This window comes from Lepidochelys kempii, chromosome 6, assembly GCF_965140285.1.
Source record: "Lepidochelys kempii isolate rLepKem1 chromosome 6, rLepKem1.hap1, whole genome shotgun sequence".
Taxonomy (NCBI): Eukaryota; Metazoa; Chordata; order Testudines; family Cheloniidae; genus Lepidochelys; species Lepidochelys kempii.
In genome coordinates, this window is record NC_136385.1 from 102,233,666 (window position 1) to 102,305,754 (window position 72,089).

At 42.7% G+C, this 72,089-nt stretch overlaps 1 protein-coding gene and 1 pseudogene across 3 annotated transcripts; both read left to right on the plus strand.

The window, feature by feature from the left end:
- Window positions 1–2,628: 2,628 nt before the first annotated feature.
- CALM1 (calmodulin 1) lies at window positions 2,629–14,091 on the plus strand. 3 transcript variants are annotated; one of them, XM_073349418.2, is made up of 7 exons: window positions 5,510–5,737; window positions 6,415–6,538; window positions 6,642–6,672; window positions 7,762–7,905; window positions 10,984–11,090; window positions 12,557–12,692; window positions 12,972–14,091. In XM_073349418.2, the coding sequence occupies exons 1-7, from the start codon at window positions 5,640–5,642 to the stop codon at window positions 12,998–13,000; spliced, it is 669 nt and encodes a 222-aa protein (XP_073205519.1). In that variant the 5' UTR covers window positions 5,510–5,639; the 3' UTR covers window positions 13,001–14,091. The 3 variants fall into 3 exon arrangements, with proteins under 3 accessions (XP_073205521.1, XP_073205520.1, XP_073205519.1); XM_073349420.2 differs by lacking the exons at window positions 5,510–5,737; window positions 6,415–6,538 and adding an exon at window positions 2,629–2,830; XM_073349419.2 differs by lacking the exon at window positions 10,984–11,090 and having other exon boundaries at window positions 4,676–5,737; window positions 7,762–7,946.
- Window positions 14,092–14,187: 96 nt separating this feature from the next.
- On the plus strand, window positions 14,188–25,550 carry LOC140913297 (swi5-dependent recombination DNA repair protein 1 homolog pseudogene; annotated as a pseudogene).
- Window positions 25,551–72,089: the final 46,539 nt, after the last annotated feature.

Below are 72,089 nucleotides of genomic sequence, written 5' to 3' on the forward strand. Positions count from 1 at the left end.
CTAATTTAGACCCATCTCTACTCTTAAGTCTCCATACAGGTACAGAATACATGGTGCGAATGCACATAAAATATTTATCAGGGATATTTTATACCACATTAGGAAACAAACCACAAAAAATAGATGTAGGGCTAGTGCAGAGAAGCCATGCACTTTGGAATCAGGACATGGACAGTATGGTGATGCCTCTCGTCTGTAGTACATTGGACCTTTGTGGGGAAGGGATCCTAATGCTAAATCATTAGTAGACAATCCGATTCTGGGTCAGGACTTTATTGTGATCTAGTTGGTTCTTGACAAAAAAAAATATGGTTTTGAAATAGGGTGACCAGATAGCAAGTGTGAAAAATCAGGATACGGGGTGAGGAGTAATAAGCACCTATGTAAGAAAAAGCCCCAAATATCAGAACTATCCCTATAAAATCGGGACATCTGGTTACCCTATTTTGAAAAAAGGCAATCATAGACATGCCCACTCCCTGCACCCCAGTTTTACCTTCTCCTTCAAACTCCAGGCATATCCGACTCCTTTTAATCAAGTAGTCCTAAAAAGTTTTCTTGAGAAATGTAAATTCCTGTCTGGACAGTCAGCCCTTTCCCAAGTTCCCTTTTCCTGCACATTGGACAGAGTACAGGGGAGTAGTGGCAGACAGAGCAGACAGACAACCTATCCTGAAGGACGACGCATCACTCTCACAGATCTTGGGAGACAGACAGCCCCTTGCTTACAGACAGCCCCACAACCTGAAGCAAATACTCACCTGCAACCACACACTACACAACAGAACCACTAACCCAGAAACCTATCCTTGCAACAAAGCCCATTGCCAACTGTGTCCACATATCTATTCAGGGGACACCATCATAGGGCCTAATCACATCAGCCACACTATCAGAGGCTCATTCACCTGCACATCTACTAATGTGATATATGCTATCATGTGCCAGCTCTGCCATGTACATTGGCCAAACTGGACAGTCTCTACGTAAAAGAATAAATGGACACATATCAGTCATCAAGAATTATAACATTCAAAAACCAGTCGGAGAACACTTCAGTCTCTCTGGTCACTCAATTACAGACCTAAAAGTGGCAATTCTTCAACAAAAAAACTTCAAAAACAGACTCCAACGAGAGACAGCTGAATTGGAATTAATTTGCAAACTGGGTACAATTAACTTAGGCTTGAATAGAGACTGGTAGTGGATGGGTCATTACACAAAGTAAAACTATTTCCCCATGTTTATTTTCCCCCCTCCCCCACTGTTCCTCATTTGTTCTTGTCAATTGCTGGAAATGGCCCACCTTGATTACCACTACAAAAGGTTCCAGCCCCCCCCAACCCCCCCTCTTCTGCTGGTAATAGCTCACCTTACCTGATCAGGTTTCAGAGTAACAGCCGTGTTAGTCTGTATTTGCAAAAAGAAAAGGAGTACTTGTGGCACCTTAGCGACTAACCAATTTATTTGAGCATAAGTGAGCTGTAGCTCACGAAAGCGTATGCTCAAATAAATTGGTTAGTTTCTAAGGTGCCACAAGTCCTCCTTTTCTTCTTACCTGATCACTCTCCTTACAGTGTGTATGGTAACACCCATTGTTTCATGTTCTCTATGTATATAAAGCTCCCCACTGTATTTTCCACTGAATGCATCCAATGAAGTCAGCTGTAGCTCACGAAAGCTTATGTTCAAATAAATTTGTTAGTCTCTAAAGTGCTACAAGTCCTCCTTTTTGCGGATACAGACTAACACGGCTGTTACTCTGAAACCAGAAGTAATGCTGTTTGTTTCTTGTTTTTTTTAAATCCTATAATCCTCTCCAGGTTTTAATTTTGTAGAGAAGGAGAGGGGATAAAGCCTGTGAAGGAGGATTTTGACGGTATGGTCTCCAGCGGGAAATCATTTTTTCCCTTATATACCACTTTGTGCTATTTAGTGCATTTCAAAGGTGACACAATTTTGCAGCTCTTTCCCTACCTAGTACACTTTGATTCAGAGCACAGGTGAACAGATGGAAATGGCTAAAATTTAGACATTGGCAAGTGTGTGCTCCCTGCCCCTCCTCCTCTCCACTAAACTATTGCAGTGGAGGCTGATGAGATTGGGAAAAGGGATAAATAAAACAGCAGAGCGCCAGTTTACAGCATGGCACAAAGAAAGGGTTGAATGGGTGTCACATGAGCCCCTATGAGCATCAAATAGGGGACTGCACAGTCTTTCCAGGATTGTGAAAACACTTTCACCTTCCTGACCATTCAGTCTTTGCTGCCACCTGTATAATATGTCGAGAATGTGGCTCTTACCGCTGCTTCCATTGTGGGACTTCTGATTGAGGGTTTGGGTAGCAAGGCACCTGCCACCCCCCAGGGTCCTCAGCTGCCCGGGGGCCGCCCTGGTGAGAGATCATTCTATAGCTGAATTAAATCCGGCCAATCCATGCCTAACCGCTGGTGAGCGTGTGCTGCACCCCTGGCAGGCAGCGTGCGCTGCTGTCCCTGCACGGCGCCTGCTGGGGAGAGGGAAAGCCTGCCCCGCTTGCCAGCTGGGCTGGCGGAGGGGAGTGAGCCTGGCGGGGAGGGGCTGAGCATGGGGGCTGGGCTGCCCGCTGCAGTCACTCTCACACAGGCAGAGGCTGGGAGGAAAGAGAGAGAGGCGCTGCTCCGGCGGAGGGATACAGCCCTACATATATAGCAGGGAGGTGCAGGCTCACACCTACAGCATTTGTCAGGGGGGAGCCGCTCGGAGGAGGTAGCAGCCGCAGCAGCTCCTGCTCCTTTGCTCGAGCAGCCAGTGTAGCAGCCCCAGCCCAGCCCAGCCACCCCGCGCAATGGTAGGTAGCTGGCGTGCAGCGGCCGGTAGGGCAGACTTTGGAGCTGGCCTGGACGGGGGGAGGGGGGCTGGACACATCTGGATTTGCCATCGCAGTGGAGATGGCTGGCTTGTGACGAGCTGCTGCTGAGCTTCCTTGCCGCTGCGAGGGGCTGGGGCAGCCGCGTGGCGTTGGGCTTGGAGCCCGGCTTCCTCTGCTTGCCCACCCGCAGTGGGGAATTGGGTGGGAGCGAGGCTGGCTTAGGGGCTGCAGGGGACCCAGCGGCGGGGTGGGTGAGCGGCGGGGGTTTAGGGGGGCGGCTGATCGCCCCCCCCCCAGTGTGAGGCGAGACTGGGCAGCCGGGCTGAAGCCTGCAGACCCCCCCCCCAGGCTGTTTCCCTGCGCCGCGTGGCCGCGGTTCCTTGCATCGCGCGGCGATGGGACCCGCTGCCGCTCGCTCTCCGCGAGGGCTGGGAGCTGCGGGACGCGGTGGCTAGGAAGCTGTCACTCCCGCGGCTGCTGGCAGTGCCCGCTTCCCTCCCCTTACCGAGTGCTGGGGCCGGTCCCGCTGGGCAGCTGGCCGTGCCAGCAGGGTGCCTGGGGCGGCTGGCTGGGATGCCGCCCCGGAGCGGGCAGTCTGCGCTGCAGCGCCGGGGGAGAGGAGTGGCTGAGCCGCCGCTGGGGCAGGAGGTGCGGGGCGCCCTGTGCCGCCGGCTGCAGCGCCTGCTCCGGGGCTCTGCCCAGCGCCCCTGGGTGGGAAGGGGCGGATGCCGGACGTGGGTGGCCTTCTCCTTAGCGGGGCGGGGGACAGCAGAGCCCCTCCCTCCATTGCTGGGGTGGGCGAGGGCACCCCCAGGCTCCCTGCTCCCCTCCCCGCTCGGGCTGGGACTAGGGCTCCCGAGGGGGGCACTAGGGATGAAGGTACCAATCCCAATTTCAGCACCAGCTGCACTGCGCAGGGTGGCTGAGGTGGGGGAGGCGAGGGCTCTGCGGCTGCTGCGCTTTTACCCCCCCAATCCTTAAACGCAGGAACGCCAAAATCCTTCGCAGGCTGCATTACATCATGTCTCCTCCTCTTCCTCGCCAGCCCCAGGAGGGTGAGACAGGGCCGCAGTGTGCGTCGTTTCCATTAGAAACTTCCCCGTTTCTGCTCGGGGTTAGTGGGAGGAGAGCAGCTGCTACAATTCTGGAGCCTTTATCTTTCCGGAAGGGGCCTGGCTTCCTCATTGGAGACAGGACTCTGGGTGCGCATGGGAACGGGTGGCTCCTGAGGAGTAGCTGCTTGGCTCCCTGAATGAGGGGTTTCAGGGGGACCTGGGACCTGAAGGGGATGGGCAGGCGTCTGGGGATGGTAGAGAGATTCCACACTTGAATCACGCTCCTCACCGAAGGACGAAGTCGGGATATTGGACAATAGCGAGAGTAGCTGCTTCTGTTGGGGGGCGGGCGGTGCTGCTGCAGTACATGGCTGCTGATCCCGTGGTTTGGTGGGGAGGGGTGCCTGTGGCGCTCTAGGAGAAGAGGGGCTCGCCTTCCTTGGGTTTTCTTTCACACTGACCTGGATTTTTAACATCCGTGCTATCCATGTTTACTTTAAAAGTGCATCACTTGTGCATAGACTAGGCTGTGTTCGGTCTGCTCTGAACATCGGGTTGCTGGACTGCAACCCTGGACTCTTAATGACACTGGGTTGAGAGAGTCTCCCCTCCCTGCAGTTTTTGCTTCCCATAGGAGCCGTGACAGCTGGGGTGCAGATTACCAAATATGATTGTGGGCCATGCTGGGTGTTCCCCACCCTACCCCCTCCACTTCCCCCTTCCTGTTGGGCGAAGGCTGAGATCACTGGGACAGGATTTTATGACTTGGCTGGGTGGGGTGATTTCTCTGGTGTAGGTACCTTTGCCCTGGTAGCTGGGGTGATCAGACAGTGTTTGTGCCTGTTGCTTAGGAGGGTGAACTGGATCACCTGCAAGGTCAGCTTTTTAAAAATAGACATAAATGCTGCTTGAAGACCAGAATATTGTAAGTTTCAAATTGGGGGGGGCTTCAAACTGGTGCTGGGGATCTGAGTTCCTCTCTATTGAGGTGTGGCTCTATTTCCTGTTCTGCAGAGCATTGCTCTGATATGTCATGCTATGTAAATGACCTTTTCAGTTTCACTTACTAAAAGAGAATCTCTTTACTGGGACTGTAGTGAGGAGGGTGGGGTTAATACAAAGTGAGCCCTGGCCCACATACCCTCAGTTATGTTTTAATATTCTTAAACACACACACACAAAAGCTTTGTCCATATGAGGCTCCAATTAAATAATTAGTAGAAATAATTTCTTTCAATCACTATCCTTTTGTAATATTATCCATAAAAGTAGTCTAACTACAGATGGAAGTGCTTTTGGGGGTGTATGTGTGTGTGTGTATATATAATGTACACAACCTTTCAACCCCGTTGTCCAGAGACCAACACAGAGTGTAACACATATACAGCTTATTTCACACTAGCATTTGACACAATTTCCTCATAAAAAGAGCTACGTTAGTGTAGCTAACTGCACCAGACTTAAAATTATTGCTGTTTCACAGGAGAAATTATAAGCATCTTGGTATCCTTCCTAACTGATCAGTTAAACTTTTTGTTATGTTTTTGTTTCTCAATTTGGTGTAAAAATTTATTTTTATTAAAACAATAGAGTTAAAAGCACAGGGTGCTAGGAAACAAATATGATTAACCTGGTACCATGCAATCCTCTAAAAATACTGAAACCAATTAAGTGGGTTTTTCCTGTCTCTAAAGGAAGATAAAGGGTCTACACAGTTCTTAGAACATAAGAAAATGGCCATACTGGGTCAGACCAAAGATCCATCTAGCCCAGTATCCTGTCTTCAGAAAGTGGCCAATGCCAGGTGCCCCAGAGGGAATGAACAGAACAGGTAATCACCATGTGATCCATCCCTAGTCACCCATTCCCAGCTTCCGCCAAACAGAGGCTAGGGACACCATCGCTGTCCATCCTGGCTAATAGCCACTGATGGGCCTATCCTCCATGAACTTGCCTAGTTTGTTCTCTGAACCTGTGGGATGGAGAGAGCTTTTTTGGGGGTGGTTAAAAATAAAACCCTTTTTGAAGCTAAGGATGAAATGTCTTGTGTTAAAGGAACATGTTTGGTTCCATTATGGGCCCAACAAAACACACATGCAGTTATCTGCTGATTTCAGATGTATTGGTGGTCTCAAGACACAGTATTTACATATTGTAAATGGCATAAACCTAAGAAATTATAGCTTAACAGAGACCTTTCATTGCATGGTAACATTCCTACCTAATGGAACTGTTACTTTAGTTAAAAGGCATAACAAATGAGATGTTGACAGAAAAGCATGTAATTCTAAGAACATGGCATAAATCCAGATCTTGCAATCATGGTATTATCCTATCGCAAGCTAAAAAACTGCTAGGTCAATATTGTGATGGAATATCTCCAGGAAACACTTGGGTTATGTTGAATCACTAGGGGATTTCTGCTTTGTGCCTTAAACTTGGCCATATTGGATTTCTCCATAAACTTGATCTGGCTATGGCATTCTTAACTAGTCCTAAAATGTGTAGTCTCTTTGTAGCATTAGCTATTACACTGAGTCTTAGATGTTGCTGCACGCCATTGGTGGGTGAAATCATTCTTCTGTGTATTGAGTACTCCTGGATTTCTGGGACTGAAAGGTGCAGTATAAAGGTAAAACATTAAACTTCCTTACAAAGTCTGTATTGCATCTCCATTGCTTGACAGAGCTATAGGAAAACCATTTTCTAAAATAAGTTTTCTACTCTTCATGTAGGCTGATCAGCTGACTGAAGAACAAATTGCTGGTAAGTATCCCAATTAAGAAAATTGGTGAGCCAAAAGAGAGCCAACATCTCCTTTGAATGTTGGAAAATATTTCTAAAACACTGCTGGATGTTCTCTCCTGAGTTTGAATATCAGTCAACAAGCAATACAGGCAATCTGCATTAAGTCTCTAAAAGTTTTGGCACATAATTGCTCTTCCCTCTTATTTCACTTGAGAAATTGTGTTTAAAGAAGCTGAAGGAACACTTCTTTGGATAATTGAGGCCCAGCACCTAGGTCTGGTGTGACTTTTAAAAACAAATCTTATAGAAATATTAAAAATCCAGTTAATTCAAAACGAAGCTAAATAATCCCTTCCAAAGTTTGGAATCCAAATATTGAAACGTTCCAAAAGTTCAATCTTTCCTGAGATTGAAAGTGGAACTGACACGTGTGCACTCAACTTCACTTGCTACCATTTGCTTTCACAAGCCAAATCAACAGAATCTTTAAAACTTTTGAGTTCTCTTGTGTTGGCAACATATGTAAGGAAACTTTTTTTTCTCTTAAATCATCTCTAATCTAACACTGCCTTTCTAAATTAGAGGAAATGGTTAAGAGGGTAAAGCATGGGGTCTAAACTTTTGGGAGCCTATTATCATTTTAGTAATTCAAAAATAACTGATAAATGACAAAGGCATCTCTGTCAGGCATGTCTGGCTAACTCCCTTGTTTCTCTAATCTTTGCTCAGAGTATTGTGCACAAACTATTTGAAATATTGTGGTGTTCATTACTCACTCCCCCACAAATAACTGCTATTGATGAGAAATGAACTTGACCCAACTGGGTTGCTCATAAACAGGGTAGCATGTGCTTATCCAAAACTTGCACAGCCTGATGTAATGTACAGGCTAGGGAGCGTGGTTAGAGGGCAGTGGCTTGGACTTGTGAGACATTTGTCAGAAAATACAAGTCTAAAAACACTAGTCTTCTGGTACAGACTGCAGACAAAGTGCATTTTAAAATCCTACAGCATGGACATTGGGGTCAGTCTTGTCACAAAGTATTATTTTGGTACTGTTTTGATGGTGTTCATAGTACTTAATGATTGGGCTGTTTCTGTCTTCAGAGTTCAAGGAAGCTTTCTCCCTATTTGACAAAGATGGAGATGGCACCATCACAACAAAAGAGCTTGGGACTGTCATGAGGTCATTGGGTCAAAACCCAACAGAAGCCGAATTACAGGATATGATCAATGAGGTAGATGCTGATGGTAAGTGTGGGGAAGATGCAGTTGGCAGTGTTTTACTCATGGTGAGTGTGCACACCCTACAAGCTTGGGTTTGAGCTGGGTAATGCAGCCTCTCAAGTCCCCCTCTTTCCTTTGACAGTATTCCATTAAAATCTGGTCCAAAAACAGTGTAGGGGTGGGGGGGGGGTTGTTTTTTTTACGTATCAACATAAAACAACCACTTGATTTCACATTAAGTTTAATATGAACATAGTTGTTGTCATTAACTATACCAGTAGGCATGTGAATATGGGATAGTCAGAGTCAAAATATAATACTGATCAGGGCTTCTGCATCTGTGTCCTGCTCGCTGCTTCTATCCAGGGTTCAGTTTCCTTCCGCATCAAAAACTTGGGGTTTTTTTTTTTTCACCTCTTGAATTACTGCAACCTATAGTTCTCTGGAGTACCAAGTAGCTTTCCCATATCTATTCAGTTACCCATCCCATATTGGTCTCAGTGGCAACATAATCTTTAATTTATATATTTTAATCCATTGTATTGGCCATGTAGTAAAAACTGACTTTTTCCTCTTCTCTTAAACTGGGTTAGGAGTTAGGCTTTATTTAGTAGACTGATAGGGAGATTGACTTGGGTAAATGGATGCCAGAAAGGGTAACACAAGAACTGTGTTCAAAACTTGCTTCAGATTCATGGATGTGCAAAGGGAAGGTGCTTCATACTGGCTCTGTCATGAGAGGAAAATTTTAACTACTATGGTATTACCAATATAATAGCAAATTCTTTAGTGTCTCTGACAAGGGTATAAAGTGTGTTGAAAGGCGAAGTGATTATTTGACCTTTGTGAAGAGACTCAAAATCAAAACCAAAACTACTTGTGAAGTGCAGGATAAAATTACTTGCAAATTGCTTAAGGCACAAGTATCAAAGAATCACCTTCCACTTTTGGTTGCTGAGGCAAGTGTAATAGAAGAATTAGACAAGTCACTAATCAGTGTCATGAAATCTAGCCTGAAAATTAAATGAGTCTGAATCTCAGGGCTCCAATATAGTGAGCATATTCTATCCCTTTAATTAAATTTAACTTGTGCTACTTTTTGTACTAGGATGATGTGCCATAACCCCCTGCAATGGTCGCTTCTTAAAAGCTTGCAATCTACTTTAATCTTTTTTTGGGGTGGCAATCAACTTAATTGACAAATTGTGCCAACCATTAAGAATCTTCCAAGAATTGAAAATGGGTAACTTTTTTTGTTATGTGATGTAAAAGTAAGCTTCAAAATCAATATAGCTGTCTAAACACTGTTGGCCCTCTAAAGGAATTCTTAAACACTAAAAAACCAAGATTGGAAACTGTTAGAACAGCAACAAGGCTAATAAAACATGAGTGCAAACCTTGATGTAATAGATGTGCCACAGCAGGATGGCTTGACACAAGACTTTGGGTACCAGCATTGGGGCAGACTGTGAGGAAATGAGGCACAAACCCCAAATTGGTTGTGAGTTCTATATGTAGATTTCACCAACCAGTTACCAAGTGTAAACTTCTCAGGCAGTAGAACAGCCTTAACATGTAGTCACAGATAGTTGCCTTGGGTACTTCAATCTGTCTGGCCACCCAGGTAAGCTTACCTTTGTGATAGATGGTTCTTTACACCAAAGATCACAGCAATATTCAAGTTACTCCCAGTCCATTTATCTCAGGTCAGTTGTACCTTAGATCTCTCACCAAAGACCATGCTTGTAGCCAATCCTATAATAAATTAAAGACTTATTAATAAGAGTTATTTACAAGGTTAAGGTGCACATACACATATAAATGAGTTCCAATTGTTTACAAAAATAAGCTGTAATGAACAACTTCTGTATGTCCTTAAGAACTAATCCAGGTTAAACGCTGGGGATCTTTTGCTTATGCTTAGTAATCCTTGCCCCTCAGAGCCCCAACAGCATAGAGATACAGTTCCTCCTTGTTAGGGATTTTTATTCCCTTTTCTCTTGTGCTTTGAGCTGCAAATTTATCTGATGAAAGAATTTCTCCCTTCAGCTCCTCATGATCAACAAAAGTTGTGAAAGTGAGCTATCGACAGTCTCTTGTCCTCTTTGACACTGGATGAACTATTGTAGAATATATCAATGGGCCTTCTTTGTTGGGCATGATAAACACCTTCGCATTTCATAGTAGTTAATAGAAAAGGAGTACTAGTCTCTAAGGTGCCACTAACAAATTTATCTGAGCATAAGCTTTCATGAGCTACAGTTCACTTCATCGGATGAAGTTGATGAAGTGAGCTGTAGCTCATGAAAGCTTATGCTCAGATAAATTTGTTAGTCTCTAAGGTGCCACTAGTACTCCTTTTTTTTTTTTTTTTTTTTTTTTGCGAATACAGACTAACATGGCTGCTACTCTGAAACCTGTCGTAGTTAATGTTTCTCTCCTGTCTGGTGACTTGTGCAGTTAGGCGCTCACAGTGCAAGTGCTCAAGCATTGCCTTATAATATGGGATACAGATGTTATAGGTGAGATTAGACTTTATTGAATGCTTTTAAGTTGCTGCATGCATTAAACAATAAGCAAATTTTTCTAACTCTAATACATATTTTAACAATACTGACACACATGAACCAGACTGATCCCAGTTAGCCATCTGTCAATAGTCCAGTGAGGCAAGGGGACCTTAGCAGGAGCTGACGCCTTGTTTTGCCAGCATTACAAGGCATGTCTCTGGTCACATTAAAACACTTTTAACAGTAAATGGACATGGTCAAAATATAGCCCCTAGGATGATGAATTGATGAATTCTGGGGTGTGGGTCTGGAGGGAAAGTAGCAGTCCATACAATAGTCCTCATTACTTCCATGTTTTCAGTGGTTGCTTGAGCATACTAGAGCTAAAAATGCTATATTAGCATTTTAGGGGAAGAGGAGTGACCTAAGCGTGACCACTTACAAAGTTCTTGGAAGCTTCTCTGGTTTTAGTGTAAAAATGGAAGGTAGCTCTTGATCAGTAATGAGACTTGTCCCTTCCTAACTCTAAAGCTAGCTTTGGTATCAGGGAAATGATGGGACTCTAAAGTACAGATTCATTTCTGTGTTTAAGGCAATGGCACTATTGATTTCCCTGAGTTCTTAACCATGATGGCCAGAAAAATGAAGGACACTGACAGCGAGGAAGAAATCCGTGAGGCATTCAGAGTCTTTGACAAGGTACTGCTAGAATCCAAAGCTTCAGACTTTTTTGAACAATTTTTAATGATGAGCCTCTTACTCCTAGCATTGCCCTGTGCTTGTCTGGAAGGTGGGTATAAGCCCTTCTACCAGCAGCAGGAGGAAAACTTATTTTGGATATTATAGAGTAGGCTTGCTGAAACTGCTCCGCCAGGAGAATTGGCCGGGGGGGGGAGGCACGGTGGCAGCTGAGGCTCTTTCATGCTGGAATCCCTGGTAGCCCTTCTCTCAAGAAACTGGGATGATTAGACTTGTTACCTATTTCGGTATGAAAGGTGTCTCCACTCTTTCTCCCCCCCCCCCCCCAGTCTCATGACCTAAAGTACCTGAAAACAGGTGCAGAGGGCTTTGCTCACCTGTATGTAGACCTTTCATAAAGTTGAGATCCCCTGTTCAACTTCTAATATGCATGAGGAGGTGAAGCTTAGTAGTCTCTCTGTTCTGCTTATGGAAAGCTTGTTACCAGAAGCAGAGGCTCTCCATTTTTTCTCAAAAGACAGACATAAGCACAAGAACATCCTCTTCCCTCTACTTGACAGAGGGCATGGTTTCCCCCCCTTTGATTGTGTAAGATAACTATCTTCACATCACTAGACTTAACAGGACAGCCTTAATAGCCATAGCTAGTAAAAGAAATAATTACCCAAATCCAGAATAGATCTAGAGCATTACTAGAACAGTTTCTCTCCACTAGCTCAAGTATTGGGGACACTGGAGAACACCAGCTTCAAGTCCTCCTCTGCCATTCTAGGTTCTGTACTGCAGCTAGTAGGTGGAGTTTTGGATCATTTCTCAATGTGCTTTTTGTACTCTAGATCTTAATGCCCAGGAAGACACTCTAGGGAAACCAGCAGTTGGTTGAGGATGTGATGCTACAAAAGGTCAACTTGCTGCTCTTGCATTCTGTTGGCAGGAGGAATTAAGTTATTGAAAACACTGGGCTGACATACTGAAATTAAAGAAACCCAAATTAAAAGATAAATTACCATTCTGTTCTCCAGGGTACTGGAGACTTTCAGAAAGTGTCTGGAAGCATTCAGAACTTCTAAGAATCACACCTCCAAACTAATAAATATGATACAAATGTAGATGTGTGTGCTTACCTGGGTGAAAGAGTCAAAGATGTGTATGAGGCATACAAAGACCAAATCAGGTAAGGCTACTTACCTGGTCCAAATAAGTATAGCAGACTTCACTTTTGTTCTGGAACACACAGTCCTCCTTGTGTAATGGCTCCATCCTCTATGCTTTAGAAGGCATGACTATAGCATTTTCTGTGGTTGGATAAGATGAACAGTGCACCAGGCCTCCAGGCTGGGTACTAGGTTACTGATGCCTCAGGGCATCTGGGAGAATAAGTTTAATGTAGAACCATCTCAGCTAGGCTTTATGTTCCAGTCTTCTGAATTGTCATTTTCAAACCTATGCAACTATCTTCCTCACAGGATGGCAATGGTTATATCAGTGCAGCAGAACTACGTCATGTTATGACAAACTTAGGAGAAAAGCTAACAGATGAAGAAGTAGATGAAATGATCAGAGAAGCAGATATCGATGGAGATGGACAAGTGAACTATGAAGGTAGAAAAAGATGCTCTTCTGTTTGTGCAATCACTTACAAACTCTTAAGTAAAGCTTGCTGGATGTTAAAAAAAAAAAAAACTTGATGATTTTGGAGTTTGAATTACTCTAACAATTCACTAAACTATCTACATTATTGAGTGAAAAGACTTGATCAGAGCTTTCTGTTTAGATTTTAGATGCATGGAAAGTTTATGCCAAGGGCAGTTAAGAGATTTCCTTGTGAAGTTAAAATTACTTTGAAGATACAGAAAGTCATGGTGGTTTTTGTCTTTTCAGAATTCGTACAGATGATGACCGCAAAATGAAGACCTCCTTTCACCTTTTTCCCCTCTAGAAGAATCAAATTGAATCTTTTACTTACCTCTTGCAAAAAAATGTTCATTTATTCATTCTGTTTCTGTATAGCAAAACTGAATGTCAAAATACCTTCTGTCCACAAACTGCATGTAATGGTTGGTGGTCCTGTCCCCAAAAGATCAAGTTAAACATCAGTTTTACAATCCAAGTAACTGTACTACCTTTAAAAAAAAAAAAAAATTAAAAAAAGGAAGCACTTGGTGAACTCATCAAGTTCCATTTGCTAATGACTATTACACTGTTTGGGCTGGCCAATTTTTCATGCATGCAGCTTGACAATTGAGCACAGTCAGACATTTGTAGTTAATTTAAAAAAAACAAACCCAAAAAAAGACTATTTTGTCCAACAGTGGATTCTAATTCAATTTGTAGTGTAAATTGTCATAGCTGGTTTACTTTAAAATTGGTTTATACCTCAGGATGGTATGCAGCAAAAATGGTCAAAGGATGCAAAATTTAGAGGAAAGTGCCCTAAATGTTGAATGGTTCTCCTGTATGTAGCATTGTGCTCCAAAAAAAGATGATCTTAACTATGGGTGGCATGTCTGTTATAATATTGGTTTAACATTGTCTGCATTGCACTATAGTGAAACGGGTGTCAGGCTGTTACCGTTCACAAAATTTTTAAAAGAAACCTTCACCAAGGGAGCATCTTTGGACTCTCTCCTATTTTTAAAACCTTCTGTACCATGACTTGGAGCTGGCAGAGTAGCCTGTGGACTTCAGCACAACTATCAACATCGCTGTTCAAGCTATTACAGTTTGTCCATTCCAAGTTGTAAATGCTAGTCTTTTTTTTCCAATAAAAGACCATTAACTTAAAGGTGGTGGTAAATGCTTTGTAAAGCTGACTTGTATATAAATTTAGACACTAAACCAAAAAAGCAGTAGGAAGGAAATGTTTTTATGAATGACTTGCTGCTAAATTATAATGCACATGTATGCAATAACTTATCCCATATCTCTTAAAGATGGCAAGGACTGACCTCTTGTAACCAAGACCTTTGCTATAAATAAATGAACTTGTGCTTGCCTTTCATATCATGACAATGTTAATTTAGTTGGTGTCAAACTAGTGTAATGCTGACTCTACAACTATCAGTGTAGACACAACACTTCATTTCACTAAAATGGAGTGCTGTCAGCCTAAGTGCTAACAATAGGAACTACATGCAGGTGTCTTCTTGTACACATTATTTAAATCTATTTGAAAGCTTGGACAGCTCCATGGAGTCTAGGCTGTCTGACACTCTGTGCCAAAACAAAACTGGGTGGACAGGGAGGAATTCAAGACCTAAGTTCCACCAAGGGGAAAGGGCAAAAGAGCACTTGGATGCACTCCAGTAAGCAAAGTGGGGCCAAAGGAACTAGCACAAGCTTTTTTTGGAAGCTAGAACTGCTGTCTCGGCTGACTTCTCAGATATTGCCACATCAGTTTCCCATGTCAAAAACAAGTTGGCACTACTCCTCTGCATGTAGCAACATTCTTAATCATTTCAGTTCTGCCAAGTGACATTCTCTATTCCTCAACTCTGTTGTGAACAACTGCACAGCAGCCATATCTGCAGTGTACCGAGCTTTCTGTCTGAGCTTGAAGAATGCTTTTAATCTGACTACATCCACTTTGAATGGCTTTTGTGTTCAGGGGGGATATGTAGTCCTTGGATCCTTAATTGTAACTTAATGTTTCTTCACATACTTAGCTGGACTTGTAAATGTTAACTACAAATTCAAGGCATAATAGGGTGGCAGTTCCATTCTTGGGAGAGACGTGGGTTAGTATGTCAGGATAGCTTTAGTTTTCCCCTATATTGAACTAATACAGCCTTTCCAAAAATGTAGAACCAGGTGGCTGTTTCAGAGTACCAATCACTTATAACATGTAAAGCCCCTGTGGGCTGAGCAATTGTGTAGTATCTCCTAACCACTAACTAGTGGGTGGGGTACGTTATGAAAGACTGCATCTCTTCTGCTGTATTCTTAAACACATTAGGTGAGTTAACTTAAATGCTTGCTAGTAAAGAGAGTTCTGCTCTGAGTAGTATCTAACTTGATTAGAAATGAGTGTGGCAATGCTGATGTGCCCTGTATCTTCTTTGAGGGCAGCAGCATGTCTACACTGTAGCTGGGCTTAAGCCTCCAACCACAGGTAGACAGGTTTGTGCTAGCAGGGCTCCAGCTAGTGCACTAAAAATAGAAGTGTGCATGCTGAGGCTTAGGCAAAGTATTCAAGATTTGGGCATACCTTGAATTCATATAGAGGCAATATATTTTCTGTCTTATCTATCCCTTTTTCTAATGATTTCCCAACACTCCGTTAGCTATGTGTTAAGGCTGTGTGTACTTAATCTTTTTAAAATTGGGAAGTTGGACACTTAATTCCAAATATTTACTTCTAAAATAGTTTTAAGCATAAGTCAAAATGTACAAGATGCTGAGCCTAATATTTAACTTTTATGAGCCAAAATAAACTTTAATGCTACAATTGAGCCAAACCTGCTTTTTAAAAAAATCCTGTAAAATTAGATTTTGCTATGCCATTAAAATCTACAAAATCAAAACAGTCCCCTCAAGTGATTGTCACTGCTCTTCTCATAGTTTTAAAAATAGTGAGCAAAGTCCAAACTGCTATTTAGAGTCAGACAATGTAATAGGCCACAAATTAGGCCTCTGGCAATATGAAAACAAAATTGTTGTCTAGGTAACAAAACTTTTATAGAAGGCATCTGTAGCAAGCAGTCACATTTGCTTTTTATATTAATTGAATTCTAGTAAAATTAGACAAGATTACTCAAATATCCAATGTTTCTGGACCATAAATGAAAGATTTCCTCAAAATATTCTGTTAGTAATTCAATCTTTTGAGAGCTTTGACTACTACAACCCTATTTATATATACAAATGCTATTTTCTGGATCACACAATTACAAACAACAAAACACCAACCCCAAACCCTCAACTATTTCATTCAAATACAGGGCTAATATAACCAATCAAATAATGGAATTATAAAAATTTTGATCAAACTTCTTCCCTCTGAAGTTGTGATAGTGGAGAGACTTTTGAATAGTTAATAATGAACTATCTAACTTCTAAGGGCTTGTCTACACATAAAATGCTGGAGGTGCAACTGTTGTGCTTCAGTGTAGACACTACTTACACTGAGGGGAGGTTTCTCCCATTGGCATAGATAATCTAGCTCCCTGAGAGGCAGTCACTATATCAACAGAAGAATTCTTCCATTGACCAAGCACTATCTACACAGGGGTGGCTTAACACCACCTGGATTTTTCACACCCCTGAGGAATGGAGCTAAACTGACCTAATTTTCTAGTGTAGACTAGGCCTGCAAAAGAAAATTCTTCTCACAACATAAAGCCACTTTTTTCCCCTGCAAATCTGAGTGGTTTAAGATAAATACAGGAAAATTTGTATTTAAGATTAAGCAAGAAGCAGAAGGAGGTGTTAGACCTGGAATGAGCTAATCCCTAGAACAGACAGAAGGAGGTGCCTCAGCAGTGAATGGACCCCATATAACTTTTAGCCCAGTGGTTAGAACACTTGCCTGGATGTGGGAGAACCTGGGTTCAATTACCCCCCACTCCAGGGGGCAGAAAGGATTTGAACAGGTGTCTCCTACCTCTCAGGAGAGTGCTATAATTCTGAACTATTGGATAGTCTGATGTGGGATTGCCTCAGTGTCTCCTGTTAAAGCTGTTCCACGTTGCATAAGTAAAGAGTCATTGGAGCAGGGTATGGACCTTGGGACTTTCATTTTCTAGGCAGGTGCCCTAACCAGGCTGTACAGTCACTCACTCTTTTACTGGCCTAATGACAAGTGTTTATTAACATCTGAATAGCTTCAACTGGAGACACTGAGGTAGGTCCCCTGTTAGATTAGCCCATAGCTCAGTGGTTAGAGTGCCCTCTTGAAAGGGATGGGAGATCCCTCTTCAAATCTTTTCTCACCCTCAGGCTGAGGTAGGAATTGAACCTGCTTCTCCCACATCCCAGACAAGCACTGTAACCACTGGGCAAAAAAAAGGTGGGCACCACTGCCATGTGTGGAGTGAGGCATTTCCCACAATAAATATCTTGGGTGCCTAAGCCACCTGACACCAAGACAGGTGTTCCTAGGTGTGGAACAAAAATAGAGAAAGACATCTCCCTGCAGTCTGGACTTAAGATACCATACTTCCTAAGAGGTGCATGGGACCCACCACTCTCATCAATATCTCCCATTGGCTAGTTTAGGCAGTTCCCTGCCTAGCATACTGGCTTTTGTGAATTGCTTTCTTAGGCACCTATCTCATCTTACGCATTGTACAGGGAGACTAGGCACTTAACTCAGGCTTTGTTGAGCAAAATGTTATTCCAGGGATTTTCAAATATCCAAGCCCCTTGGGGACTGATTCTTCAAGGAGAACTGCATAGGTTTTCTCCCAGTGAACTCATTGGATCTATACATATGTGCTGGAAGTAGGAGTGCTGGGGGTGCAGCAGCATCCCCTGGTTTGAAGTAGTTTCTATCATTTACAGAGTTTGCAGTTTTGTTTAATGGCTTTCAGCACCCCCACTATAAACATTGTTCCAGCACCTATCTATGTGTAGCCACAAGGATCAGTCCACACAATAATTCTTACAGGTTCAGGGAACAAGTTCTGTTTGTGGAATATGTATTGCTGGACATGTGTAGAGATCAAGAAAATGAACACAGGTGATTTTCAGAATCCAGGTGGAGCTTGCAGGGCAGACAGTTAGGAAAACCACTGTTGTTTTTGTAAATTGAGCAGATTTGACCCAGAAGTCCTTGGGAGATAATAAAGGGGAACCTTTTAAAACACTTCTAGATTTTTACTTTTCAGAGTAGAGGTACACTTCTAAAATTTTTAGCTTCAACATTATAAAGTTCAAAGGGGGAAAAGAGTCAATTAATGGTAACAAGTAATAAAGACAAAATATTCAGGAAGAGCAAAAACTCTTGCTTAAAGGGGTGAAGAATACAGCCACAAACAGCTTCTAAACCTCTCCCAGGATCCTTTGGAGTGGGTGAAGATGGATGGCACTGCATCATAATGGCAGAAAAGGGTTTTAAAACATCTCACCCAGCATCTCCTGGTGTAGACAGTGCCAGACAACACACAATGGAGACAGTGACAGCAGAGAAGTTTTAGTCCCTTTCTCCTAGCATCCTGTGGGGGTAGGTGTAGTTTCCTGATGCTGCCTTGGTCTTGCTATTCTGTTATGCTTTTTCATATAAACAGTTCAGCAATGTAGCTGGGAAATCTTTTATACATCTCTCTAGAAAGTCACTTCAACCCACTTTAATTTGAATTGCCTCATAAGTCAGCATTTGCTGAGCTACTAAAGGAGTTATTAACTACACAACTTTTCCAGGCAATAAGGTAGATATTCCAAAAATCCTTGGTTCAGGATATCAAGGAGTTTTGGGGTTTCACTTTTGAAATGAATAAAAAACATTTCCCCACAGAACTCTTTCCTGTACAAGTTTTGTAGTTGCCATAACACTTAATTAGAAAAATACACCCAGCAGCGTTTAAAAAACAAACATTCAAAAGGGAACAAATTAAATCAATTCAGCCAGCCATAAAAATCCTGCTTTTGATCCCCCATCCTTCCATACTTAACTGTTTTACAGAGAGTTATGCAGTACATACTAACTCATTAAAGAATTGTTACCTTTGTATAGTGAATGCCTATGGGGAGGGAGGAGAGAGATTTGAGCATGATACTGTCTCATTTCTTAAGCATTTTGTTGTAAATAAAGCTACAGATTTTGAATGGAAGCTTGCTGGGGAGTGACTTTCTCTAGCAGCAGTGCTGTCATTCAGTGTCACATTTTCATTAAAATATACCCTTCTCCCATCCAGCTTTATGTACGTATATACATGTACACACACAGGGACACATTTATGAAAACTCTCTTAGCTGTCAACCTGCAGCAGGCTAAAACTTGTCAAACAGGTGCTCTCCCCATGCTGAGCTTTTCTTTCTGGTAGATGGCAAAACACAACAGTGATTTTAGATGGGTTTTGATTGAACTACTGCCAGGTTTTATTGTTGCTGGGTATATTGTGTGTGTATGTGTATGCAGTGGAGTGTAATAAAATATAAATCTCCCCAAGCATTCAGACTTTAACTTAGATGGGTTTCTTTTAATAACTATGTTTGTTTAATAGATGTAAGTACATCAGAAATGCCCACACACAAGCTCCAGGTGTCCTTATGATTAATTAAACTCATAATCACATGGTGATAGCCATCCAGCAGCATAAGAATAGTATTGAAAGAAAATAACTTTTGTTGATTTACTGACTGAGTTAATTTATCTCTTCCATTGCCAGGTAAGATGTTTTACAGAAGCATAGTTAACATGTGAAAATAAGCTATTATGCATAATATTTTCCAAACAAATGAGTTTCTAGTGAAAGACCCTGCCATTTCACCACCAATTTAGGGTGTCATTCTTTTGATTTACTCTACATACATATATAAAAAACATACATTAAAAGAACATCATTAAGATTGAAAAGTCAAGCTCTCAAAAGTTAGGAAATGCCAGAGTTAAGGTTGCCTGTACAACCTTAATTTGGCCCCCTTGGACATTGTGATGACTCATCCCTGAGTTACCTCTGAGCCTGCCTAAGCCTGAGTTACCTCTGAGCCTGAACCTACCTAAACCTGATGATTCATCCCAGAGTCAGAGAGTCTGATGAGTTAGCAGAAACAATTACCAGCAGGTCTGTTGACAGGCCCCATGCCATTCAACCAGGATTCAGCCAATCCAGAGACAAGGACCCACCCAGGTGATCCCAAGGCTGGTATATAGGCTCCTAGGGGAAGTACTCTCTTGTCTGCTCAATATCACTAGCTGGCTGGGAGTACTCCCATTATTAGTAGTTTCAACAGAGTGATCATGCTCCTGCTCCAGTCCCTGCCCCTTGCTTCTTCTCCAGCTCTAGCCACCCTTGCCCCTGCTTCTATTCCAACATAATCCTGTGCCTGTTTCCATGCTAGCCAACACCTGTTCCAGCCTGCATCTGCTCCTGTCTCAGCTGGTTGTCCAGCAATTCTGACATGCATATAGGTTGCTCTTTAATTACATGATCACATACTATTTTTCCCTCAATTGGCATCATAATGACACCCACATGGGGCATCAGCAAGGTTGGAACCTTTATGTTCAGCACGTAGACCTCTTCTACTTGAGCCACTGGCATAACTGATAGCAACAGTAGTAGCACCACTGGGGGAGATGGGACAGTTTGCCAGTGTGTTTCATAGTTATTTGCAGACAGCAGAGAATGCTGAGTCTCGGGAATCCGGAGTTCCGTTCCAGGCTCTGGAGGTGAATGTGCTCTAGCTGACAGAAGCTCTTCTGACCATTCCCCCAAAGTGTGACTCTCTTCTACTCTGTCCCCTACAATGTGCCCTTGTTCTGTCTCTTCATCACACTGGCTCCTCATCCCAGCACCAGTCTCCATACCTCAGGCTTCCCATCCCACTTCCAGTCTCATTGCCAAGTAAGTCCTAATCTTACCCTTTTGGACTCCACATCAGAGTCCCAGGTTTCCCAATCCCAGTCCCAGTTTCATTGCCCTCCCAGTTCCCCACCCCCCACAACTCCTCATCCAATCTGTCTCTCACTCTGACCCTGACCTCCAGTTTCCACACCCCCTACATAACCCATACCCACTGGCTCCCAGTCCTAATCTACTTACACATGCTCATCATCCAAACACAATGTCCCCGGCTCCCTGGCTTCTTGTCCCAGTCTCTTTGCTTAACCAGTCCTGGTTCTTCCCCTGGACACTGGCTCCTTGTCAGATCTGTCTCCTCTTCCCCCTCATCACCTTCTCCCTGTCTTCTGTATTCTCAGTCCCAGTCTCCTTTCCCAACAGGTCTCAGTCTTTTGTCCTTTCCCAGCCCCTGGGCTTCTCATGTGATCTCAGTCTTCCTCGCCATCGACTGGCTCTCTTTTCCTCCTGCCTTGTGGCCATCCCTGGCTCCCAGTCCCAGTCCATTGCACAGCAAATCACAGTCTTCTCCCCTCCCTTTACCCCACCACTCCCTTCTTCTGCCTCTGGCTTCCAGCCCCAATTCTAGTTTCCATGACCAGCCAGTTTCTGCTTCATCACAGGCTCCTTGTTCCAATCTATTCCCCGCTCCCATCCTTCTATCTACATATCTGGCTTTTGTCCCCTCTGCATTGAAATCAGGCAACTTCCTTCCCTACAGTTGCCTGAGCCCAGCAGGGGGTCACTGAGAGCACAAGAGAGTCTCCCTGGTCGCACTGCCGGTGCCTGGACATGGATCAGCCTGCAGAAGCCCAAGCTTCAATTGCAGGGAAAGTCCTGCTTATCTCAGGGCTGGAGCATGACCAGGGCAGATGGACTCTTCAGGGAAGGTAGCTAATCTAACTAAGAAATCTAAGAATTCTCTATTAAACATCTGTGAACTGTGATTTTCCAAAGGCTTATAATTTTGTCATATTTGGCTCCTTTTCATGGGGAGGCAAAAGGCACATCCCTGAAACAAAGGCCTCTCTCTGCCAAATTTCAAGTGTCTGCTCCAAAGCATGGGGACACTAGAGCTTCTCAAAGAAAAGGTCACCAGAATTGTTAATGTGGGCAGCACAATTTATTTTTCCTTATTCTCGGAAAGAGCTGAACTGTTTTGGCTGAAATTTTCCAAAATATTTAAGCCTGAGATAGACCCCCAGCAAGGAAAATTTCAGCCCGAACAATTATACCTGGCAAAGTTATAAGCAACTGAAAAGAGGGTCTTATAATGGGAAGTGTCGGGCAACCTTAAAAATAGGCAGTGATACCCACCCCTCCTATAATCACTACAATGCTCATCACCATAATATTGAAGTACTATGGAAGAGACAAATGAAAATTTCAATTTCCCTGAAAGGAAAGAGGAATAGCAATATTGTATTTCAGAATAATGATAACATTTTTGTTGATTAAGGAATGTTGAAAATATGTTATTCTTGTCATAGTTACTTATTTTCCAGTGTTACTGACCAGTCTAGTGATAATTAGAACATATCTACATTTGTGAAGACTGCCTCTTCCTACATTTGAAATAGTACATTTATCTCAATATTTGCTGCTATTTATGTCAGTATAGAAATTGCATGATAAATTCATGCTCCACTTGAGGTCAATAAGAGTATTACAATTAAATTTCTTAAGAGCCAGATCAGTCTCTCTCTATATATGAGCATACCCACATATTATGGACGTTTCACCAACTACTGAAATGCAACCACCTCAAGATTGGAATGTGGTAGCTTTTTAAGGGCCCACTCTTGCCATCATGTTGTTCCCATTGAAGACAGATGAATTCGGGTAGCAGCCTGGAGCCCTGATGTCATACATCATTGCTACGTAACAGTTTGGAACAAGATGGGGGCAGCTGTGTAGTGTATCCAGTTGAATCTGCAGAGACATATAAGTAGGTAGAGTGTTCATTACCTAAAGTGGATTTTAGTCAGGACACAAGTGCTAACAACACTACTCTGGCAAAAAGTGCCATTGAATTATAATGACCATAAATGGTCAGAAAGTCAGTTTTACATCTCAGCTGAAAGGCAGCATGTCCAATAATACCGTGTTGGGGACTGGTTCAATTCTGGCTCAATCTTTATTCCCTTGCGTTTCCACCCATTAAATCTTCCCCATCTCATAAAATAGAGTAGTTATCAGTGGTTCACAGTTAAGCAGGAAGGGTATATCAAGTGGGGTCCCACTGGGATCAGTTCTGGCTCTGGTTCTGGTCAATATCTTCATCAATAATTTAGATAATGGCATAGAGAGTACATGTATAAAGTTTGAGGATGATACCAAGATGGGAGGGGTTGCAAGCACTTTGGAGGATAGGATTAAAATGATCTGGACAAACTGGATAAATGGTCTGAAGTAAACAGAATGAAATTCAATAAGGACAAATGCAAAGTACTCCACCTAGGAAGGAACAATCAGTTGCACACATACAAAATGGGAAATAAAGGAAAGAGTTCTGTGTGTTACAGTGGATCACAAGCTAAATATCAGTCAACAGTGTAACACTTGCAAAAAAGAAAAAAGAAAACATCATTCTGGGATTTATTAGCAGGAATGTTGTAAGCAAGACACAAGAAGTAATTCTTCTGCTCATTATGTCTCAGCTGGAGTGTTTTGTCCAGTTCTGTGCACCACATTTCAGGAAAGATGTGGACAAATTGGAGAAAGTCCTGAGAACAGCAACAAAAATAATTAAAAGTCTAGAAAACATGACCTATGAGGGAAGATTGAAAAAATTAGGTTTGTTCAGTCTGGAGAAGAGAAAATACTGAGGGGAGGAATGATAACAGTTTTCAAGTACATAAAAGCTTGTTACAAGGAGGATGGAGAAAAATTGTTCTCTTTAACATCTGAGGATAGAACAAGAAGCATTGAGCTTAAATTGGAGCAAGGACTGTTTAGATTGTACATTAGGAAAAATTTCCTGTCAGGGTGCGTAAGCACTGGAATAAATTGCCTAGGCAGGCTGTGGAATTTCCATCACTGGAGATTTTTAAGAGCAGGTTAAACAAACACCTGTCAGGGATGGTTTAGATAATACTTAGTCCTGCCATGAGTGCAGGATACTAGACTAGAAGACCTGTCGAGGTTCCTTACAGACCTCTGATTCTATGAAACATAGAAACTGGAAATGGACCTAACAGGTCATTTATTCTATCACCCTGGCAATCTACACTTTTATACATATAAATACTTATATAGTGACCAGCCTGCACCTGAGGATTCCAAGTAAATTAGCTTTTCATTCTCAAGATGGAAACACCCTTGTTAGACAAATTGACATAAATGCAGAGGACTCCAAAGGACTGTGGGACACCAGCTCTTTGGAGCACTAGATCAAGGAAACAGCCAATGAACACAACATGTAGGGAGCAATTAAGGAAAGCTAGATGCTCATCTAATTCTGCTGTGGCGGAATTCATTTCACTGTAGCAAAGTGCCTTGGAAGAGATGCTGAAGAAAAGGATTACACTATTCTTAAAGAAGAGTCTCTGTTGACAAAAAGACTCTGTCCCAGATTACAAGATGGCTGTGAAAGCCTGAAGAAAAACTGTGCTAAAAGTACACATTTGAAAAGTCTTTTACACGAGACACATCTCTGTGTATTCAGAATTCTTCCCATGCTGTTCCCATTATTCAACAAAATCTGCTGGAGGAGAAGATAAGACTGGCGAAGCAGACTCAAGAGAAAGGAGAGCTACTTCAAAGGTTCAAACTGGTCAAGGTGTACAAATCCAATAATAATTTGTCAGAGTTGCAGCCTTTAACAGCCAAATGGAGCAGCAACACCTAAAGTGATTCTTTATGAGCTCCAATCAGCCTTGTCTGCAGATGGAAAGAAACCGAGATTCACTATGTTGATAGACAATTTTGGATTAGAAGAACAATTACTTCATTACAGAAGAACAGAAGAAGACTTTACGGTTACATAGTCTACACTTAGAAAACTCACAGTTATAAAAACAATGTCTTCAGAAAAGGTTGAATAAATTCTGATTCCATCAGTAGTATTACATCATCATGCTACTCTGTGCCAGACTAGTGGATTGTGCTAATAGACTGTTCTTAAAATCATGTATTAGATGCAGCATGTATAAGAGGCAGTTATTTTCTGGAGAGGATTGACTCTTGTGGACTGATGTAGCAAAAGCTGAGTCTTACTGAGAAAATTGCCATTAGTGAATATGAAGAAATATGAAAATAAAATCTAGTAATATGTACTTATCAGCTGGCAGTTGATGGGTTTTACACAGTACATTCTCTTGCTCATTATGAAATAATGGACTCAAGTTAGGTGCTGCTTCTAATTATACTAAGACGTGGAAGAATTGTGCCCTTTGTTTGTGGGGAACAAAATCTCCATCTTCACAAAGTTTCTTCCAACTGCCAGTCAACTGATGCCAGCATTCTAAGGATTAAGTAGTGGTGTAATCAATTTGTACATTCTTAATTACTAAAGTAATATTGAGGTCTTATACATGGCTTTATTTCCTGTGATTTTATTAGAATAGAACCTATTTATATAGTAACAGAGGTGCTGTTGGCAGTTTACAGACATAATAAGTCCCTGACCCAAGTGGAATCTAACCTAATTAAAACAGATAACACATTGAGGATGGGAAGAAATCATTTGGGTGTGTGGGAAAGAGGAAAAACATTTTTGGAGGGTAATTGCTATTTGCGCACTATTAACTTCTAGTTTTTGTATATATTTTCAAAGCTATCCCAAAGTAATAATTGGAGAAATTTTTATTTTAATTCCATATATTTCCTACTTTAGGGACTAACATTAAGACTACTTGTTGACTTGTCTCCATCCTCCCTATAAACTTTGGGGGGGAACCTTGGTTTCAGTTGTTAACATCATTGTTGAAGGACCAATAAACTGATGGTAAAATTCTCACTTTCATCTTTGCAAATTCTCAGTCCAGTGGGTTATAAACATACATTTCCATTCAGGTTTTGTGATAAATCCGGTTGGCTTCACTTTCAGTTAATAGGACATGAATATTTCAGTCTAGATCTTGACCTATTTTAAAGTTGTTATAACCATGAGGCAAATTTTCTCCAGAGTCTATATTTCTAAATGTTAAAACTCCATCACTATTTAGGAAAACTAACTCAGTGGCCTCTGCTGATAAGCCAACAATAATTTTGTTCTGTTGCTGCAGAAAGGCACTTACGGACTGGTGCCCCATGAGTTGTGATACTTAGACATGACTGGTAGCTGAACAAAGCAGATTCATTATTAGCTCTGAATTTTCTTTGATTCCGTAGATCTAGGTCAGACTGAGTGTTACCCCTAATGGGGTTTTGTGGTTTCATTTAATTTTTTATTATAGCTTTCTTTTTCTTTAAAAAAAGAAAAATATTTAAAAGGAAAAAGGTGTTAATGGTAGAAACCAATGGGCAGGAAAACTGGGTTGATAGATTCTTAGTGAAGACTACAAGAGGGGGTCTTGGTGGGGGTAGAGTAAGCAATATGCTCACAGGGGAGATCTGTGCTGGAGCTTGAGAAAGGGAAAGGTTGTTTCAGAGCCTGCTCCAAAAGAATCCCTGCAGAGAGACGAGTGGGTGCTGGGGAGGAATGTTTGAGAGGAGATCCAAAGTGGTAAGTGAAGTAGAAGCAGCAGCTTGGTTGTACGTCCCATCTTAAAGATGGTATCGCCAATTGCATTTTGGCCCACTGCACCAAGTGGAGGTGTTGGTTCTGAAGGGCATGGTTCACCTGATAAATCACTAATTCTAGTTCCAATAGAACCCTAGCATTTTCTCCATCCAAGCCAGATACAACCCAGCCTAGTTTGTGAGAACTCATGAGGCCCCAGTCTGAAGCTGAAGTCAGTGGGTCTAGAGGCTTGAATAAGTAGTATTTGGGTGATTGAAGATTGCAGGATCAGACCCTTGAAATGTAACGATGACATTTCCAATATTTTAGAATATAGCAAGGTGTTTTCTAGCTCCTCATTATAGTCTGTGGGCCTGATTCTCCACTTCATTACAAATGTTTGACACCAAGGTCACTCTATTGAAATTAATGAAGTGCCAACAGAATAAAAACTAGTGTAATGGAGCACTGAAATAGATCCCAAAGTAATTACCTTACTTTAAATAACTTAAACTGTCTGAAATAAGGGATGGGATACAGAGCCTATCACCTCTACATCACTGATTCAAATCTGACCCATTAGTAGTTACCAAAAATTATCAACAAGTGGGTGTTTGGCAGCCTACGTAAATACTATTTATAGCACCATTGTGCATGAGTTAATGGTCTCAGTTCACTTGCTAGCTTCCACATCACAAAACTAACATCACAATTTGCACTAATTAGTCTCCTAATTCATAACTCAGGCAGCTAAATAAGTGCCTTGATTTTTCAGAAGGGCTGCATTGAGTGAATTTTGAGTGAAAATGTTCATGAAAAACATGAGCCCTAAGAATAGTAAATAGCTTGGTGTTTAAGGCACTCAACTGGGATGTGGGAGACCTGTGTTGAAGTCCCACCTCTGAATCAGGTACAATAGGGATTTGAAGCTGGGTCTCCTTTAGCATAGGTGAGTGCCTTGACCACAAGGCTATTGGCTAGTATTCTAGTATGCTTGTTCATTTTGACCACAAATTCCATCCTGGACCTGAGAAAGTTTCTGAACTCTTCCTGTGAAATTTTCCAGTTTTTGTCATATTGGCATTTTCCAATGAAAAACCATTTAATCAAAAAGTTCCTGACCAGCTGCAACTATCAGTGACAGGTATCTAACTTCAAGCTTCCAAGTCTGAAAATTAGCCTAATAAGAACCACAGTGCAGGAAGCTACTGTGGTTATTTCAAACCACCATACTGGAAAATCAGATGTCAAGAATTATAACATTCATAAACCAGTCGGAGAACACTTCAATCTCTCTGGTCACGCAATCACAGACATGAAGGTTGCTATCTTAAAACAAAAAAACTTCAAATCCAGACTCCAGCGAGAAACTGCTGAATTGGAATTCATTTGCAAATTGGATACTATTAATTTAGGCTTAAATAGAGACTGGGAGTGGCTAAGTCATTATGCAAGGTAGCCTGTTTCCTCTTGTTTTTTCCTACCCCCCCCCCCCCCCGATGTTCTGGTTTAACTTGGATTTTAACTTGAAGAGTGGTCAGTTTGGATGAGCTATTACCAGCAGGAGAGTGAGTTTGTGTGTGTATGGGGGTGGGGGGGATGTGAGAAAACCTGGATTTGTGCAGGAAATAGCCCAACTTGATTGTCATGCACATTGTGTAAAGAGTTGTCACTTTGGATGAGCTATCACCAGCAGGAGAGTGAATTTGTGTGCGGGGGTGGAGGGTGAGAAAACCTGGATTTGTGCTGGAAATGGCCCACCTGATGATCACTTTAGATAAGCTATTACCAGCAGGACAGTGGGGTGGGAGGAGGTATTGGTTCATATTCTCTGTGTATATATAAAGTCTGCTGCAGTTTCCACGATATGCATCTGATGAAGTGAGCTGTAGCTCACGAAAGCTTATGCTCTAATAAATTGGTTAGTCTCTAAGGTGCCACAAGTACTCCTTTTCTTTTTGCGAATACGGACTAACACGGCTGTTACTCTGAATACTGGAAAAAGAGTTGTTCATATTTTTTAAGGAGCCAACCATCCTAGTGTGATTGTACCCTTTCTGTGTTTGTTCATAGGGAGGTCAGCCATAAAACCATTTCCTTCGTGCACAATCAAACAACTCTCCAGTGCCTATGAAAACAGAACAGCTAATAACTAAACCCACTAGAGCCTGACTTAGGCCAGCCAGGAGCTGACAGTAAACCAAGTGCTTGCAGCTGTCTTCCACAAACCACCCTAAGGGCACACTATGGGGAAATTCAACAGGACATTTGCATATTAACAGGCAGACAAGAATGGAGAGAACTATTCTTAGCCCAACAGCATCTATCATTGTACATTAGATATAAACACATGCATGAGAATTTCCTACAAATGGACTGTGCTGTAATGATGAATCTGAACAATACACTTGGATCCAAACATCCAAGAACTTTTGGAAAGTTCCAAATCAGGATCTAAATTTTGTAATGGCCACTATCTTTCTAACAGAATGAAACCCCAGATCCAATCCCCAATCAATCAATCAATCAATCAATAAATATATATATATAGTGGGGCATTAGAGATTCAGACACAGAGGGGAAATTTACAGGTTGGGTCCCTCTAGTGCTTTATAACATGAAATAGACATTGTCCCTTTTATTCTTCCTTAGATCAGTATGAACGAATACCTTTAATGGCACTTATCACTGGCTTAAAATGCATTGGAGGGCACAGTAATGTTTTAAAAAACAGATTTCAATATGAATGTTGTGGTAAATTTAGAGATGAAAGACTTCCCATAATCTGTGCCCCTGAGCCATCCAGTCCCCATCTGAAAACCATTACCATGGTTTTTTACATGAATGTTGCTATGGACTGCTTAATTTTTTTTTTTTTTAGCTATTATAGACAAAACAGCAGATCCTGTTGCTGATCTGTTTATTATGCCCCTGGCAAACCAAGTAATAGGGATGCTTTCTATCAAGTTGGATGAAATCTGGACATCTTTTGCAGTCCCCTTGTTTTGTTCCAGTAAAATCCTCTGAATGGTTTGCAGAGATTTTATCATTGAAGCTGCCTGTTTGTATATAAACAATATTACCACATTATTTTGGTATGTCCAAACTATGATCTCAGCTTCTGCGCTTTTTTCATTTTTTGTTAGATAGCTGAAAGCTTTAATAATCATCTACTGGACCAATGAAATAAAATGCTGGTGCTCAAATTGCTGTACTTAGTGAGCGAACTGGATGAGTCATGGGATTAATAATGGTCTATAGAGCCTTTTTTGCCTCTAGTCTGACAGCTCAGTCCCCAGCCTCGGTCAGCAAGGACTGAAAGTAATTACCATATTCTGGCTATTTGATGTTCCAGTTGAAACAAGTTTGGCTGTGTTAGTTCAGTTTCCAAGTGTCCATGTCACACTCACTGTCAACCTTGCTGGAAGTCATTAGTAGAGAAGTGGAGGACTCAGTGGACCATGGAAACTGAATTAGCCTCTCACCCATAGAAGGTTAGGGTTTGAGGCACGTTGCCAGGTGAATGTAAGGAAACTTTGCTTTGACACCACCCAGCTGTACCTGTTATGTGAGTAAATAGATTATTTCAATCTGTAGGGGTGTTAATCTAGAACTTTTCACAAGCTCATTCACTCACCCTCTATCTGTCTATCCCAGGGTTTCTGAAACTTCATTCCAGTGCGACCCCCTTCTGAGAATAAAAATTATTACACGACCCCAGGAAGGGGGACTGAAACCCAAGCCCTGCCGCCCTGGGGTGGGCAAAGCTGAAGCCCAAGCCTGCTGCCTGGGGGTGGGGGGCAGAGCTTGAAGGCTTCAGCCCTGGGCGGGGGGGCCTGTAACCAAAGCCCTGCTGCCTAGGGCTGAAGCCAAAGCCTGAGCCCTGTCACCCAGGGCTGAAGGCCTTGGGCTTCAGCTTCAGCCCTAGGCAGTGAGTTCAGACTTCGGCTTCAGCCCCAGACCCCAGCAAGTCAAATGCCAGCCCTGGCGACCCCATTAAAATGGGGTTGTGACCCACTGTGGAGTCCGACCCACAGTTTGAGAACTGCTGTACAATTCACAAAGAAAGAGGAGGGAAATATATTATGTACACATATATATCATAGCAGGATCCTGCTAGCATCCACTGTAGTTAAAGCTGGAAAAATATTTCTCTCGTTTTCTCATATCTTTTTCTTCTAACTTCATAAAAGAATCCAACTTTGGAGCAAATATATTCTCTCTTTGATCTCTGCCAAAAGGTGAATATTTCTGGCAAGGCTTGAACATCATCTCTTTATGCTCCAAAATGATTTTTTTTAACTTTCTTTTAAAAACCTAAGAAATTAAATGCAAACTGCATTACTGCAACCTTCGGGTTGCACAGCCAAAGCAACAAAATGTCAGACAATGTAAAAGGGAAGTTTCTAACAGTCCCTTTGACTCTGCTGCATTGCATACATGTTGCATTTTTGTATTCCTCTTTGGCTGAATGTATAGTTTAATGCACTACCATCTATATTGTAAGATATATATCATAAAATACACAGAGTGGCAGATTTTCAAGAGTTTAGCATCTAGTACCTTTGATTGAAACCATGAAGAACAATAGGACTACTGGGTATGGAACACTTTTGAAAAATCTGGTCACTTTATTTAGCTGCCTGAGTGGGAGCTGAGCCCTGATTGTGGGTATTGAGCACTTTTGACAATCTGGCCCACGATGTGCAAAGTGGTTGCATAATCTTGATTTTTAATGACTTTTACTGTGTAGCATTTCTAAAGTTTATTTATATTTTTCCATGTAGTTCTATTGCAGTATATTGTATTATATTGAAAGAAAAAGAGTTGTGCAGTCAAAAAGAATAAAATGATCCATTAGTACAGTACATGTATTAGTACAGAATATGAATACATATTTAATATTACAAAAATGTCACTTTGACTTACACTTTGCAATCCTATTGATTTCAGTGCAATTGCACAAATTTTACTGAGCCCAAATTTGCTTCTGTTGTTTTAGCAAAGTCTTGATGAAATAATGTAGGGGTCTTTATTCAACCATGTATAATGTAATAGGTGGCACTTGAAAAGACCAGTTCGCTTAATGCTTATATGTGATTTCTGTTGAAACTCTTCATTAGGGTTGCAATTTTTACTTGCCCTCCTTTGGGTTACCTTTTACTTTTTAATAACAAACTCCATGTTTTTTCTCTTTCCTCTAGTTTCTCTAATAATTTTTCTGTGCAATGTGCTATGGTTATGTAGCTAAATGCTGCAGGCTGCACATTGCCTATTTTGGGTGGTATTAGAAGACACAAGGTCAAAGCCAAGTGAATTTATCAAACCCACTGGTGTGATAATCTTCCCACAACATTGTTTCTGTGTAACCCACATGCTCTATACTGCAGCAATTGACTTTGTTTGGCCCAAAGAAAGTGAAAGAAGACATCAATTTTAGTTAGAATAGTCCATGTCTCTGCACAAATACAGAGAGCAAGACAGGGCAACTCAGCTAGAAGAACCCAGAAATATCTAGAAATAGGGTGTGGTGTAGGCATTTCTAGACATACTCAGAAGTTGTTTCTGAAGCTGTATAGGAAATTTTTCATTCACACCCAGTCACCCCCAGTCAGCCTCCAAGATCTGAACCAATCAGAGTGCCGGGGGAGGCAGTGCTTAATTTGTGCCAGGACTTGCCAGGGCTGAGCCCTGGCATCTCTAGGCTTGACAGTTCATAGCCCTGGCACCTCTGGGCTTGCTGAATGTAAAACAATTGCTTGAGAAATTATTAAAAAATTATTGATTCTCTGTTTTTTTATGCCCACGGAAGGGGTACTGGGGAGATAGGGTTCCATTACCTCCATAAGGGCTGGGTGGACCCGGCTGTCAAGGAGATCGGTTACAATTCCCTGTGTGGTGATGGCCAAAGTTTGTCCTGCTCTCCAACAACTCTCCTCCAGTGCCTTCATTTTAGTACTACTTATTAGCAGGCTAGTGACTTCTTGACCCAGGTATTTGTTATATTTAATGAAGTGGATACAGAGGTTGACAGATCCTTTCAGCTCTCTAGGATCAATAGGATGGCCCTATGAGTATCCAGACCTCCCGGGGCATTAGAGATTACAGTGTCTGCCAGCCTTGATTTAAGTTGGTCCCTCCTCTCAGATTGGCATGCTATGGTATAGATATTGCCAACAGAATTACCTGCACCAAACCATCCTGCAAGGGTATCTAGTAATCCCCTCTTCTGTCTGGTTAAGCATTCACCAATTTGTTAGGCTAGTAACATTTTTACTTATTCGAGGCCTGACCTTTGCACACTGCCTGTTCACTTCCTCTAATGGAATACACACCTCCACCCTGTAAGTGTGGAATACCACCAAGGTGAGGTAGTGCTGGTCCTATCATTACCAATCCTGATTCTGGAACAGGGATTTGTTCAGGGCATGACACACAGTCAGATGGTTCCACTCTGTCTCTGATAACTTGGTTAATTGTTACCAGTTGTGGGCATTTTAATTTGGGCCATTGTTTAACAAATTTATGCCATGCCTTTGGGGATACCTCCGTCTGTGCTTTAAGTGGTAAACCCCATTCTGAATTAACAGGCCTAACCTCCACAGGTACCATGTCAGTATAATTGGCACATGATCTTTCATGAGTGTTTGGTTTCTTTCCCACAAAATCCCCCACAAATTCTAGTATCGAGGTCTGTGTGTTTCCTCCCAAGCCATCATGGCAATATGCCATGTAATTGTGTTCAAATGAGGGGTAGCCCAGGACCTTGTAGTCCCCTTCACTAGTAGTACGCAGCTGTCCCCCTTTAAAGGTAATCTGGACACTGGTTGCATTAAGTACAGACACTGTCCCTTGAAGAGGGTCACAGCATTGTCTAAGGGTGTTACCCTGCATGTGGCACACTACTTGTGTCCTTCCTCATGCACCACAGGGACAGCAGAAGCCACAGCAGGAGCCTCGCCATGGTCGCTCTGGTGTCCTGGTCACCCTTCAGTCCTTCCTCCTCCATCTTCTTTTGTTTACCTGTGGAGACAGTTGTGGAAACATTGTTAGTATTGACAGATGCTGATTTAAAATAGTAAAGCATTTTTTTTTTTATAGAGGGCCATCATTAGTGTTTTAGGGCAGCTCTTATTTGCCTCCACCCCAGATGAGCTGGAGACTGGATGGCGTGGAGCAGCAGAGCCCGTATCCACTCCGAGGCTGCCAGCTCCTCCTCCCTCCTGTCCCCCCCACCCCGGCTTATACCAGAGGTGATTTTTATACACACAGCTTTGTTTTTTTAATTTACTTTTTTTTTGGGGGGGGGGGGGGGGCTTATGGTTGCATACAGTTTTTTTAAATTTACTTTTTCTTCATGCACTACAGCTGCACAAACCTTAATAGGACTTACTTGTGCAATTTCTTTGGCCCGTTTATTTGCCCAGTAATTTTCTTTTAGTTTTTTTGCTTGAGATTTTATTATATGCTTTTATTTTTACTACTGCCAGTTCTGATGGTAGTTTGGCAGCTTCTGTTAGTCTTTGAACTGCCTCCACATTATTAATTGGCTTGCGAGTTGTTGTTATAAAACCCCTGCATGACCACACGTCCATGTAGTTATGTACTACTCCGAATGCATATCTGCTGTCTGTGTATACAGTGAGCTTTTTGCCTTCCCCCACTCTCAAAGCTTCAGTGAGGGCTGTTGGCTCCGCTTCTTCTGCTGACTTTGATTCTTCTATTAGACTTGACGCTATTACTGTCCCATTACTGAGTACCACTGCTCATCTGGTGTGTGGCACTTAATTTTTATACTTTTTTGATTTATTTACCTATAGAATTATATTTGAATTTTTAATGGCTTTTTTTTAAACTCTTTTTAACACTTCCTCTTTTCTATTTATAAGACATTCGTGTACCTCTCCCTCTATGTTTAGACATTTAGCTACGTTTATTTTTTTGGTTTTTACTATAGAGAAGTTGGGGTTTTGCAAGCACAATGTTGATTTTCACTGACTCCTGTGGGCATCTGTTACAGATGTTAGCTGCCCGGTATTAGGAGATTAATAAGTGTATGAGGTGTATGTAGCACTAATTTCCCTGTGAGGGTGTATGATTCACAAACTTTTACCGCCCACATAGCGCAATTCAGAGCTGCTACGCACTGCACTCTGGTAGTCCCTGGGATACAGGGGGTCTCAAGGTAGATAGGTATGCTACTGGACATTGCTTATCTCCCTTAAGTTGTGTCAATACAGCTGAGTATTGAGCTTTCCTATGGCTGCAGTAAAGGTGAAACGGCTTTTCCATATTGGGTAAACCTAAGCTCGAGGCAGAGGCTAAAGCCTGTTTTATTTTTATGAATGCCTTCTCTTGTTCTGTGCCCCATATTACTAACTCATTTGCAGGCTTTTCTCCTTTAGTGAAGCTTTGAATTGGTTCCACTATTTTTGAGTACTCCGAAATATATGTTTTACAGAAATTGAGGAGTCCCAGCACCTTTTGGGCTTCCTTAACTGTCCGTGGTTTTTTTAACTCTTGAACTGCCTGCTTTCTGTTTACTGTGAGTGCTTTCTCTCCCTGTGATATGTTATGCTTTAGATATAAAACCTGCTGCTGTTGCAATTGAGCTTTCTTCACGCTTAATTTAAATTCTGCCTCGCGAAGATATATAAACAGTCTGTTTAGGGTTTTTAAATGGTCCTTTTTATTTGAACTGTCAATTAGCAAGTCATTTACATACTGCAATATTACAGTATTCCCTTCCAAAGGCACTTGTGCTATTACTTCTGCCATCACCTTGTGGAAGATAGAGGGAGAATTATGGAACCCCTGGGGTACTCGGGTCCAAGTGTACTGCTGGTCTTCCACTGTAAATGCAAATTTCTCCTGACTCTCTTTTGCAAGGGGAATACTCCAAAATTCATTAGCTATATCCAGGACTGAGAATATTGAGTATTCTGGTTTTAGCAAATTAAGGATAGTGTCGGGGCTTGCCACAATAGGATGTGCCTTTGGAGTCACCCAGTTAAGGTGGGTGTAGTCTATAGTTAACCTTCAGGTTCCGCCTGGCTTCCGGACAGGCCAAATTGGGGAGTTAGTTATGGAGGTGGTTTTTTTAATTACTTCTTTCGATTCAAAATTAGTGACTATAATTTTAACTGCCTCTAAGGCTTCTGGTTTAATTGGGTACTGCCTGTGGGCTTTATGAGTTGACTTTTCTACAGATATGGGCTTCATGTTTACTAGCCCACAATCTTGTTTATCTGTTGCCCACACTTCAGGGTGAAGGGAACACAGTGTTTTTACTATACCTCCCCCCGGTATTATTGCTTTATTACTGGCAATCATGGCTATATTTTGAGATAATTTCTTCTGTTTGGACCCTTTGGTCCATTTAATGCAGCTAGCTCTGGGGTTGATTACTCCCCCGAGCTCCTTAAGGAGATCTATGCCGCAAATTGTGTCTCTCTGCTCGGGGCAAAGCCAAATTTGACTGACTGTGACTATATTTTTAAATTTTAGTTTTACTGGCTGGCTTAGGGTTGTTTTTAATCTTCCCCCTCCCACTCCTTCAATCCATGTGGTTTAACAGGTGAGGGGGAGATCTTGGCTGGTTATTGATATCGAGGCTCCTGTGTCTGTTAACATGTTGCACAGTCGGCCCCCCACTCGTCTGTTAAGAAACATCCTGGGGTCACCTTCGGTTCCAGCCACAGAGGCCGCTAATACCTATTTGCTAGCCAGGAGTTTGAGCAACTCCTGGATTTGTTTGTTTTTGGTTTTGGGTACTAGTTGTATTAGGTTTATTCTGTTTGTTTGGCCACTGGCCCTCCTTACCACCCCCGGGGTGGAAGCAGTCTTTCTTTAAGTGGCCGCTCCTTTTATAATTACTGCATATTTCGATTTCATTTTTATTTTTATAGTTACATGCGAGATGTCCAAGCTTATTGCATGTGAAGCAGGTAGTGGTTTTGATTGCATGAACTGCTGTAATTTCCTTAGAGGGGGTGGTTGCTGCTACCTTTCTTTTTTTCCCCTGTTTTTTATTTTTGTGGCCCATTTCATTACCGCTGAGTATGTCTCTCTCACTGAGATGCCTAATGCCAGGACCACTTGGTGGTCTGCAGACAGCCCTTCCTTTAGGATTTGGAGGAATACATCATGATCTTGGGATGTTATATTCTCCAGATCTGAATAAGCTCAGAATGCATTCCATTTTTTTCAGCATAAGACATGGCAGACTCCCACTTCTGCTGAACCACTGATTGCAGACCCCCAGTTGGTGGTCTGGGCTCCTAGAGCAGCAGATAGTGCAGTTCTGAATTCTGTTACCTTGCCTGCCTCTGGGTTTGGAATTTTTGCTGGTTCTTTAGCTTGATCCCCTCCCGCAGGGTTGGGATTATGATCTTCAGCCCAGTGCCCCGTCTTCCATTTATCTTCTAGGTTGTCTCATACACCTCTGGGGCACTTACACTTGACCAGGATGTGAACATCCTTCCTATGGAGACCGTGTATTTTATCCAGGCCATCCAGCTTGTCCCATAACTCAGTGTTCTTGTTATCTCGTTTGAGTTTGGGTAAATCAGACAGTAACGCCTGTTTTTTCCTGGGGGGTGAAGGGACAATAGATTTCAGTTGTTTCTGTCCTGAGTCCCCTTACTGGTTCACCCTCGGCATTAACATTTCTGAACCTCCTTAACTGCGTTTTGATTGGAGCCATACGCTGTACTTGCTCCCATGGGGCAATTAATCTTTGTGATGTCCCTTTATTGTCTTTGGGGGTGCCCAAATTTGGCCTTTTACATGAAGAAATATATGGAGGGGGTTCTGATTCCTCCCCTTTGCCTTGTGCTGCTGAGTTCCCCCCCCCCCAGATAGTTAACTAGTGGTGCAGTTCGCTGACAAATGCCAAGAGGTGGGCTCTCCCCATCCTGCTCTGGGCGTGTGTCCCAGGTATGGTGAATGTAGTTCTTTTGTTCTGGGATTTTTTAAAATTTCTTAACACTTACATGGTTTAAAGCACAAGCTCTTATTTTTTAGGGCCTGATTCTCAGATTTTAAAGTTGAAATTTTTTTTTCTTTTAGGTTGAGTATATTTAATAACACTATTACTGCCTTCTCTGTTTTGTCATCTTTCTGAGTATTCCACCAAGTAACCAGATCTGCCTCTGGTCCGGCTGCAGACTAGTTTGTTTTTTTAGCTGCTGCCTGTTGAGTTTTGACATGTTTATATTTTAAATACTCTCGAGGGCTAATTATCGCCTCCCCTTTTGATGCCATGGTCTTTTACTTGCCCCGGCTGCTGACCTTGTTTTTGGGAACTTACGTTTTCTCCTCTAAATGCCATCGTCTCAATCTCTACAGCCTTGATGGGGATTTACCTTTCCCCCTTTTTATGCTATGGTCTCAATTTCCACAGCCTTGATGGGGATTTACCTTTTCCCCCTTTTTATGCTATGGTCTCAAGTTCCACAGCCTTGATGGGAACGTCTCCCCCTTCTTGTTAACTGCCGCACAGTCTTATGTTACACACAGCTGCCTGTCTTATTGGTTGGAGACTTTGTGCTATTTGAAAGCAAGTACTTTACATGCCTGGTGGGGGCACTCCCCTAGGACTTGCAATGTTACGTGCAATAAGGAAATGGGACACCAGTTTGCACTGCCTATCTCTTGTGTACCCAGCCAGTCTTGGGCTTAACTCACAGCCAATCGCTTGTTAGTGGTTTATCCAAGTCCCCCGTAACACCCCCTTAATTTAAACAATACATGACCCTCTTGCATTCGTCTTCCCTTCCAGTGGGTACCCTTATTTAACCCTCTGCTTGGACTACACATGTCTAGGTTCCTTCACACTTAAATTTAAAAGTGGAAACAAGATGTGTCTGAAAGGGGATGAGAGATTTCTATCCCTGGCCTAATGAGGTGGTAAAGTAAACATACTCACCTCTTTTTTTGGATTTTAGTCTCAAATCCTCAATCAGCTCACAAGCCTGCATCCCGGACGAGCCCCTGGGACATAAATCCACACCGCGTAGAGGTCAAGCATAGGAGTTTATTACGTACAGCACTGACGGAGTGTCACCTAGCTTATTAGGCTCGGAGACACTGTCAATTAATTGATTACAATGGAATATATGGATTTTTCATGGGCGGGGAAAGTGACGGGGTAGGCAGTCCCACATCCCCGGATAGGTCTAGCTGTAAGATTTGATAGCACAGTAGCCAATGGTCAAAAGGTTACATAATGTCTCTGCCCATGGTCTCAATGTTAACAAATTAACATTTAGCATTTAATTAATACTTTAATAAATGTATTAGTATAGAATATATGTTGGATTTAATTTGGGGTCATCAGAATGAAGTAGCTCCTTTGATTGTCCAACAGATACATATCTAGGGGTAAAAGCAAAGAAACGGTGAAAGTATATGGCAATAAAGATTGTCTTTCAAGTTGCTTATTTGTGTTTTAAGGCAGGCATTGGTTCCTGGGAAAGGGAGGTGGGAGGAGGCCATACCTTATACTGACATGCTTGAACCTTTCATAAACTCAAGGTTGGATGTGTGGGAAGAACATCTCCCTACAGAAGAAACTAACACAACAGAAACAAGGCTTCTTTGTTCCATTTGCAACTTTGAATAAGACACAATTATTGCCCCCAACATCTGGCGTTTTGCTGACCAGCCATATCTTAGCAAAAGCAAGGTTATCTTGGGTTATTCTGCTTTCTCTTAGCTATTGCTAGGCCTCTGACCTATTGACCAAACTCTGGACTTTGGACCTGTACACAAATCCATATACCAGGTTATTACATCATCAATGGATTTTAACCCTTCATTCCTGATGCTAGCAACTTTTGTAGGTGAGGATCTATTGGATGGCATCTAACCCTTCCATTTTTTATTACAATCTTTCTGCTGTATAAATGTGGCAGATACATGTCACAACATTTGATCCCAAATCTATTAAAGTGGACAAGAGTTTTGATATTGACTTCAGTGGGCGCAGGTTTGGGTTTACTTTGGCCCTATTCTGCTCTCATGTAAAATGAATGGAGTTGCATCAAGTTTAGGGCCAATTTTTTCAAGGTGATGAATACCATCAGCTACTAATTATTTCAGTAGGAGATGTGGATGCTCACCCCTTAGCAGGACTGGGCTGTTAGGGCTCTATCTTGCAAGGTACTGAGTGATTTCCACTGAAGTCAGTGGGAGTTTCAGAGCTTGTCCCTGTCTGTTTCAGAGTTTCAGATTTGTCCCTGTCTGCTTCTCTTCCCTGTTTCTGAGAGATCCCCTTTTTTCTCTTGCTCTTTATGTCCCTGCATAAGAGCTAGTTACTGTTCTCCTTTAGCTCATTTATACTCAATTCTGAATAAGGAGGACAAACAACTGGAGAATCAAGCTCAATATTCTGGTAACCATATCTTGATGATGGTACAGTGGGACAGCAAACTAATCTCACTAGGTTTCACAAAGTCTTCTTTTGTTTGTTTTAAATGACTTATGTGTTCATTTGAAATCCAGACATACAAACTGCAATTTAGCTCTAAGAATCCATTTAGAGACTTGGAGCAAATACATGATGTCTTCTATAATGGGTTAAAAGGATTATTTGTTTGGAATAAAATATTGAAGAATTACTCAAACTAATCTGATGTACATGCAATTCATCCTTTTTTTTCAATTTGACAAACAAAATATTAATTTGCTCTTTTCTGGACTCTTTTTCTTCTTCACCCTTGAGTTTCTTTCTTCAGTCTATAGTGTGAGCTATCAAATTTAAGAAAAGTGCTAGAAATGAACTATCACATTTGTTGCTATATAGGAATGTGATTCAAACAAGAGGAAAGTCAGTGTTTTAGAACAGATCCTGCTCCCACAGAAAGCAATAATAAAACTCTCATTGACCTCAATATGAACAAGATCACGCAATTTGTCCTCAATTCAAGAAGGTACTTAAGCACATGCCTAACTAAGCTGCTTTCAATAGGACCACTTGTGCTTAAAGTTACATGCCTAAGTACTTTCCTGTTATTTGTAAGAATGAACCCTGTAACATCTACATAGGGCAGTTAACTATACATCATATTTATTATTTATATTGATTACTGGTGAATTTACCTATAGATACTAGATGATAAAATAGGCAAGCATTTAATTATTTGTGTGTGGATATTAAATATTGCTGAGGTTTTTTTCATTTTTTGTATCATGGATTTATCATTTGTTAGAAATTTTGAATAAAATGTTGCAAAAATTATAATTGCAAGTATTGTGTATATATTCATTTTAGTGGACCTGCTGTGTTTTGTGAAGGATTCACAATTCCAGCATGATAACCATGGCAGGGAGGCATTGTGTACCCCCACTACATGGAGGGAATCCTATGAGTGGGCCTCCATTTTTCCACCTGGGGTGGGAGTGGGGAGTCAGTTATCTCCGCAGCACTTTCTACTTCTCCCAGCCCCCTTGGAGGTCTCTTCAATGGCCTTGGAGTCTGCACAGGGAGAGTGGGAAGGTTGGGGAAGATAGGGGCATACATATTATCCCCGCAAATTCCACCGCCCCCATGTAGATAGGATATACAGCTTTGAGCTGTATCACCTTTTCTGTTGAGCCCCTTTCATGTTGAGTAGTCCCTTTTAAGGGGCAGTCCCCAATATTTCATTTACTGCATGCTGAGTAATAACATGAAAGGACTCCATGCCTCTGGCTCTTCATTAAGATAATTGTTTACAGAGGTGGTGCAACTGCAGCTGGCTTCCTACCCAGATCCACACAAAGTAGCTTCCTGGTGCTTCCTCCAAACTCTTCCCTTCTGCAACCTGTGCTCATCCCTCCAAGTTCCATACAGCCTGCTACTAGGGTTGCCAGGCATCTGGTTTTCGACCAGAACACCCGGTCGAAAAGGGACCCTGACGGCTCCGGTCAGCACCACTGACTGGGCTGTTAAAAGTTCAATTGGTGGTGCAGCGGGGCTAAAGCAGGCTCCTTGCCTGCCTTGGCTCCATGCAGCTTCCGGAAGAGGCCACCATGTCTGTTTCCTAGGTAAAGGGGTAGCCAGGGAGGCTCCATGTGCTGCCCCCGCCCTGAATGCCGCCTCCGCAACTCCCATTGGCTGGGAACCGCAGCCAATGGGAGTTGTGGGGGCGGTGCCTGCAGGCATGGGGAGCGTGCACCATGAAGAGCCGCCTGACTACCATGGCGCTTAGGAGCCGGACATGGCGGCCACTTCTGGGAGCCACGTGGAGCCAGGGCAGGTAGGCCTTAGCCCTGCTGTGCTGCCGACTGGGAGCAGCCTGAGGTAAGCCGCCCGGCTGGAGCCCACATTCCAAACCCCTCCCATACTCCAAACCCCTGCCCCAGCCCTGAGCCCCCTCCTGGAGCCCACACCCTGTACCTGCTCCTGTATCCTAATCCCCTGCCCCAGCACTGAGGACCCTCCTGCACCTAAACCCCTCTTAGAGCCCACACCCCGCACCTCCTCCTGCACCCCAAACCCCTCATCCCTGGCCTCACCCCAGAGCCCACACCCCCAGCCAGAGCCCGCACCTTGTCTCACACCCCAACCCCTTGCTCCAGTACCAGCCCACTCCTGCACCCCAAGCCCCTCATCCCTGGCTCCACCCTAGAGCCTGCACCCCCAGCTGCAGCCCTAACCCTCTCCCGCAATCCAACCCCTACCTCAGCCTGGAACCCCCTCACTCCCCCTGAACCCCTCATTTCTGGCCCCACCCCAAAGTCCGCACCCCCCAGCCAGAGCCCTCACCCATTCCTGCATCCCACCCACTACCCCAGCCCAGTCAAAGTGAGTGAGGGTGAGGGAGAGTGAGTAATGGAGGGAGGGAGGATGGAATGAGTGGGGGCGGGGCCTCAGGGAAGGGGACGAGGCAAGGGTGTTCGTTTTTGTGCAGTTAGAAAGTTGGCAACCCTAGCTGCTACTCCTAAGGCAGCCATGGCCAGTAGAGACCCTGTTACTGTTATTCCAATGGGGGCTGAAATGGGCCAAAGCTGCAGCAGAGACCTCCCATACATCTCCTGGGATTTCCACACATCTTCAGGGGTCTGCAGGGTTTGTTGGGGGATGTCCTGTAATCTAATCTGTGGAGAGAAGAAAATAATGTGGGGGGCTTCTTGTGGGAGATTTCTATCCTAGTAGTCCCTCTTCTTGGTTTTATTGTAACCTGGCTCTGTAAAAGTAACAACGTTTACTTTGAATTTATTTGTGTTTGACCAGAATTCATTAAAATTAAAAAGCTTAAAAGAAACTAACATACTAACATGTCTGCCCCTTGTGTAAAGAGTGCAGTAAATATAACACATTTCATGAAAACATTTGATAAAATTTGAGACTGTTGCAAAAAGCTATGAATACTTTAGATTATAACAGGTCCTAGGGCTTGGGACCACATTACCCAGCTCTCTTCCCACAGGCCAAAGAAAAGATGATCTCTCTCTCTCTCTGCAAACATACAAGTATTACGATTCATCATAGCTCCCTTTACCTCTCAGAAGCTGCCTTAATAGCTGTTTGGTCATCATACTTTGTTTTATGAAACTAAAGTGTGCAGCTTTTCAGAAATTTGAACAAAATGTTCACATAATTGTAGAATCTAAAGATGGAAGTGAGGTGTTAGGTAAACTAGTCCATGCCCCTGGCCATACAGAATTGTTCCTTATGCTATATTCTCTAGTGTCAGCAGGGTATGTGACACTCACAAAAGGGTAATGAGCTCTCTGTAGTTGCTAGGTAACCGATCTTGCCCTCAGGATCAATGATCAGCCACTGATAGCTTGTTCTGATGATAACATGCTTAATTTGTAACTGGATAGCCTGTTTCATAGTGGTGTAAGTCACTATGCTGCCATAATTAATTTTTTTACTTCCTTTGAAAAAACTAGGGAATTAAATGCAAAAACCTTGTGGTATTGAAATGTTAAGGCTGCATGGGTAAAGCCATCAAAAATCAAGAAATGCAAAAGTTGTAGAACTTGTCTAGAGTGGCCTGTTCAACTGCTAGGGTAGCTTAATTTAGTTCTTAATAGAAAGCTAGCTCTACAGCAGACTCTTTAAGTATTATCACTACAAACACAACAGTTCTTGGTGCAGTGTAGTGTGGAATACCTCCCCCGCCCCATGATAGGTCCCTTAGATTGATAAATTGGGAAATGCCAGTTAGGAAATGTTTCAGTCAGGACTGGATTAACCTTTTGTGGGCTGGGCACCAAACATATTTGTGGGCCCCATGGAGGAAATGGGGCATGGCACGGAGGGAGGTATGGGGGGTGTCAGTCCCTGGAGTGAGGGGCCAGCCGGGGGCAATGGGACATGGCGCGGTGGGGACAGTCCTGCTCCACCCAGTCCACCTTGAGGGCACTGTTTTAAAAATTAGCAGCCACCAGATGCAAACTGGCCTGCACAGCCCTGCACTGCCAGCATGCCCATTCCCCTAGGGGCCAGGCCCATGTCATGCATTGTCCCACCTCCCCCACACACACACCCAGCGCCCCCCAAGCTCCTTATGTCCTGCCCAGTCCGCATGACGGAGGCTGCCTGCTGGGATGCAAGCAGAAGCTGGTGGCTTGGAGGCGTTCGCATAGCAAGTGCTGGACTGACCCAGGGAGGGGCCAGATGCGGCCATGTGGGTGTTAGGGGGCTTATTCCTTCACCCACTCACTTCCCTGGTCCTTCTCGCATGAACAGAGAGCAACAATACCCGAAGTCCAAAGGTGCAAACAATTCGATGTTTATTGGGGTGAACTTCCAGCAAGCATGATTCCAGTTTCCTTCCTTAGTATCCTCCTTCCCAGCTCTGACACCACAGAGCCTCACACCTGTGTCCCTGTTCCCATTCCTGCCCTTAGCCAAACATGATTCCAACTTCTTTACTCCCATTCCCTGTTCCCATTTCCCCCTTTAGCAAAACATGATTCCAATTTTCTTACCCCCATTCCCTGTTCCCATTTCCCCCTTTAGCAAAACATGATTCCAATTTTCTTACCCCCATTCCCTGTTCCCATCTCACACACCCACATGCCCACCCCCACCCACACCCATCCCCTTCCTCATTGACTACAGATTATATAGTAAAACTTGAGTTCTGCTTAGCTATACCTTAACCAATCATTTTCCTGAAATTTAACTAACCAATCCTAACATATTGTAACATGATTATTTAACCAATTATATTCCACCACCTTAATTAGTTTACACCCAGCAAAATTAATTATACAGCAGACAGGAACAATCACAGAACCAGACAGAGATTATACAGACAAACAATAGCAAAGTGGGAACTACAATGACAAGACAACACAGAAGTGAGGATTTCACATCCCAGCTATTGATAAGTGAGTTCTTGCCAGACAGGATGCTATCAAACTAAGTTTCCTTTTACATTTTCTAGGCACTTCCCTTTCTCTGGAGGTGATAGGCATACAATCCTGTCCTGATAGTGCCTAACAGCCCAATAGCACCTTATTTCAATGTGGCTAGTTTGGAATGTGAGGATGTGACTGTTCGCTTCCCAGCTTATGGCTGCCTCTGCTGCTTAGCCAAAGGCCTTAGCCTAAGAACAGGGCCTCAGACTGTCACAGTAAGAGAAGGCCCTTACACCAGCAGATAGCGATTTTGATTCTTTTATACCTCTATAATTAGCCAAGTGATAAGAATACAGCTAAATTCTTAGAGTATAGGCCTTTACAGACAGGCATGAATATCTATATCCTAACAGTGGGTGGATTAGATGGGTCCATAATGGGACCTTTCCCAGTGTGGCCAGTGCCATTGGCGACATTGTAAACCTGGTACTAGTTTTAGTCCAAATTTCCTTTTCTGACTTCCACTTCATTATTCCTACTTATACCCTACTTCATAACTAAAATCTATTCTTTGCAAGCCAGCAGGCACTGTTTGGGTTTAGATTATTAATGGATTTAGGCTAAACTGCTCAAAAATGCTTGTCAAGAGATTCAATATGCAGCCAAAGATCAAATAGCTAGGTCAGCTCCAGAGGTATTGAGTTTGAAGAAAGTGGTAATTTATTCCTAGGTAACAGAAAAACACATTTGGTTTAAAATGAATAAAACAATGTAACAAAGATTTCTCTCACTTTTGTGTCTTTCATATGGAAACAAAGTGATTTAAACCCAGATTAGCTCTCCCCACTCTGAAATCCCACAGGAGGGATCTAGGGATCACAACTATACAGAGTCTTGTGCACCATGTCCCTCCTATTTGAGTTCATTTAGTTTCTGTGTACTAACTACAGCAATGGCTTATATGGAAAAGCAGTATTAGGAAATAACAGACCACAGACTGGGAACCACTTTAGACAGCTAGATTAAACAATTTTTTGCCCTATGTGTAGATAGACTATTATTATTGTATTTAATATTCATACACCACCATAGATGTGTATGCATTTAACAGACTACATTAGATTCAGCTAGATAGAGAGCATCCTCCTCTGTATTCATTTGGCTCATAGTTTGGAAAACACAGTAGCAGTATATTGGCTCCAAAACTAACATATAACCAACCCATCATCAGACCCCCATGTAGGGGGGGTCTAAGGGTTCCAGCCGTACTTGAAGTAGCAATAACAAATACGTGGTTTTCATGGTTTCCAACATTAGCACCCAGCACCCCTATCATCAAGAGTCAGTGAACATACAAATATTCTTAATTTCTGCCATTTTACCTTTGTGTTTGCTTTGTAGGGATCTCCACACAAAGCAAGGTGCTATATAACACCTTTCAAAGAGCTGGAACTGAACGTGTAGGTGTCAATTTCATTCTGGGAAACTTCCAAAAATGTGTTGTGTGCAGCAGGGTGAGATTTACTCTGATTTGTACCTCCCATCCTAAACTATTTCTGAGCCGATGAAGGACACTGCTGCTGCTATCTCTGATGGGCTAGAAAAGCGACAGGTTTATTCAGTAATGAAGGCTTAGGCCTGCAAAATCTTTGTAAGAATTTGGAGATTATCTAAAAAAACAAAACAAAAAAATAAACCCTTGAAATTGCTAACATCACTTAAGGAATATGATCAGTTACTGCCATTTGGTTAAAAAATGCACAGCTATTATCCCAATTTTAGAGAGGGGGAACTGAGATACAGAGAGGCTGTGTGTCCTTGAACACTAGGCAAATCTTGGCATGCAGTCATCCGAAGTTACACAGCTAGACTGTGGTGGAGCCAGGAAAAGAACCTGGCAGTCAACTCCAAGTGTTGTCTTACTACAAGATAACCACAGACAGAACTGCAGAGGTTAGAACTCCTGATACTAATACACAAGCATGAACATGACACAGGTTACCATAAATGACTATGCAGAAATTATGAGGAGCATGGAGCTTAATAAAATAAGGCCTGATCCTTCCCACATTGACATAAAACCCCTTTTGCTTTGAAACTTTCCAGTTCCAATTGCTTCCTAATAAGAAACCTGAGCTTTTTAGCCTTCCTTCACATCATCACACTGTCAACTTAGCAGGTTCTAGTTTAATTTTTTAATTTTGTTTTTAATATATTTAAGACACAAAAATTTTAATGTAACATAAATTTTCTAATTAGCAGCAGTGATCAAAATGACTATGTCATCACACTGCAAATTCCTTACCTTTGAGCCAACTCTGGAAGTGACTTATATGCCACGGCATGGCCAAAAGCAGAATAAAAGCTTCAGGGCTGTTGTGCAGGGGGACAAACGAATCAAGATTCTGCTCAGGTGACTCTTTGCCCTTCTCCTGCCAGGTGCACCACAGAGGAACTATCCACTGCAGGTCTCCACAGTTCATGGCAGAGGGGGAAAAGATGGGGCATGTTGGGACATTGGTCTGTTGAGCCTCTTCCAGTGAAGATCTCAAGTGGCAGAGAGCAGAAGGCTGCTTCTACTAATCCTCTCCATCCCCAGAAATAACTGGACTCAGCCGGGCTACACTGCTGTCTCAGTCCTAATTCTAGGTTATGGGTGAGGATTTTGCCCCCCACTCCCCACCCCCTTCACAGTTTTCTTGCTGAAAGCCCTTTTACTGGGGCTTTGCTTGCAGGCACAGGATTGGGCCCAAAAGGAATTATTCACGTTCCAGGTGTGCATTGAGGTTTCCAGTTAAATGGCTACAGAGGTTTGTTTCTGCCTCACCTCTCCTCTCCTCAACCAAATCTGTTATTTGGGAAGCCAATTTTATTTTGCTGATTTTGTCTGACTGTTTATTATTCTGGATTTCTAAGAGCTCACTCTTGCCTGGATGATTCTCAGAAAGGGAATAGCGCCTTTTGTAGTTAACACTGCAAAATGTCCAATGAATAATTAAATAACATCTTGTCTCTAATTCAGCTTTGTCTGTTTGGTCAGTCAGTTGATGGTTACCACTCCTATCAGACAAAAACCTCACTGTAAATCTTGTTTAAAATGCAGCGTTTGCTAATTAGCATTGTTCCGAATGTAATTCTAAGCGCCACTTCTTCAGGCAATTCAAGCCTACAATGTAGGAAGCTTCAGGGTCGCTATGGATACCATCTATAATTTAAAAGATAGTTTAATACCTTGCACTACTTAAAAAACACCCCAAAACAAAATAGGGTACCCTATTGTACCCTAATATATGTGGAACCAATTTGCTCAGGATACACTGAATGGAGCTAGAAATGATTCAATGTATTCAGTTAAGTGGTAAACCAAGACTCCAGAATTAGTCTCAGAGGTTTAAATTAACCACTGAATAAATATTTAAAATGCGAAAGACCAAATCCTCAGGCACATGTGCCAGCTGCAGAAAGGTAAAACCAGTTTAATGAAGTCAGACAGAGAAAGAAACAAGAAATGAATGAGGCAGCCCTGGTAACCATCTGGATTAGAGAATTCTGAACCATAATTTATCTTTACTCATAGGACTATAGGATTTACCAGAGCAGATCAGAACTTCAGTGTACCAAGCTGGCCATCCTGTCTCCAACAGGGCCTTGTACCTTAAGGCAATACTCAGCATGGGAGGAAGAGGAGGTTCCTTCCTCATCTGTCTGTGGACTGGTTTTTGACTGAAGCGTAAGAATAGATTACTTTCATTATAGACTGCATAACTGTCAATGTTATTAATGGCCATAAAATTATCCAGCTGTGCTTCAAATCCCAATATGATACCTGACTCTATAAGTCTCTGTGACAATGAGTTGCACAGGAGACAATGCTGTTTCTGCATGCCTTACTGCAATCTCCTCAACTACAGCTGGGCCAAAGCATCTCAAGTGGCACTGATGGATGATCTTCTCCTGTTAGTGGATAAAAGAGACATCCATCCTCATCTTCCTAGACTTCTCTGCAGCATTCAACACTGGTGGCACAAGATTCTGTTGTCTCACCTGAGAGAGGTGGCAGAGGTCCTGGGTAAGAGCTAAAATGGCTTGAGTCCTTCCTGGAGGGATGGCCCTAAAGAGTAGCGATGGGAAACTCATCTCCACCACTAGAACCGTCACATGAGGGATTAATTCTCTTTCCAGGCCTTTTCAACATCTACATGCAACCACTAGGCGAACTGATTGGATGACATGGATTCAAGTGCCAGCAATATGCAGATGACACACAGCTCTACTTCTCCTTCATCACACATGACCACACCATTACCACCAAGATGGCCCAGTGCTTGGATGAGATTAGCTCTTGGATGAAGAATGGCTGGCTGAAGTTTAACTCGAACAAGACAAAGGTAATGCTGGTAGGAAGAGGAAAGTATTTTGAAGAGCTTACGACCACTGCCCAGACTCTATGTGTTGAATATATATACTAACTATTGATCACAACTGATATATATTCACAGTTCGTAGCCTAGAAGTACTCTTGGATTCCTCACTGATGCCAAACTCTCAAATAGCAGCATCTGCAAGTGCTTTCTACCATCTCTGCTTGGCTAGGAAACTCTGTTCCATCCTGGCATAAGAAGACCTGGCCTCAGTTATTCATGCCCTTGCATCTCTCATCTAGATTATAGCAGTGCAGTATACCTGGGCATTAAGCATTCACCCTTGAAAAACTCGACTTAGTTCAGAATGCTGCAGCATGTCTCCTCAGCAACACAGGCTACCCTGAACATATCAAACTGCTCTCTACACTGGCTTCCCATATAATTTCAAATCAAGTTTAAGGTCTTGGTCTTTATTTTCAAAGTGCTCCATGGTCTGGAGATCTAAAAGATTGACTAAAGCCCTGAGACAAAGACTGTGATCAACAGCTCCCCTCCTTTGGCACAATGGAACTCTCAACAATAAGAGCAAAGCTCATCTGGGCAGGAGACAGAACTTTCTCTGTGGGTGTGTGTGTTCTAGATTGTAGAATGAACCCCTCCTGGAACTAAGGACCTACACAAACCTCACCACTTTCCACTCCAATTGCAAAGTGTATTTCTTTGTCCTTGCCTTCTCTAACATAAACACATAGCAACAGGTATATCATATATATAAATAAATAATAAAAAATACACCCTACCAAAACAAGACACTCCACTGTACATGCTTCTCCTACTGGGGAGAGGATGAGAGAACAAACATGTGACAGGTGTGTAGTCACATTGCTTAATGGACTACTACAAGGTGCTCAGATATTATGGCAACGAGTGCAGTATAAAAATCTATACAAAATAGAAATAAGACTTTTGTATCTATCTGACCTCAGAGGTCCCCTAAGAGGTTGGTCTTTTACCACATAAGCTATTTGTAAACTGGTAGCCACAGTCATTTTGAACAATGTAAATCATAGAACAGCCATGTCTGAAAACATGTGCCCCAGGGAACAAGCATCCACCCCAATCTCATGCATGTGAGATGTACTTGCAATTTTTCATGGAGATAAAACTGTAGCTCTGAATAGTAAAAAATACTCTGGACTGTCATTTGGCCAAATCCTCCTCCCAGTAAAGTGAATGGGAGTTCTGCCATTAATTTCACAGGGAACTGGATTTAGCCTATTGATGCTTCTCCCCCGCTCCCCTGCCCATGCACATGCTACAGGTGACATAGGCCCTGATTCCAACCTCTCTTTCATCTGTATAAATCAGGAGAGACTCCATTGAAGTCAGTGGAGTTGCATATGTGTTGGTGAGAGAAGACTCAAGCGCAGTTGCCTGGAAGAGGGCACTGATATAAGCAAAACTCCCAAGTCACCTCAGATTCACAGATAACAACTTAAAGTGCTTGAAGTAATAACTAGTGCACAGACCAATAACAAACGTGATCTCAGAACAAATGTGCAGAGGGCCAAAGTCACTCAGTACAATCTAGAAGTGTAAAGGAGGGAAAGTTCCTGGCAGATCAAAAGAAGATAATAAATAGCCCATTGAAAGAGCTTGTCATTCCAGATACAATCACTACCATCTAACTTCACAGAGCTTTCTAGTTTTGTGGCAAAGAGCACTGTGCCATTATGATAATAAAATTGCTAAAATCACATAGTGTATTGGGAAGACTATACACAAATGTGTTATATCACTTGGAATACATGATGAGTTTTACTGTCATAGCTCTACCTATTTATTTATACAAAGGAGGCTGATCAATAGGAGCTACTGGGCTAACCCATACCAGTAATACTCCAGCTGTCAGCTACATACAATAGACTGGCAGTGTCTAGTCTGCTTGCTGTAATGCAGAGTCCTATACCACTTGCTGCCATTAGGGCATTGATCCTGGACTGGAGCATCTACAGTCACTGGATGCTCTAATGGCTGCAGTACATCTGGTGGCCACTGGGGAACTCCTGGTGCTTGCCCAGGATCCCTTGTCACACATGGGCTTCAGGCCACAGCAGGGACTGTAGGCCTCTGTGGGGCTAATTCAGTTTTGCCCTGGTGCCCCTCCAGGCTGTCTCCAGCTCCTGGTTCTCCAGGCCCAGCACCAGGTATGAGTGTTTGTGAGATGGGGGAAGGGGACTCCTGAGGCTGGAGGATCAAGTGAGAGGGGCACAGAAGTTCTGAGCTGGGACGGGCAGGGGAGATACAGCAGGAGGCAGAACTGGGGTACCGCACTGCGTGGAGATACAAAACGGGGAGGGAGAGGGTACAGCAGAGGGCAACAGGACTATAGGACAGGACTGTAGTATAGGGGGGACACTGGGAGACATAGCAGGGTGGAGAGCACTGGAGATGGGGCGAGTGAGAGAATTGAGTAAAGACTGAAAGAGTAAAGGAAAAGAGAGCTGGGTGGGGCAATGAGAGAGTGAAGGGGAGAAAAGCTGGAAAATGCAGAAGGGTCAAAGGGGAAGAAAGATAAGGGAGAGGAAAAGCAAGAATGAAAAGTGAAAAGAAAAATGAGGGAAGGAAACGAGAGAAATAGGACAGAAATTGGGGCAAGGAGATGGGTGAGGTGTAGCAATTGTGTCTGAGCATGATGTGAGGGGCCATGGGGAGTGATGGTTATGTTTGTTACATAAGGGGGAAGTTCCACCTCTTGTCGTAGGCCATCTTCCTTTTATACACTCTCAGCTTTTAAATGTAGAGGAGGGGTGCACCCGGCAAGCCATGCAAATTCCTCTGTGTAGCCTGTGGGAGGAGCTGGGCTAAAACCCTTGCTCCTCTGCCTGAAAAGAGTGAGCAAAGGACAAATGAAAGCATAATGAGTGAAATCTTTGGTGCTCAAAATCCTTCCTGCATTGAGAGTTGCTGCAGTAGTAGTATGAAGTATCCCAAAATAAACAACCTAATCTCCTCAAATGGTGCATTGTAATCAGCAGGTAGGAGTTTTTGGACAGCTGAGAAGATACCTATAGACTAATAATTTGATTTGATCAGCAATCATTTTATTTACATCCTTCCAGATATTAGCATAAAGTGGGTTTATTATTTTGTTTTGTTAGATCTTAGGAAAGATATATTGGTTTATTTTATTATCTGCTCAACATTTTTAAAGAATATACTCTCCATTTTAGCTTATTCATTATCATTTTTTGTCATGCTGCTTCAGCAATAGTGTTCATTAGAATCTATAAAAACAGATGTTTAATGAGATGTTTACTTCATGTAATTAAAGCCTGATATTTTCTGCCTGGAATACAGTGTATGCTTAGTGTTTGTTGATATATTAAAGTCACATGAATTATATAACTGGATATTAATGTTGAATAGGAAGTCACTGTAATTTTGGTACGATGAGGTCTGTTCTTCCTTTCATACACACATTGTGTTCCCATTGATGTTAGTGGGAATTACACATGCATATTTAGGAGAGGATAAATAGACCCCATAAGCATGGCACATCTCATGTTACATAGTATTTTATGAAGGGAACAAATGTCTTTGTGGACTGTTGGAGTTATTTTCTCTTTCTTCCCGTTGCCCCTTGTCCATTTGGAGTGTTATGGGGAATGTGATCACCACAAAAGGGTTAATATGGTAAAAGCCGTTTTCAGAAGTTGCATATCATGCTCTTAGGTTATGCTTAGCCAATGAGTGTTTGATCAGCTGATGTGATGCTTCTAAGTTGGTGTTGCCTTATTTAAGGCCCCAATCCTGCAACTGCATCTGTGTGGATGGAGGCATGGGTCCCCTGGTGCAGCTGGGAAAGTGTGGGCTGTGTCTGTTCTCATTGTCACTTGATAGCCTTCTGGAGTGTTTTGTAGGTCAGTGGTTCTCCACCAGGGTTGGGGGCCGTGAGCTGGTTTCAGGGGGTCCACCAAGCATGGTTGGTGTTAGACTCATTAGAGTCCAGGGGAGAAAGCTGAAGCCCCACCATGCAGGACTGCAGCCCAGGGCTCTGAGCTCCAGTACCTGGGGCTGAATCTGAATCTTGAGCAACTTAGTTTCTTGGTGCCCCTTGTGGCTCAGGCCCCCAGGCAATTGCCCTGCTTCCTACCCCTTAATGACAGCGGTATCTTTTATATGGAGAAAAACAGTTGTTGTGGCACAGGTGGGCTGTGGAGTTTTTATAGCATGTTTGGGGGGCCTCAGAAAGAAAAAAGTTGAGAACCCCTGCTGTAGGGGGAGTTTCCACCACATGTAGTTCAGTTCAGGTCTTTGTTAAACTCAGTGTTTTTTCTAATTAATCTTTGTTTTCCAAATAGATATTGCTCCAAACTCAACAGGTACAGTTTGCAACTGATTATATACAATAATATATAGGATGGGGGAGTCACAGCACTGTAATATGGGGGGACACTGGGAAGCATAGCAGGGTGGAGAGCATTGGAGATACTAACAACCACCACCAATATCAACAGCCACCACCAAACATTCTGAAGCACTTTCTTTGTAGAAGTCACTGAAATATTCAGGTAGGCCCCAATCCTGCTTATATGTACACGTATGGATTCCCAGTGAAGTCAAAGGGAATCCATATGCATATGCAGAGTTAAACCTGCTTAAGTGTTTGCAGGTTTGGGGCCTTTAGGGACTATGGGAGAGATCCACAAAGCCATATAGGTGCCTAAAGCCCATATTTAGGCATCTGTGTCCCAGTTTTAGGCACTACTGTGATATACAAAACTCCTGCTTGGCTGCCACCTAGTCCTGTAGGCTCCTAAGCTCACTTGTCACCTAAATTTTTGCTTAAAAAGTTCCCTAGGTGCTTAAGTTTCTGCCTCTGAGCATGTGCACAACTGCCTTAGGCAGGCATTTGGTTACCTATCTCACACCTAAAGCTCACTGCTGTCCTTATAGTCAGGGATGATAGGCAGAGGAATGCTCATCTTGCTTGTGGGCCCAGTGTGGGGGTGTGCTGAGACATTGTCTAACTCCATGGACCTGAAGAAGAGCTCTGTGGAACTTGAAAGCTTGTCTCTTTCACCCACAGAAGTTAATCCAATAAAAGATATTACCTCACACACCTCATTTAACTCCTCACAAAACAGCGAGGGTGGGAGGGAACCTTCCTTTACTTTTACCCCAGTGGTCAGAGAACTTAGCTGGGATGTGGGACACTTCAGTTCAATTCCTCTCCCCCTTCCCCCTGCATGGTGAAGAGTACAAGAGGCACATTTCTGGGGGAAAGTCTGGGACTGGGAGTCTGCTAGTGTCGCTCTGCAGTGTAATTCAAGCACTCTTGCAGTATAACTGGGGGGTAATTTATATGCTGAAGGCTGAGTGGGAGCAGGCCATGAGTGGTTGCTCTGAACAAAGTAGTGTAAAAGGCACCTTAGGCTGGAGAACTGAGAGGACACCGCTGTTCAACAGTCCAGATTGTATCCGGCATAATGTGACATGCACATTTTTAAAATAAAAACTAAAGTCGCCAATCACAGTATTTGCTTGTATTTCTGTCTTCTAGGAGAGATAGATAGATGTGGCTGCGTCGTAGGAGTCCATGGGCTGCCTTTTGACTTACTGGGTTGCATTGCAAAGATTCATGTCAGACCTATCTGTTAATGTTGTGTGTCTTCCACTTCAAACCTGGGCAGGTATAATTGTGTTGGGTATTTTAAAGCATTTTTCAAATGTAATAAACTAAAACCTACCAGGTCTTCTAGGCCTCTCCTTCCTTTCCAGTGACATTGTTTGGGCAATACATAATAAGAAATGTCTCACTGTGGTGATGTATGGCACTAATCTATTATGAGAGTACTATCTCTCTGATGTATTAGAATGATTCTTCATTAAAACACCATTGATGTGGATATATATCATTCAGCCACTGCCTGGCTAGCAACAACACATGTAGGAGACAAGGATAGGTTTAACCTATTAAATCAAAACTATATGTATCCGGACAGAAAAAAAAGCTGAATGCCATTAAAGAATGGTGAGAAGCAAAATATTAATAGATATAATGAGAGCCTCCAAAAGACCTTTTGAAGTTTTGGGTTTTTGTTTCTTTTTTAATTACAGTTTTAATGGAATGATGGAAACTGCCCTCCTGCCGCCCACATTGTTTTCCTGTTCCAGAATGCGTGGTAGTGAGGAGTGAAGCTAGAAAGAAAAGATGCAGGGCAGTGATCCAATGACATCACTCTATCCCACAGATTTGTTAGGAAGCAGAAAAAATAATAAAAACAAATGAGAGTTGAAATGGGGAAAGGTTACATATTTCGTTTAGGATTTTCTGAAAGCTTTGAGTCCTTCTAACATTCCTGTGCTGTCCTTCTTGACTTTGAAATTAAAACAGAGTTCCTGCTTTTCAGTAAGTATAAGTGACACGAACTGCTGGCACATAGGCTGACAAAGGGAAAGCAATATTGTATGTTAGTCATTGTTCGTTTCTAGCAAATTATAGATCTTTGTTGTGGAGCGTTTTTTAAAATTCCCTGCCAGTTTCAAGAGAGTTGCCGTTTGTTGAAATGAAAATATGGGGGTCTCATCTGTTGAGGTGAAACAATGTTGATAGAGCTGTGCAAATTTTATTTCTACTCTTGTAGGAATGTTAGATGCACCTGCAGTCTTAGAACATTGTCTGTGCTGGGCTGGGTTTTTTCTGCCTTTTGGGAATATTCAGGAAGTACTCATGTGGGATCCTTTTTACTTCTGAAGCCAAGTGCAGCAGAGTTGTGTTAAAAAATCTGCACTTGCTGGTGTATTAGATTTTGAAACTAGAACTGGTTCCAAAAAGAACTGAAAGTTAAAAATATGAAGTGAGGAAGGATTATAAAATGTTCTACAGAAGGCACAGGGAGGTTAAATGTCTAGTCCAAGGTCACACAGCAAGTGAGTGATAGAGCTGCAAATAGAATCCTTAGACTGACTTTAAGTTCCCACCTCCTAACTCCTAAACCACACTCACCTTTGAGAAATCTCAATGATTCTTCACTTGTTGTGTCCATTTCTCATCTGCGTACATTTTGTACATGTTACTGACTTAACTAAACTTTCAAATTCACTATCACATTCAAAGCAGATTGAATTCAATACAATACAGTACAACTCAGTTAGTTTATTCCCACTCCTGGCTTATTCCTAAAGAACAAGGCAGAGGATCCTACAGCATAGAAGCTTCTTGTGACCAGGTTTTGGGAAGGATCAACTGAACTCCAGAGTAAGATAGTATCTAAGGCACAGATGTGATCTAGTCTTTACAACAAGAAAATTTGGCCAATATTGGATTGGCACCAAGAAGTACTATGTGCCTTCAATGATAGAATTATGCAAAAGAATTGTGGCAATATCTTAATAGAAGGCAGTAGACAAAAACACAGGACCGGAGAATAACGGGTTCAAGAGCACTGGGAAACCTTTTAATGGCATTGTGTGGGGAAGTGTGGATGTTGTGTGCATGAGGAACATTTTCAGCACAAAGATCTTTCCATGTTTACAGCCCTGGGTACATCTGGAGTTGAGCCCAGGTATTGAAAATGGGTGTCATCAGTTCATCATTTAGTTGGCCTTTGACTTCCAATGACCAAATTTCATTCCCAGTGGGAAAAGGTGGTAAAGCATCACAGACAAGGCCAGGGTGGAAGTTAACTTTTTGGTTCTGGTGCTAGTGATGCAACATAGAAAGAAGAAAATAAAGTATCCATTAAGTTTAAAAATATAATCTAGGTACATCATGTAGAGGTAAACTTTCAGCACTGTGCACAGAGATCCTGCTGTACGTCTCTCATAAAGATATACAGGAGTTAAGTGGACAGTGTGCCACACTGAAAGCCAGTGCTAGTAACCATGAACTAAGTTCACTTCTGACAGTGATTCCTTCAGTGGTCTTAGGCAAGTCTCTCAACTATTCTGTGCCTTGGTTTTGCAATCTGTATAATAGGCCTAGTGATATTTAATTATGTACTGTACTGAGGAGTTGTAAAGATTGATTAATTCATTTTTGAAAATTTCTCTGAAGGTGAAAAATGCTATATTAGTGTCATGTATTATTCCAATGGGCTCTTGATTTTGATGACTGACGGGTCTATACCACTATGAAACTGGTTTAAGTGGAAATCAAGAGATATGGGTAATGATAAGAGCCAAACATATCCACTACCAGCAGGCTGAACTGATGCACCAAGAGGAGATACAAATAGGTTTGGCAGAAATCAATTTAAAAAAAATTTTTGAAGGATAATATCAGTTAATTTTAAGCATGTGTCAAGGTTCCTCCCCCAGTCTGAACTCTAGGGTACAGATGTGGGGACCTGCATGAATACCTCCGAAGCTTACTTTTACCAGCTTAGGTTAAAACTTCTCCAAGGTACAAATTAATTTTATCCTTTGTCCTTGGAATAACCACTGCCACCACCAAACTCTAACTGGGTTTACTGGGAAACACAGTTTGGACACATCTTTCCCCCCAAAATCCTCCCAACCCTTGCACCCCACTTCCTGGGAAAGGTTTGGTAAAAATCCTCACCAATTTGCATAGGTGACCACAGACCCAAACCCTTGGATCTGAGAACAATGAAAAAGCATTCAGTTTTCTTACAAGAAGACTTTTAATAGAAATAGAAGTAAATAGAAGTAAAGGAATCACCCCTGTAAAATCAGGATGGTAGATACCTTACAGGGTCATTAGATTCAAAACATAGAGAATCCCTCTAGGCAAAACCTTAAGTTACAAAAAAGACACATAGACAGAAATAGTCATTCTATTCAGCACAATTCTTTTCTCAGCCATTTAAAGAAATCATAATCTAACGCATACCTAGCTAGATTACTTACTAAAAGTTCTAAGACTCCATTCCTGTTCTATCCCCGGCAAAGCAGCATACCAACAGACACAGACCCTTTGTTTCTCTCCCTCCTCCCAGCTTTTGAAAGTATCTTGTCTCCTCATTGGTCATTTTGGTCAGGTGCCAGTGAGGTTACCTTTAGCTTCTTAACCCTTTACAGGTGAGAGGAGCTTTCCCCTGGCCAGGAGGGATTTTAAAGGGGTTTACCCTTCCCTTTACATTTATGACACGCCCTCCAAATCTCAGCTAGGGTGAAAACTGGCAGGGATTTCTTCCTGGAGCTCTAGGAAAAACAGAGTTAATAAGACACATGCATGTCTAAATATACTACCAAGTACATAAAGACTAACAATATTTTCCACATCTCAAGGACGATTTTAACCAGTTGATTCTGGGAAACTTTCATGGGAGAGTGCATCAGCCACTTTGTTAGAAGCTCCTGAGATGTGTTGGATGTTGAAATCAAAATCTTGGAGAGCTAAACTCCACCGAAGAAGTTTTTTGTTATTTTCTTTGACGGTGTGAAGCCACTTCAGTGCAGCATGGTCGGTTTGCAGGTGGAAACGCCATCCCCAAACATATGGGTGTACCTTTTCCAGAGCGTAGACAATGGCGTAACATTCTTTTTCAGTGACTGACCAGTTGCTTTCCCTCTCAGACAGTTTTTTACTGAGAAACACTACAGGGTGGAATTCTTGATCAGGTCCTTTCTGCATTAAAACTGCTCCCACACCACGCTCGGACGCATCTGTGGTTGCTAGGAACGGTTTGTCAAAGTCTGGAGCCCTTAGTACAGGGTCAGACATGAGTGTCGCTTTAAGCTTGTTAAAGACCTTCTGACACTTTTCGGTCCACTGAACGGCATTTGGCTGTTTATTTTTGGTTAGGTCTGTCAGTGGGGTGGCGATTTGGCTGTATTGAGGTACAAATCGTCTGTAATAACCGGCCAAGCCTAAGAAGGATTGAACCTGTTTCTTTGACTTTGGGACAGGCCACTTTTGGATAGCATCTACTTTGGCCTGTAGGGGGCTGATAGTTCCTTGACCCACCTGGTGTCCAAAGTAAGTCACTCTGTTTAGGCCTATTTGACACTTCTTAGCCTTAACAGTTAGTCCTGCCTCCCTTATGCGCTCAAGGACTTTTTGTAGATGTTCCAGGTGGTCTGCCCAAGAATCCAAAAATATGGCCACATCATCAAGGTAGGCGACTGCATATTCTCCTAATCCCGCTAGGAGACCATCTACAAGTCTTTGGAAAGTGGCGGGTGCATTTCGCAGCCTGAAAGGGAGTACATTAAATTCATACAGCCCGAGATGTGCGGTGAAGGCTGACCTTTCCTTGGCAGATTCATCTAGCGGTACCTGCCAGTACCCCTTGGTTAAGTCCAAGGTAGAGATGAACTGGGCCCGTCCCAGTTTCTCTAATAGTTCATCTGAGTGTGGCATTGGATAGTTGTCTGGGCGAGTTACAGCAGTTAGCTTATGGTAGTCCACGCAAAAACGTATTTCCCCATCTGGTTTGGGAACTAGAACCACTGGAGATGCCCATGCACTTCCAGAGGGGCGGATTACACCCATCTGTAACATATCCTGGATCTCCCATTCTATAGCAGTTTTAGCTTGAGGAGACTTCCGGTAAGGTTGGACTTTAATTGGGCGAGCATTACCTGTGTCAATGGAGTGGTATGCCCGTTCAGTCAGTCCTGGGGTGGCTGAGAATGTTGGCGCGTACCTAGTGCACAGCTCCTTGATCTGCTGTCGCTGCATACGCCCAAGGGTCATGGAGAGGTTCACCTCTTCCACACCACCAGCACATTTCCCTTCGTAGTAGATACCTTCAGGCCACTCAGCGTCGTCTCCTCCCTGGGCTGTAAACTGACAAACCTTTAATTCTCTGGAATAAAAGGGCTTTAGAGAATTAATATGGTACACCTTAGGCTTTCGGTTGGAGGTGGGGAATGCTATGAGATAATTAACAGCTCCCAGGCGCTCCTGGACCGTGAATGGCCCCTCCCACGATGCTTCCATTTTATGGGCCTGGAGCGCCTTTAAGACCATGACCTGGTCCCCTACTTTGAAGGAACGCTCTCTGGCATGTTTATCATACCAGGTGTTTTGCTCTTTTTGAGCATCCTGTAAGTTTTCTTTAGCAAGGGCTAAAGAGGTTCGGAGGGTGTTTTGTAGGTTGGTTACAAAGTCCAGAATGTTAGTTCCTGGAGAAGGTGTAAATCCCTCCCATTGCTGCTTCACCAGCTGTAATGGCCCCTTAACCTCACGGCCATATACAAGTTCAAATGGGGAAAACCCTAAACTGGGATGTGGTACAGCTCTGTAGGCAAAGAGCAACTGCTGCAACACTAGGTCCCAATCATTGGAGTGCTCATTTACGAATTTATGTATCATGGCCCCCAAAGTTCCATTAAACTTCTCCACCATGCCATTTGTTTGATGGTGGTGAGGAGTGGCAACCAAGTGATTTACCCCATGAGCTTCCCAAAGGTTTTCCATGGTTCCTGCCAGGAAATTAGTCCCTGCATCTGTGAGGATGTCAGAGGGCCAACCTACCCTGCCAAAAATGTCTGCTAGTGCCTGGCACGCACTTTTAGCACTGGTGTTGCTTAGAGCTACTGCTTCCAGCCATCGGGTGGCAAAATCCGTGAAAGTCAGTATGTACTGCTTTCCTCTGGGTGTCTTTTTCGGAAAAGGACCCAGAATATCCACAGCTACTCGCTGAAATGGAACTTCAATGATGGGGAGTGGCTGGAGAGGGGCTTTGACCTGGTCTTGGGGTTTTCCCCACTATTTGGCATACTTCACAAGACCGGACATAGGTAGAAACATCCTTGCCCATTCCCTCCCAGTGGAATGAACCCCCCCCCCCCCCCGAAACGGTCTTTGGTCCTGTTTACCCCAGTGTGGCCACTAGGGTGATCGTGGGCTAAGCTCAAGAGCTTGGCCCGGTATTTAGTTGGAACTACCAACTATCTCTGAGGATGCCAGTCTTCCTGGTGTCCACCAGAAAGAGTTTCCTTGTATAAAAGTCCTCTTTCTACAACAAACCTGGATCGATTAGAAGAGCTGAGAGGCGGTGGGTTGCTCCGTGCCGCCGTCCAAGCTCTCTGGAGGCTTTCATCTGCTTCTTGTTCGGTCTGGAACTGTTCCCTTGATGCTGGAGACATCAGTTCCTCATTGGATTGTGGACCTATGCTTGGTCCCTCTGGAAGCAACGTAGGGGATGGGGCTGTTTCCGTTGACTGTGAACCACTCTCCGTTGAGACACTATGTTGAGGTTCAGGCTCTGGCTGAGCCTCTTGTGTAGGGCTATGGGCTGCTGCCGGTTCAGGTTCGGTGGGGCCCTCTGGTGTTGAGGTTGCAAGTACTGGATTCAGTGCTGGCAAATGGTCTGGTGCTGGTTGTTCCGCTGGTTCTGGTTCTGGGACTGGTTCTGTCTGGGTCTCTGGGACTGGATCCACTACTGCTGTTGCAGATATTGGCCTGGGGTCCGGGTCCATCACCTCTGACTGGGTCGGGATAGAAGTTTCCAGAATAGAGCTAGGCCTCACGGCTTGTTTAGCCTGGCTACGGGTGACCATTCCCTCCCTCTTGGCCCGCTTCACATGATTGGCCAAGTCTTCCCCCAACAGCATGGGGATGGGATAATCATCATAGACTGCAAAACTCCACGTTCCTGACCAGCCCTTGTACTGGACAGGCAACTTGGCTGTAGGCAAATTGAAAGAGTTGGACTTGAAGGGTTGAATCGTCACTTGGATCTCTGGGTTGATTAAATTGGGGTCCACTAAGGAAGCATGGATAGCTGACACTTGTGCTCCGGTGTCCCTCCACGCGGTGACCTTCTTCCCGCCCACACTCACAGTTTCCCTCCTCTCCAAGGGTATCTGGGAGGTATCTGGGCCTGCTGACCTCTGGTGTGATCCCGGTGCAATGAACTGTAATCTGTTGGGGTTCTTGGGGCAGTTGGCCTTTACATGCCCCGACTCCTTACATTTAAAACATCGTCCAGCTGATGGGTCACTGGGGCGAGGTGGGTTGCTGGAGAAGGGGGTGGTGGGACGATAAGGGGTCTGGAGGGTTCTTTGGGAGGTAGGTGGGGCCTTGGGCGGTCCCCGGTAATAGGGTGTGGTCTGGGGTTGTCCCTTCTGGTCTCCGCTCCAACTGCGACTAGTTTTCTTCTTCTCGGCCACCTCCACCCATCGGCTCCAATCTCTCCTGCCTCATTTCAGTTTTGGGCTTCCCATCTAGGATGTATCTTTCTATTTCCTCAGGAACACCCTCTAAGAATTGTTCCATTTGCATTAGGAAGGGCAAATTTACTGGAGATTCAACACTTGCTCCTGATATCCAGGCATCCCAATGTTTCCCAATGTGGTAGGCATGTCGGGTAAATGATACGTCTGGTTTTCACCTTAGGGCTCTGAACCTCCGATGAGACTGCTCGGGTGTTATCCCCATTCTGCCGCTCGCCTTGGATTTAAACAGTTCATACTTGTTTATGTGTTCTTTAGGCATTTCAGCTGCCACCTCAGCTAAGGGTCCACTAAGCTGCGGCCTCAGCTCTACCATGTATTGGTCAGAAGAGATGTTGTACCCAAGGCAGGCCCTTTCGAAGTTTTCTAGGAAGGCCTCAGTATCATCGCCTGCCTTGTAGGTGGGGAACTTTCTGGGATGGGGAGTGGTATCTGGAGAAGGATTGCTAGGGTTTGTTGGTATATTCTGCTGAGCCTTTACCTTCTCCATCTCCAGTGCATGCTTCCTCTCTTTTTCCCTCTCCTCCTCCACATGCTTCCTCTCTTCTTCCACATGCTTCCTCTCTTCTTCCTTCTCCTCCTTCTTCAGCTGCATGAGTTCTTTCTGTCTTTCATGTTCCCTTTGTTTTTCCTTAGCCTGAAATCTGGCTAATTCCAGCTTTTGTCGAGCCATGGATTTTGTCATCCTAACCTCTCTGTTTTTTAACTAACTTTACACCCGAGGTTTAGAAATAAACAAACAAAACTTGGCTGTAAAATTTTGCTGTGCTGGAATAGAATAACTATTCTCTAATAGTAATTGTCAGCCTACAGAAAAAGACAATTCCCTTGTCTCTACTCTGGCCCCAAATCAAAGCCAAAAACCTCCAACTACTTGGAAACCTGCTTACCAGCAGCCCAAAGGAAAAAAAATTCCTTTTCAAACTTGTGTTCCTTATAAAAAAAAATCAAAATCCTAAAAAAAAAAAAAAAGGCCCCTGCCACTTTTGTCTCCAGGCAAATGGGTAGAACACTCCCCACATTTACTTTTAGGGGAAAAAAAACCCTTTTGGTTTGGAAGACTGTGAATTTCCCTACAGGAGTTAAGTACCCTGCCTCCAGGCAAAGAAAACCTGCAGTTCACAAAGATAATCCCTTTTTGTCTCTCCTCTGGCTTCAAAGCAGAGAAAAAACAAGCTACTTCAGTTTCAGCTGCTTTCTGGACCTCCCTTCCAGCAGCCCCAAAGGAAAAAAAAATTCCTTTTTAAAATCTGTATTTCTAGTTCAAAAAATCTCAAATTGATCTCAAAATGATTTCAGGTTAATCCCACCACTCTGCCACCATGTCAAGATTCCTCCCCCACTCTGAACTCTAGGGTACAGATGTGGGGACCTGCATGAATACCTCCGAAGCTTACTTTTACCAGCTTAGGTTAAAACTTCCCCAAGGTACAAATTAATTTTATCCTTTGTCCTTGGAATAACCACTGCCACCACCAAACTCTAACTGGGTTTACTGGGAAACACAGTTTGGACACATCTTTCCCCCCAAAATCCTCCCAACCCTTGCACCCCACTTCCTGGGAAAGGCTTGGTAAAAATCCTCACCAATTTGCATAGGTGACCACAGACCCAAACCCTTGGATCTGAGAACAATGAAAAAGCATTCAGTTTTCTTACAAGAAGACTTTTAATAGAAATAGAAGTAGATAGAAGTAAAGGAATCACCCCTGTAAAATCAGGATGGTAGATACCTTACAGGGTCATTAGATTCAAAACATAGAGAATCCCTCTAGGCAAAACCTTAAGTTACAAAAAAGACACATAGACAGAAATAGTCATTCTATTCCGTACAATTCTTTTCTCAGCCATTTAAAGAAATCATAATCTAACGCATACCTAGCTAGATTACTTACTAAAAGTTCTAAGACTCCATTCCTGTTCTATCCCCGGCAAAGCAGCATACCAACAGACACAGACCCTTTGTTTCTCTCCCTCCTCCCAGCTTTTGAAAGTATCTTGTCTCCTCATTGGTCATTTTGGTCAGGTGCCAGCGAGGTTATCCTAGCTTCTTAACCCTTTACAGGTGAGAGGAGCTTTCCCCTGGCCAGGAGGGATTTTAAAGGGGTTTACCCTTTCCTTTACATTTATGACAGCATGTGTTCCTATTTTTATCTATTGAAATTTTGTCTAAATTATGGGTTTTAAGCATTGTTTTCAATTTTTTAACTATTGAAATTTTCACAGTGGTAGAAAATTAGGGGGGGCAGACAATAATTATTTAATTGTAGTAGACACTGAGATTCAATAAGTTAAAGCTTTATAAACATTAAAACACAAATTATCAACACCCCATGTCAAACTATACAAAACAAATATTGTTAAATGAAACTCTAGTAAGTTCTCAAGCAGTATTTATCTTACTTTGCCTATCATAACTTTCGATTACTATTGATGGAAGTATTTTTGTAGGTTTGTGTGTGTATGCTGAAATCAGCAGTTACTGATAAAAATCGAATCCTTCCAAGCCTACCCCATCAAGACACTCATAAAAAAACCCCCTCATTACTGTATCTGGCACTTGCCACTGTCCTGACTATGCTATTATGCCCTGGGAAACATGTTAATGAAACAGAAAAATATTTGGAGCACCTGAGAATGCTGTTGTGTCAGGTCATATTATGAGGTACACAGACATTTTCCAGAGTTCTCCAAGAATGAAACAATAATATGCACACAGAAAAAAACCTTTGTGGGTGCAAGCAGAGAGCAGAACATCAGAGGGGCAAAGACAAGGAAAGAGAAGCTCACACTGTGAAATACAGCTGGTTCTCTCAGACTCATGAAAGAAGGTGGTGAATGCTCTGTCGGTGCCTTTCACAAAGTCTGTCAAGGTAAGAAAAGAGGGGACCAGCCAACAAGACATCTGAAAGTACCTACTTCTGTTAGAACCAAAGTACAAAATCATTAATCTGCTCCACAAGGAAGGTGCAGCTGCTCATTACTGCAGACAGGGAGTCTGTCAAAGGAGCCCAGAAACTTCAAGTCAATTTTCTCTTTGATAATTTGGATGGTGAAATTAAGGGAGCTAATTAATAACACCACAAGTGCACCATTAATTACCAGACAGCATCCAAGGCACACACAGAATGGAGGGTGATGCTTGAGATGGGGTTCTAATCTCAACTAATTGGATTAATTTATAATTGGAGCAACATCAATAGTCAATATCAAAATGGGGCTGGGAAGTGGTTCAGGAGAAGAAAAGATTGCAGTACTGTGATTACATTAGCCAACCGTAAGCTATAGATAACCAGGAGGGCTGGAAAGCAGACTAAAAGTAGAAGAATGATCTGAACTATGCAGTTGGGGCCTGATCCAAAGCCCAATGAAGTCTGTGGAAGAACTCCCATACAGAAAGCAAAACATCCTATAAATTATACACCACTGGGTTATTAATTGCACAAATACAAAATAGGAAATGACTGCCTAGGAGGGTCTGGGGGTTACAGAGGATTGCAAACTAATTATGAGTAGGGCTAAGATTTTGTCATGGTTATTTTCGTAAAAGTGATGGACAGCTCACGGGCAATAAACAAAAATTAATGAAAACCGTGACCTGTCTGTGACTTTTGCTGCTGCGGCTCCATAGTTCCCCTACCAATGTGGTGGCTGGGAGCTGTGGGGTTCCCCCTCCGCCTACGGCGGCTGGGAGCTGCAGGGTGACCATATTTCCCAAAGAGAAAATGGGACACCCCAGCCGCTCGCCCGAGGCGTCCCTGTTCCCATCGTGCAAGGCTGTTGCCCGTCGCTGGAACCCAAAGGAGGGACCCCTCAGGAGTCTGTCACCTGTTGCTGAAGCTTTGCAGAGGGCCCCTGTCACTTGCTGCTGTTGCGCTGGAACCCTGCCAGGGCCCCACTGGCTGTCAGCTCCAAAGTCCTGCAGCTCCTGGGGCTGAAGCAGAGAATGTCACGGAGGTCTCTGGAAGTCACAGATTCTGACTTCCATGATCTCCATGACAAAAACGTAAACTTAATTATGAGCCAACAATATAATACTGTCTCAAAAAAAGCAAACATAATTCTGGGATGTATTAGCAGGAGTGTTGTAAGCAAGACATGAGAAGTAATTCTTGCACTCTACTCAGCACTGATAAGGCCTCAACTGAGTACCACATTTCAGGAAAGATGTGGATAAATTGCTGAAACTTTAGAGGAGAGCAAGAAAAATGATTAAAGTTCTAGAAAACACAACCTGCAAGGAAAGATTGAAAAAATTGCATTTTTTTAGTTTGGACAAGAGAAGACTAAGGGGGAACATGATAGTCTTCAAGTATGTAAAAGGTTGTTATAAAGAGGAGGTTGATAAATTGTTCTCCTTCAGCACCAAGGACAGGACAAGAAGCAATGGGCTTAAATTGCAGCAAGGGAGTTTTAGGTTAAACATTAGGTAATTAAGCACTGGAACAAATTACCTTGGGAAGTTGTGGAATCACTGTCATTGGAGGTTTTTAAGAACAGGTTAGTAGAAACAAACATGTTTCAGGGATTGTCTAGATAATACTCAGTCCTCCCTCAGTTCAGGGGACTCAACTAGATGACCTATTGAAGTTCCTTTCAAGCCTAGAATTCTATAATTAGTATCATTTAATTGTATTACAGTAATGCCTGGAGGTTCCAATCAAGACAAGGTTGGAACCTCCAGGAATTACAATATACACATACACATAGTAAGGGACATTTCCTGCCCCAAAGAGCTTGCAATCTAAATAGACAAGACACAGGGTGGGAGGCAAAATAGAGCCCCAGAGAGGGGAAGTGACCTGCCTAAGGCCACATAGCAGGTCTGTGTGAGAGCTGGGAATAGAGCACAGGTTTCCTGACTCACAGTCCGGTGCCCTATCTATTAGATTACACTCCCTCCGCCACTGCAAAACTCACCCTTGCAATTATCCTGTACAAAAATCAGAGAACAGATAACACACAAGTATTCAGTCTGTTTCAGACAGACAGAGGTTTTCATCAGTCCTTAGGCTGAAAATAATACAGATGTTGAAAAAGGGGGAGAAGAATAAACCCAGGTGAAAAAATTAAATGTCACATCCCAACAGTAAAAAGGTGGGTGTTATTCAGAATTTTGTTCTATTTTGCAATTTCACAAGTCCAGGCTGCTTAAAAAAAGGGGGATGGGGTATGATGGCAACAGTCTTCATTCACTGCAAAGGAACAAAGCAGATCTAGAGAGCCATATAACTTATCAAGGTCTTGCTGTCCGCCACACAACAATCTTTTTCCTCCTCCACATATTTATTATAATGGTAATTAATTAAAATATTGTCCGCTTTTGGTGCCTTCCATTCACAGTATTTTACAAATATTAACAAATTAAGTCTCATAATCTCTTTGTGAAATAAGAATGATTGTTATCTACATTTTATGGCTAAATAAACAAAGGCACAGAGAGATTAAAGGCTGATGGTTCACAGTCTTGCCTGGGTGGACACAGAGGTGGTGAAAAGGCCAAGAAACCTTTCCTTTCCTTTTCTTTCCTTTCCTTTCCATGTGGTGCTGTTCAGGGGCTGGATACTGTGGTCTTGACCTCCCAGAGCCCAAACCTTCTACTTGGCTGGTAGTGTTCAGATGGCATTTGTGTTCAGATGGTAGTGTTCAGATGGCATTTCTGTCCATCACTGTATTATCTAAGCTTTCCCCAAAGGGATAGGAAAGGACAGGGCCAGACATCTGACCCCCCCCACACACACACACACTAACCAGCAAAGCTAGCCCCACCATAGGGAGGGGACACTGCACTCCTGGAAAGAGTGGCACAACAGTGGGGCTCCCCTTAACTTTGCATGAGATCTGGGGAGCATCATACTTGAGTCAGGCAAGTGCTTCCAGGAGCTCCTGGTAAGGAGGTAGTCCTCCATCTTGCCTGCAGTGTGCAGCTGTGTCTGAGCCCTAAATTACTTGCCCAAGGTCAGACAGGGAATCCTGACTCAGTCCCATACTCTAACCATTAGATCCCATTCCCTGCCTATAGTTGAAAAGAACAGTCTGTTAGTCTGTGAGCCAAGTTTTTCTCTCCATACCATCAGCTTGAAAATAGAACACTGGTCAGGTCACCAGGATCAAGACCCTGGAGTGACTGTTTAGCCAGCTTGTCTTACCAGATTGTTAGCTCAGAGGTTTGGCCCTGACATTGCCACATGTAAAGTCATACTTAAATTTATCATTATAAAACTGTGTGGGGCGTGCTCTGTTGTAATGGCCATTGTCTGTAGCACCGACACAGACATCCAGTGCTGCCTCTGGGTTTCCAGGGTGAATGGTATGTTTTTATGTAACAGAGAGAAAGAGAGAACATGTGAATGATTCAGGAGACAATTCCACCGAATTCTGCTTGGCAAATGGTCTGCCTGAATGTGATGATGAATTTCATTGCAATCATATCTCTGCACATCTGGGGCTTTCTGTGATACTTCTTCCTGCAGCAGCTATGTGGCAAAAGGGCTTCTGTTCTCATTGTTCAGTTTGGCTGCTCTCTCCCCCCCCTTATAGACTTTGTATCTAGGATATAATAAATAGCATTGTTTCATCTGCTTCTGCTTTTTCATTCAAGAAGATAAATGAACATAAAGACTCACTTTGCTTGCCTCTGAACACAATCTGCTCCACGTATAGTGGAGATAAATAAGCAGACAAGCCAACTACATCGCCGCAAAATCTAGGCAAGCATCTATAAACTCTGCACCTGATACTACAGTGATGAGGACAACAGAGAAGAAAATAAATAAATACAGGGCTACTGAGAATCAGGAGAAAGAAGGATAATGATTAATAGTATGCTCTGGCCTATATTCTACAACCTACATATCAGTCCAAACAAATCAATTGAATTTGCCTGTTTCCTTATCCTTTCACCATATTCTATAGAACATTCAATAAAGGAATTTAGTAGGAATGAAAGCAATAGAAAACCTGTAGCATTCATTAGAAAATTATCTCCTTTCCACAGATGTCTGAACCATCATATCAAATTCTATAGCAGGAATATTATTATCTATTTAGTCTATAGGATGGATCAAAACATGTGTAGAAAAGAGATCATTCTCAAATTTGCCTTTTCCTTTTGGTTAGTTGCATTTGTTTTTACTGCTTTTTCAGCTTAGGCTGGACTATTAATACCTACAAACCTTTGTTTTTGCTGGTCACAATAAAAATATTTCAAGACTTCTGTCCTGCATCGGTGCCTTTCTGTGTAGAGATACAGTGGAAAAAACAGAGGTTCAGAAGCTCTGGTGAGTGGGGCAAGAAATATAATACCAGAGGGAACTCAGGGTAAGCAGATCAATCTGGAAGAAGGGGTCACTCAGTCTTCAGTGGGAGGCGGTGTGGTCTAGTGGAAGAGGGTTACTTTTAGGAGCCAGGGAGCCTGCATTTTGAAAGCTGGCTCTGACATTGACTTACTGTGACTCTTGAGCTGACTCACTTCACCATTTTGAGCCTCAGTTTCCACATCTGTAAAATGAATTTTTGGCTCGGATATCTTGGTGATGGGCATGTAAGATATAATGAGAGATGGCCAGAAAGACAAATAAGTGAAATAGGTGAATTTTTTTGAGTGGGTGGCAGGCAGGAACAATACCAAAAGGGAAAGAAGCAAGTACTTTAAGTGGGAGGGTGGGATTGGGAGCAAGGGTAACTAAGAAATCTAGTTACCTTCTCATTCTGTTAAACTGTTTACAACTGGCTGGTTTCTCTTTTTGATCCCTCTGTATTTGATGGGTGTTCCTTCATGCTAGGACTCCAGTTGTTTTCATATGCCTGATACTGTCTTCTTAATATCCTCTCTACCAACTGACTTGCCATTGGCATGGTTTTGTTTCATATCACAGAATTTTCGGCAGAGCTGTCTGTGAGATGTTTTGTATCTGGGATTACCCTGTGGTTGTATGTTCTTCTTTTCTACAGGCCATGTCCAAACTGTGCTAATGGCAAAGATCCCATGTCTCAGGGTGTTTTCCAACCTGTCCTCATTATTGCTACATCCAGTTTTGGCCACGTGAACCACTGATGCACTCATCACTGTGGTATTTGGCCACCAGCTTTCTATGCAGACATGTCAAATTCAAATCCTGCCTGTAGTATTCAGCCATGGAAAAGCTGTGTTTCAAACCCAGATCTTTTTGGATTGTGATGCAATTATCCAAGATGCACCTATCCATTTCATACCAAACCTGGAAAGATTTCCACAGCTCTGCTATGATGCATTCCTCCTTCATTCCCTTTGCACCTGCTGGTTTGCTTGTTACTGCCCAGTGGGTGCCCTCTCCAGCTGGCCCCTTGCATGGTGCTGAATTGTTGATGCCTTCTCTAGTTCTGTAGAATTTACTCCTGATATGTACTCTTTACCCAAATTATTGTATTATGCAAGGGGGAAGGGAAACTGCTCACCCTCCCTTACTCAAATTCCCCCTTTTAAGAACTTTGCCTAAGGAGTGGGGTCAATATTCTAACCTGTGGATGAACAAAGGATACAAGAGGGGATAATTCAAAAACACAAGCTGAGCCATGTGGGTAAGATAAGGTCTTGCTCTTGCCCCCCATTCCTCTGAGTCTCTGGGAAAGGATGTCTTTGCTTGCCACCGTAATCACTGATTACCATGTCATTTGCCTGTTGTATTAAAGCTGCATGTTTAATTAATATCATTTTAAAGGGAAGTGTTGGCATGAGAGAGACAAGCTGTTTGAACTCTAGTAAACACATTTAGTATATGATCATTGTAAGCAGCTCCTGCAGCCTTTCTTCAGCAAGCAGACAGAAAGCCACATGAGTTAATGAACTCTGCTTTAACCACTTGATGCTGGTCAAAGCTTTGATCCATCAGATTTAAGGGCTCATGGAGAGGATGGGAAGAAAGATGTTACTGCATGCTCCCCAGCAACATCCAAACTGTTAATCAGCTTGCGCTGCAGTCTACTGCGGAGTTTGCTTTATTAAAACTCGCTGCTGCCTGTACACGTTCACTGGCACAGACCTAGAGAGACAAGCAAATGCTTATCTAAGTGCAGAGCATTTACTGCTGCATTGCAGAGTTTACTGGCATAAAATTATGGGGGTAGGTAATCACAGGTAGGAGCTTGGGTCCTCTCACTCAATCTGTGTCTGCGGTGTCACGGATACTTGGAATAACAGATTCTAAGGGGGTTGGAGGCTAAACATGCACATTTAACTCTTAAATGTCCGGCTGTCTGGCACTGAATGCATTGGTCTCTAATGTGTTCTGTGTTGCTTAAAGTATGTTTATCCAGAGTTATTCCATGAAACTAAAGAGTAATTTCCTGTGAGGTACTAGCTGGGGTAAGCTTAATTGTATTTATTATTATTTACTTATACTAAATCACTGACCAGAGACCCTGATCGGGGTCCCATTATGCTATATACTGTACAATGGTCTATGAAGGTGGACACGGGCCCTGAACCTAAGAGTTTATAGTCTGAGAATTAAAGTCTCTTTGGCTGTCTTGCATGTTTCTTATATAAAGGCTTGGGCAGACTTAAGTCATTTTCACAGAATGAATTGTAGGTGATGAATGCATCCAGTTTCCCACAATAACTCTACCTATGGAATTACGCTTTGAGGAATGTTCTTTGCCAGTACAAAAAGTAATTGATTATTTAAAATATTTATTGAGGATTAATACCAAATAACAAATCTGTGTTGTAACTTGTCTGTAACTACAGTAGAACTGTTTACCTTCAGGAAGCAGTTTTTGTGCAAGGAAAGTGGTGTTTACCTAACAGGCATTAACATTTTTTTTTATCCTCCGCATTAAATGTATATTTGGAAACCTAATTTTAATCATGACCATATTTAGTTTACTCTTTATAGGCAGTTGGTTCAGGGTTTCTTTTATATGTGAAGAATAAAATGTAAAGTACTATTTAAGTTGCTGCTTAATTTTCAAGCAAGGACAATGATGGAGTAGGTCTCTTCACCCGATATGTTTATTAGTGATACAATACTGC

What these genes read in the sequence shown, in the direction of transcription:
- CALM1 (XM_073349418.2), top strand. Translation starts at nt 5,640, where the DNA reads ATGGCCATACTGGGTCAGACCAAAGATCCATCTAGCCCAGTATCCTGT. An exon ending in CATTCAGAGTCTTTGACAAG is followed by an intron (nt 11,091 to 12,556) that starts GTACTGCTAGAA and finishes TCTTCCTCACAG; the next exon opens with GATGGCAATGGTTATATCAG. An exon ending in TGGACAAGTGAACTATGAAG is followed by an intron (nt 12,693 to 12,971) that starts GTAGAAAAAGAT and finishes TTGTCTTTTCAG; the next exon opens with AATTCGTACAGATGATGACC.